At 41.6% G+C, this 72089-nt stretch overlaps 2 protein-coding genes across 7 annotated transcripts; one reads left to right on the plus strand and one right to left on the minus strand.

Annotated features, from left to right (window-relative positions):
• Nucleotides 1-3787: 3787 nt before the first annotated feature.
• Nucleotides 3788-28237, plus strand: LOC147262325 (monocarboxylate transporter 2). 3 transcript variants are annotated; one of them, XM_086201079.1, is made up of 5 exons: nt 3788-4077; nt 12946-13191; nt 23594-23737; nt 24285-25088; nt 25981-28237. In XM_086201079.1, the coding sequence occupies exons 2-5, from the start codon at nt 12975-12977 to the stop codon at nt 26253-26255; spliced, it is 1440 nt and encodes a 479-aa protein (XP_086057205.1). In that variant the 5' UTR covers nt 3788-4077; nt 12946-12974; the 3' UTR covers nt 26256-28237. The 3 variants fall into 3 exon arrangements, with proteins under 3 accessions (XP_086057205.1, XP_086057207.1, XP_086057206.1); XM_086201081.1 differs by lacking the exon at nt 3788-4077 and adding an exon at nt 12580-12665; XM_086201080.1 differs by lacking the exon at nt 3788-4077 and adding an exon at nt 12624-12736.
• A 23778-nt stretch (nt 28238-52015) lies between these two features.
• LOC147262326 (uncharacterized) lies at nt 52016-55875 on the minus strand. Of its 4 annotated transcripts, XM_086202373.1 has the most exons (10): nt 55807-55875; nt 55150-55213; nt 54724-54821; nt 54426-54560; nt 54085-54179; nt 53831-53945; nt 53451-53668; nt 53192-53375; nt 52765-52889; nt 52016-52594 (listed from the first exon to the last, which is right to left on the minus strand). In XM_086202373.1, exons 3-10 carry the CDS (start codon nt 54815-54817, stop codon nt 52025-52027), a joined length of 1536 nt encoding a protein of 511 aa, XP_086058499.1. In that variant the 5' UTR covers nt 54818-54821; nt 55150-55213; nt 55807-55875; the 3' UTR covers nt 52016-52024. The 4 variants fall into 4 exon arrangements, with proteins under 4 accessions (XP_086058499.1, XP_086058501.1, XP_086058498.1 ...); XM_086202375.1 differs by lacking the exon at nt 54426-54560; XM_086202372.1 differs by lacking the exons at nt 55150-55213; nt 55807-55875 and having other exon boundaries at nt 54724-55115.
• Between the last annotated feature and the right edge of the window lie 16214 nt (nt 55876-72089).

A 72089-nucleotide genomic window follows, 5' to 3' on the forward strand; every position in this document is an offset into this window, starting at 1 on the left:
TGTTAGCACTTTGGCCTCACAGCAAGAAGGTTCCGGGTTCGTATGTGTTGGTCCTGCGATGAACTGGTGACCCGTCCAGGGTGAAACCTGCCTCTCACCTGAAGGCTTCTGGGATAGGCTCCAGGCCCCCTGCCACCCTTAACAGGATGAGAGTTGAAAATGGATGGATGATGGATGGATGGAACACTGGACAAAGCAGTCAGTAAGAAATGAAGACGTCAGGATAGTTTTTCCATGTGTTCACAACGAAAAGTTGGCAACTCTGTTTTTTTTAACAGTGAATTTGTGGGTTCTTTTTCTTCCTCATACACACAGCTTTTTAAAACTCAAATAAACCGCAGTACAGAATCCAATGTTGGTACTTCATGTTCGGCATCACAAATGCAGGGATGGAGAGAAGCTAAAAGTGTTGTCCCAACAGCACCAGAGTCATGACTGCCTGCTACATGGATGCTGGCAATCTAATGCACTCACCTAGGTTTTGCGTTTGCATCAAAGCTGATTGGAGCTGTTAAATACCCAAGTCTACTGTACAGTCATTCAACCTGGGAGTGAATGGCATAAGAACCCAGTCCCATTGCGCATAAAGCCTGATGTTCGAAGGTATTTTGGCTATCGCTAAACCCTCTAAACACCTATTCTTTTTTCCAGGTTTAAGGGAATCCTAAAGGACTTTTCCTACAGATTTGGCTAAATTGTTCAATTTTGATCAATTTTGGTCTGCTGCTTCATCCAAATGTCGCTAAAATTGGCCTCTACCTTCTGCGAGTCTCCCTCACCTTCAACAAGGGCTACAGGATGACTATGTCAACTTAATCCCAAGGATCGTTCTAAAATAATCCAGACTGTAGGATTGAAGTGGAGGAAGGGGATGCCAGTGCTGCTCAGTGCTTGTTCATTTGAGCAGGAAGTAAACTGACACATTTTTTGGGTAACGTTCAAGATAAACAATTACTGATTTCAAAAAATATAATATAAGTCACGATTTATATATTTTCCTCTTCTCTGACAATGTTCAAATGTGTTTTAGGCTCTTTGGACTCACGTTTCAAATATTTCAGCACATTCACTTTAGCAACTGAATACTGAAAAATCCTTTTTTTTTCTCCATATAATCTTTAAAGCAGAACTACCAGTAATGAAACCGCTCAGTTAATGCGCCAGTTAACCATATTTATTTGAGACTGATGTCAATTTTATAGGCCTCTCTGCAAAATCTTCCATGTCTAAGCAGTCGTGCCTTTATATTCATTTCTAAATCTTTTTATCCAACAATATATGTAAACTGGGCTGAATATTAAAAACTGGGCCACGAGCAACTTGACTTATTTGCGCTCGTTCAAAACAGCAGAAAGGAGCTTTTAGAAGAACCGCAAAATGCATTCACACGGGATTGAAGCGAAGAGCACAAGAACTCAGCACCTTTTCAGTGGTTTACATAAAAATGACCAAAAATCAGTGTAAGAGCAAAGAAATAATTTAGCTGAAAAGACACTTAATGTTAAATTGACAATGTGATCAGAAATATAGGAAACTAATTTGATGAATGATTTATTGATCTGGGCTGCACGGTGGTGCAGTGGTCAGCACTGTGGCCTCACAGCAAGAAGGTTCCAGGTTCGAGTCCTGGCTCGGGCGCGGGATCTTTCTGTGTGGAGTCTGCATGTTCTCCCTGTACCTGCGTGGGTTCTCTCTGGTACTCCGGCGGTAGACGACGATGGATGGATGGATTTATTGATCTTTCCTCATTACTCAGTTCCTTGGGAGGACACTAGAAATGTATATTTAACTGACAAATATTCCATCCATCCATCCATCGTCATCTTCCGCTTATTCCTTACTAGTAAGGGTCGCGGGGGGGCTGGAGCCTATCCCAGCATCTACGGGCGAGAGGCGGGGTTCACCCTGGACAGGTCGCCAGTCCATCACAGGGCCAACATAGAGAGACGAACAACCATTCACACTCACATTCATACCTACGGTCAATTTAGAGAATCAATCAGCCTCGTCCCCAATTGATGTCTTTGGATGGTGGGAGGAAGCCTGAGTACCAGAGAGAACCCACGCAGGCACGGGGAGAACATGGAGACTCACACGGAAAGATCCCACGCCCGAGCCGGGACTCGAACCCGGAACCTTCTTGCTGTGAGGCCACAGTGCTGACCACTGCACCACCGTGCAGCCTCTGACAAATATTATGAATTAAAAGTATTTTTTGATTAAACATTGACAATAAGAGTTATTACTACACAGTGTTATCGAAAAATAATATTTCTGAAGGACTGATCATTATATTCTACATGTGTGTTTTTTATGGTTGACTTCTGACAATCACGGTTGTATTTTTACACACTTTTGACTATATTTATTGGAGTATGACCACCATGACGTGATTATTTATCATACGTTAGTGATGATGTCACTTACTGAGGATTAGGGTTTATGACTCAGTGCTGCAGCCTAATATGAGAATAGAGAAGTATGCCGCATTTGTGACATCATCACACATTTTTGAAGCCATTCCGGTCGAACACACCCAGCAGACAAGTGTGTGATGGGAAAACCTGAAGTCTGCGGCGGAGATGATATAGATTCTTTTCACGCATGTGATGTCTCACATATGTTAGTCATGAAATCATTATTTGCGGTCCTATTGTACAGAACTCCTCCTTGAGCTACCACCTTATCCTTGTGTGTCCCGGGGTCCTAGGAGCTACGTTGCTTTTATGCCCCTGGTAGGGTCACCCCAGACAAACAGGTCCTAGGGAAGGGACCGGTCAAACAGGAGCTCAAAAGACCCCAATGAAGAAATAAACTTGGGTCCAACTTTTCCCTCGCCCGGACACGGGCCACTTGGTGTGGCATCTACAGTGATGCGGACTCTGCATCGGACCATCGTGGTGAAGAGGGAGTTGAGCCGAAAGGCAAAACCCTCAATTTACCGGTCGATCTACGTTCCTACCCTCACCTACGGTCACGAGCTTTGAGTAATGACCGAAAGGATGAGACAAGCAGATGAAATGAGTTTCCTCTGCAGGGTGGCTGGGCTCTCCCTTAAGCATCTGGTCAGGATGCTTTCCAAGTGCCTCCCTGGGGAGGTGTTCAGGGCATGTCCAAATGGTAGGAGGGAAGACCCAGGACACATTGGAGGGACTATGTCTCACAGCGAGCCTGGAAACACCTCAGGATCCCCCAAGAAGAGCTGGACGAAGTAGCTGGGGAGAGGGAAGTCTGGGTTTCTCTGCTGGCTGCTACCCCCATGTACCGACCCCAGAGAAGCAGAAGAAAATAGATGGATGGATGGATGGATGGATGGATATACAGAATAGTGGCTTTTTCTTCGCATAGAGAGAAAAACATAAAGACATCAAATGTTCCCACATTTTAATTATTTTCCTCAGAATATAACTTGTTCCCACATTTGAATAATTTTAAACCACACTATACAAAATGTCACTTTAATTTAACTGATTGGAGCCCACGAGATATTACTTTTCCCCCTAAATTTAACTATTTTTTTTGAACAAGACATATCACATGACTAACAAATTCATTTAATTGAGGGATTCAATTGTTTTGATTAAACTCCTGCCTTAAAATTAGTTATTTTGAGGACACAATATGAACTGTTCCCTAAACTGTGGCCATGACGATTTTGAACAAGATACACTTTGTGGACATAAACTGAATAAATTGTAAATATAAAATATATTTTTCTCTCAATGGCCCCTCCAGGCCTCCGTACCACTGGACATTTTCCTCCCGAGTTATTCAATTAGCTTATTGCCAGCATGCCTCTGGCCACGCTGGAGCGGAGACACTGCAGCCTTCCCGCCTGCAGGTCTCAGTGCGGGTGAATCCGAGGCAATCCTCGGAGCAGCTCGGCTTGGGTCTAAAATAGAAGCGCAGGCAGGCAGCGCCGCCCTCTGCAGCGCCGCCGCTCCACGTCAGGCAGCGGCTCACTCAGAAAATTTAAACCCACAGCAGTCCACAACACAGACACACGCATCTGTGTGTTCCAAGGTCACCGAGCCGGCAGCCTGCTCAGGACGTGCTCACACCTCCATTCCTGCAAAGGTACGGTAACATTTCATGTGTGTTTATCCGCGACGGAGCTGAGAGACGATGATCAGGAGGATTAACCGGCTTCCAGCGTTCTCCACCGGCCTCAGTGAGAGGGATGAGCATGTGCTGATGAATGACAAATGTACGGAGAGTTGAGGGTCTCCGTATGTTGGACATGCTGCGTTCAGGAACCGTTAACAGCGGTGGAAAACCCCTAACCGCTGTGTTGGATGTCTGTGTACAATTGATAAATATTAATTGGAGATATTTCTGGAGCTGGTGTGACTCTGTTTGCTCCATGTAGGCCCCGGGCACTTGGACTGGCTTCATCCGGTCCCTGTCCTGACATCAGCAGCATCATATGATTAGGCTGCAGTGCTGAGGAAACAGAGGAGGGTCCTACTTTTAAGTGGGATTTGTCACAATAGCACAACACAAGCTGTAAATCCAAAGATCTGATGATGAAGCGTTGGTACTAGCAGAGGATGGGTCACTGTGGGAACAACTTCCAAATCTGCTGATTTCGTCAGGAAAGTTTTATCGCTGGGATATTTCTTTATTTAAACACCATGCATACATTCAGTGGTCTACATTTTTATTTGCCTCTTTTGCAGGAGGCTCAAGATAAACTCAAGAAGACTCAGCTCATTCTAAACATTTGTATTAATTTCTCTGTCGCTGTTGAGCAAGTAATAAGATGAGTTATCTACCAATATTCCAATCCAATTTATTCTGATACAAATCAACAAATGGGAACTACTTTTTTGTGCTTTTTGTCATTTTGTCTTGTCATTTCTTGCCTGTGAGTCAAATGCAAAAATTATGAAATCATATTTTTTTATTTTGACAAATCAGCACCTGGTTAGCTTTGACACAGCTAGCTTGGGTCTGTCTAACAATAATAGACTGTAGATTAAATAGACAAAGCAGGTCTCATGTGTGAAGTGCCTTAAAACTGCATTCTTTCTCATGGCCAGCAGGGGGCAACTCTACTTAAAGTTTCAATGAGAAAATTACCCGACTTTTCACTGGGTTAACTACCTCAGTAAACGTTCTCCTAATGTTTATGGTGTCACTTGCTTTCTTCAGTATGTCATGAGGTGTATTTAGTAAATGATAGTACCTTTTTATTTAGAGAAAAATGGATCCTAAATCATGGTGTCCGTCAGGGCTTGTGGTGTAGCTGTTTCAAACGCAATAGTGGGGAATAATGGGATCCCGCCACGCGGTACATCCCCTGGTGAAAGTCCTCACTGTCAGATTTTGCTTGGCCGATGACTCCGAGTGTGACGGAAGAAGCGTGTCCAGGGTGTTCCCGAGAGTGGCGGAAGGAGCAGGGCGGCTCAGTCGGGTGAATAGCCGGTGTACAACTGCCGAGAAAAATGGTGGGAAAAGACACAAATAAGAAAAAGAGAGGGTAATCCCAGAATAACAAAGACAGTGTACGATCTTCCCGGATACCCCCACGATTGTCCATAGTCTGTGAAGGGTGACACAACGGTCAGGGTGCAGTATTTTCCATCACAGCGTGGTTCAGCAGAGCCAGAATGAGAGGGACACATGCAGCTTTTGATGACCCAGTAGTCCAGTGAGCTTTTTCACGTCAGCCTTGATTAGCTCATAGTTAAATATGGTCCAAACTCATCCACTCCCCTCATCAGGCTGCTTAACAGATCAAAATAGTCTTCCTTTAGTCGCATTACTCTTCTGAGAAACACTGTTGTGAAATGAATAGGCAGTTCCTTTAACTAAGAGTAGAAGTACTCAGATAAAAGAGTACTCAGCCCCTAATGGGCCCAAGGCCCACCTATAAATGCTAGAAGAGCCAGCCATTCAGGACTGGGGCCAAACTGAGCTCAGTATCCGAGCCGGATGCCTGACAGGGACCTGTTTGACTAGGAATAATGTTGTAAACTACCAAGGTGGTCCTCCTGCCAGGGTTTTAATAGGGCTGCTAACTTTAGCTATACAGCTAGCCAAGCTAGCTGTCTAATAGCTGCTAACTGCAGCAAGCAAAGCTATTTGATCGTAAAACACCTTGGCATGGACGACTTGTCATCAGACTGACACAAGTCAGGCGTATTTAGTCCACCGACTAAAACAGTCAGATGTTTCCGGGTGGGGAACAAGTGCAGGACCGGAACATTGCGGTTTTACGGTTTTGTTTCTGTGACCTTCAAAGGATCAAAATATATGTTGCCAGCTGACCCCAGCAGCAGCTTCTCCCCGGGGGGGCCGTGGTAGATGTGAGAGGGGAGCTGATCTGTCCTACACAGGTTTTTAGGATTCAGCGTGAACTCCAGTCATTTTTTTATTCTGATTTCTCGCTAGTTTTTCTTGTGCTGGCAAAATAGTGACACGAGGCTGATATTTTCCTCTCTTGTTTTCCACCCTGCCTGTTTCTCTGGGTAACATGTGGGCAGGACAATTGGTGTGTCAAACTTTTTGACCTCATTACTGGCCTGCTAATGGTGGACATTTTCCTGTCATCATTAGCAGCTCAGATCAACGCGTGACACTGGCAGCTGACTGTCACGGTTGTGATCCTGTATGCCTTTGGGGCTTTTTTTTTTGTTTTTTTTGTTTTGTATTGTATCAGATTTCAAGATCAGGACCTCTTTCCATGTCCCCTGGGGGACGTTTGTTGTGGACACAAACCTGCTGTGTGCAAACAACACCAGCTGATAGAGAACAAAGCGTTGTAGTCAGCATTATAGGAACATACGTCCCTGTTACCTACGTGCAGTTCGATAACAAATGAAAATTTCAGATGTTACATTTTTATACAGCAAAAGGATTTTAATAAGGGCTGTGCAATAAAATCGATACAGCAATTTACATTTTTTTTCTACAATAATATCTCAAGATTAGAAGATGATGCTTTGGCGTATTACTGCTGGTTATGTACATTTCAATCATCTTTGAGGCAAGAATGTAGGCATTTTAGTTCTCGCATTAAACTTTCGTGGCCATGGACTGTGAATCCTGATGGGTCAAGGCTGCTGGTGAGACATGCTAAGCTAACCTTGGCTGTCCCCACTTGCAGGACCTCATACTGTATCTGATGTTTAACCTATCCAGGGACATTTGAGTCAGGGACAAAGTTCAACATCATTGGTTTACGTATTGGACCATCAGGGGTCACCACCCGCTTCCAGATAACCAGCAAGCGGCAAAGCCCATCGAAGCACTGCCTGTGACGAGTCATGCTAGCGACGTTTAGCACCACTATCAAAAACAGCCCTGCGTCGCTATATCTGTCCCAGACTTGCTGCTACCTTGTCTCCCAGTAGTTAAAAATGAAATATACCTTTTAATTAGATAAGAACTCACAATAGATTACAAATCTTTGTCGGTGGGGGGCACGAACCGTTCCCTCTGGAGGAATTACCCTTTCCCTCTTGAGTTAAACGACTCCAGCAGCTTTTCCTCCAAATCTGACCTCATGTCTTCCAAAGGAAATAAAATTCAATGTAACATAGACATTATTCTTTTTTTCCTTCCCTCCACTGACTTTTCCCCAGTGTGTCTGTCTGCATAATGTTTAACGCTGCAGCATTAACTTGACTTTAAAACAGATCATTGAAGTTTGAAATTTGGGGTACGTGAAAGTGTACGAGCTTTTATGGAAAACGAATCAAGTTTTTTTTCTTTTACTGGAGCGATTATTTGGTAATATATTTAAGTACTTTGTCTCCCAGAGATCCACTTCACCTGTGTGTGTGTGTGTGTGTGTGTGTGTGTGAATTTAAGAGCTCGTCTTCCTATATTACCTGTTTCTGTCACATCAAATCATTGAAAACCCTCTTTTTCACGAGTATTGTGATGCTGTAAATATGTTTTCATTGTCGTTTGCCAATTTATATTTACAGCAGTATTTTTTGCAACATTTCCATGTTCATCCTGGGATTGGATTGTTGCATCCTGTGAGTGTTTATGTCTTAAACATCAAGATAAAGGTATCATTCAGTTTTGAATGTTTAGGATCAATAGTACCACAAAAAATATGAAAAAAAAACACATTTTTATGTTTATCCATTTTAGTCGAGAAATACACTTGTCAAAATTAACAGTAATTCCTGTGCATTTTTCTTGATAACCCAGAAAGCGGACTCATGGCATTCAATTCGTATTTAAGGTATTTTTCACAATAATAGCGATTACTTTTTGACTACGTTTCGCAGCACAACAAAGTATGGAAATCTGCTCATAAACGTTCTTCCCAGCTGCCCAAATACGTTGCTCAAACACGATCCGTACGATTTCTGTTGCTTTTTTTGAGATAAGGATATTATACAGTATATTGAATGTGGGGCTTGTGGATCAGAGATGTAGAAAAAAGGGGATTTTCCAGAATTTAAAACGTTCTTCTGTCAAACGTCTCAGGTGAATTAAGTAATGCCATCGAAATTCATCTGCCATCGCGACCAGAAACACAGCGCAAATTTGATCCAAATCACCTCCGCAGTTTCTTGTTCCTCATAATATGACTTTGCTTTGCACCTAATACAGTCAAAATCCATCCATCAGTTTTGGATCAAATGACCTCCTCTGCATAGAGAGTACGACTAGACTCTGTGAATCATGTCTGGACGTCAACCATTCTCAATGTACGCATGTGCACTGCAGCATCATATGCTAGCTTGTGATGCCATGGATTTAAAGTCCAACTTAAGCTTTGCCTCCCAGTGAACTGACCATTACTGATACTGTTTTTTTGGACTTTTTTCAGGGTGAGGGGTGACAGAAACCTGAGAACTTGACCTTGAGTGACATCAAACAGGTGGGGGGGGGGGGGCTGCAGCCCTGTGGGTCGAGAGAATTGTTGTGTTTTAGTTGTTGGTATCAAGCTGTGACGGAAATTTATCGGACCACTTAAAAAGTTTTTTAATTAAGGCTCGTCCCCAGGAATTAGCTGAGGGGCTTCAAAGTGTACAGGTCGACAATTTAGTAGAAAGGGAGTTATAGTCATGGTGTGTTTTATGGGAAGACCCCCTACCCACCAGCCTTTCTGGATCAGAAAGCAGCTTTCAGAGTGAGCCATTGTTTCTTTGGTATTTCTCCTGTTTGTTGGTGCACTGAAGCCCCAAGGGCAAGTGAGTTTCCTGGATGGCTGTGGCCCGATTAGATGCTGATAACTGCGATGAAATGTGTGGTGGAGTCAACAAGCTGCTGATTGGATTAATGGTTTCTGAAACAAAGTGAGGAGTAGAACCCTGAGGTTACCTTCCAGCTATCCTTGCGTTGCCATAACGCTCAGTCCTGTGAGACTTGCGTGTGGGTGGGGAGGGGAGGGGAGGGGTGAGGGTCATGCTGGCAGCCGCCGAGTAGAGGTCAAGTTTCCCTTTGTGGAGTCTGTCAGGGCTCACAGCACCTGTTCAGACGGTGGCACTGCCAACGGTTTCAGTTGGAGGTAAAGGTGTATACACACACACACACACACACACACACACAAGTTATGCAGCTGGTTGTGTATTAGTATTTCAACCTTGATAAGCACCTCCTGTATATTTTTACTGAAAGACCTGAAATACAAGCCTGGGGTCTGAGCCTGGCCCCCATTATGAACGAAACCTGAGCTCCTGAGGCTACAAAGAATACTGTGGGTTTTTTTCTCAGTTTTTTTCAAGCATGATAGTTAAGTGATGCCATGGTAAGAGAGACACAAACCCAGCGTTGTACTGCAGTCCAGGACTATGTAACCCAGTCTGACGGGCTCTTGGCAGTCGAATGATTTGATTATAGGGACACTATTTTGGTTCCTGGACTCCCGCCGTCTCCTTGCTGCTCCCTCTGCTGTGTCACCAAGGTGAAGGAAACGGATCATCTCTAGTACATGCTGGTGGGACACTGGGCCAATACCGAGTGTGAGAGTATTTTTGAGACTACAGGTTTGCCAGCACACTTATGCAAGACTGTAATAGGTATAAAGCAGATGATACATTTAGAGCAGGATATTAAAAAAGTGCATCGAGCTTGTCAGTCAGGAGAGTTACGTGATGGAACTCACTGCCTGTAAAGGTCTGAGCTGTGGAAACACGGAGGAGATATTGACATTGTGGAGACTAGAAGGTGACTTTGCTTTCTTTGGCTACTCATGTACATATATGGTTGATCAGAAAGCCAAATTCGTCAAGCGTGCCTGAACGTTTTTTTTTTTTTTTTTCCCCCACCCCCTTTTTTTTTTAACCCCTTTGCTGCTCTTTTATGGTCAATCTGTTCGGAGCTTCATATTCAAAACTATCAACTTAAGCTGCTTATGAGTTCTGAGGCTCCCTCATGCATTGTCGTCACGTTCAATCAATCAAAGGCAGTAGACACACTGAGTGCTGCTGTGGACAGCCTGTAATCTGATTAGCGGGGATTAGACCCACTGGATGGAACTCTGGAAAAGGGCGTAATCTCTAACTTTGGTTCAAAGGGGAAATACAACGGTTTTACACACTGAATTACATTTCTGTTCCCTTGATTGGTTGTACTAAAAATTCGAGATGTATTTTTATTTCACCGTCTAATTGATGGTATTCCTAAAACTGGGTTGTCTAACCACTGGAGAGGTGCAAATATTTTGAAAAATAAGCATTTTGTGACCAGAGAAAACCAATCGACGTGTAATTCCTTTCCAAGGCCTCTGTAACCGTTCACACTCGATGAAAACCCTTCTAGAACCTGCTAACACTTGGCTTCTGTCTGCAGTTAAAGAGAAATGTAGGATTTGCAACTCATCCTTCGAGATTTTTACAGTCTTGATTTACTCTCAATCTTCTATTTTTGAGTTGGCGGATAGATTTTTCTACAGTAAGGATGATATAACATAATTTAAAGGGTAACACTGTCCAAAAAATGGGAGACAAAAAATCATAACTTTCCTCTATATTCCTTAAATTCATTCCTTATTTTTCAGCAACCTCTGTAAATCCATCCTGTTGCAAATGTTTTACTGCTTTTAAGAAAAAAAAAGAAAGAAAAAAAGAGTGCGCGTTTATGAGCTCAGTGTGTTAGTCATCCTGGTAAGTGACGCCTGTTGACAGCTTGAGCAAGACAGGAGTCCTGACAACACCGCCAACTGATCCAGTGAACCAGGAAGAAGAGTAGCATGACTTATTGATGTCAGCACAGTGGCAGAGTCACCGTGCGTCATTGAACTTTGAGGATGACTTCGCCTGCTTAGGCTAAAACTTCCACGTAAAAAGTTCAGTTTCCTGTGAGTGCACACACTCCAGGTACGCCGGTTGGGGCGGGGCGGGGCGGGTGTGTGTGTGTGTGTGTGTGTGTGTGTTTGTGATTGTAGCATGCTCAACCAGCCCTTCAAGCATGCGGGAGAAAATATAAAAAGTCATGTCAGTGATAAAAAAGAAGAAAAAAAGATTTGATCTCTTTTTATATCGTGATAATCCGATGAGAGATGAAAATGTCACGAACAGTTGACCAAAACAGGAAGACAATCCATTTTATAAAAAAAATTGTTAGATTGTGTGAAAAATGAATAATCCAGTCTGCGTGCCGCAGGAAGTTAGCGACCGTCCGAGACTGTTTTTAAAGAGTGTTGTTTTACGATGAGGGCATGAATGGTGAGCGGCTATTACTAATAGCTGGAGTGTTGTTACTCCTCCTTCTTCCATTGCTTTAATCCAAACTAGTCAACTGTCACAAAATTGGAAAAAATGGCAGTTTTGGTTTTTTTTTCTTTTTAATGATAGCACTCAATGCTAAGCTAGCTGAGAAACACATTGTATTTCCTGTGAAAACCTTGCTTCTCGAAGCAATGGCTTAGGCTTAGGCTTAGGAATGAGTTCTAAACCCTGGAAATAAGTTGGTTCAAACGTCTCAGTCAGTGGCTTTCTTGATGTTGTTGTTTTTTTTTTAAATTAAATACCTGAAATAGAGCCTGCGACTCGCATGAGCGTAACAGTTTGCCTTGTTTGTTTTTTTCCGATTGAATAAAATTAAAAATAAATTCCAACGGCGGTCGCTGACAAGTGGCTGAACAAGACCACAGAGATTCTTGTGGACTTTAATGTCATCATGGAGGAAAATCATCATCCATTTTTGTCATGTACTTTTTTTTTTTTTTTTTTTTTTTAGCATTGTTTGATGCTGATGATTCATTTGAAACGTGTCGAGTGGAATTAGTGGAAACTAAACCGGACTCTTGTTAACGGAACTTGCTTCCCTCTGTGTTTGATGGCTATGAAACACAAGCAGGAAATTATGAGCGTTATTATTAAATTCTATACAATTATGAGGAGGCTCAAACACAGTCAGAGACATTTTTGGGCCGAATAAGGTATCAGTCAGTAAATGTGTGTGTGCTCCCAGGTTTATTACACTTCAGTATCTGACTGACTTAACGTTTTTTTTTTTTTTTTCATTTTTACAGTGTTTTTATTGCACAAGCCAGCACCAAACTGCCTCTGTGCCTCTACCAGTAAGCAGCCTCCGCCCTGTTTGTATTTCTGCCTGAGGACTGCAGGGTGGGCTCAAGGTGAAAAGTGGGCGGGGCCTGTGTGCTCTCTTGGGTAGAGTGAGTGCGTGCCCTCTACAAATGTTCTTTAGCACCGTGCGCCAGTGTTTGCCTTCTCCAGGATACGGACATGCTGGTGTGTCCTGCTGTCACGTTACTTTTGACCTCCCACAGCCGTTTGTGTACTGTCAATATCAGCTGCAGCTGGTGATTTCATTTTATACGTATGTTGTCAGTCATGAGTTGTAACTTTTTCCTATAAACAATTCCTCACTTGGTTAATTGACTTCAAATTATCCTGAAAGACTGTCTGATCATTCACTGGGGAAACTTTTGCAAGATAAAAACCTTCAGGGGGCAAACAAAGAGGGTAAGTAGGGATAATAATTTCCTTTTTTTCCTCCCTGTCATTGCAGTGAATAGTCCGCTTTGAGGTGGGCCAGCGATGCCGCCCCCGGCCACAGGTCCCCCTGCCGTGCCCCCACCAGATGGCGGTTGGGGGTGGGCTGTGGTGCTTGGATCTTTCATCTCCATAGGCTTCTCCTATGCCTTCCCCAAAGCCACCACCGTCTTCTTCAAAGACATCCAGATCATCTTCAATGCCTCGTACAGTCAGATCGCGTGGATCTCCTCCATCATGCTAGCCGTCATGTACGCTGCCGGTGAGTTATCATGGCCTGGTTTCTAGAAACATACAGCTGCGGTGAATCGGACATCTTTTTGGTGTCATGTATTGTTTTATTCGTAGGATCTGAACCTTCATGTGTGCTACGTCAGCCAAAGAGATCACGTTTCCTGTGGGGTTTGGTTGTCAGCAGGGTTGAGCTGAATTTAGGGGTGTGCTGTGTACCAGCCAGGGATGGCTCCATTAAGTATTGGGGCAGATTCTTCGTAGCTCCACCTAGTGGTAACAGGAAATGGCATCATCTTTTTAGATGTCCTCCTCCTTGTGAGTCCAGAAACACCTTAAGAACTTGATGGGTTACTGTGAAGACTGGTGAGGCAGCAAAATTTGATATGTCGCCACAGAACAGGAAACTGAAGTAATCGGGGTCCACATGGTCACACAGATGAGAGTCCCGCCTAGTGGTAACAGGAAGTAGGCCAACTATAACTAACATCAATATTATACTGCAGTTTCTCTTTGTACAGCAACATAATACACAGTCACTGTGATCTCCAGTACTACCTCGTGGATATAGGAAGTGATATTTGCAGCTGGGGGTGGCGTGGCTCAGAGGTTAAGTGGCTGTCTAGCAAATGAAGGGTCGCTGGTTCCATCCTCACTTCGCCTGGTGACCATGTCCAAGTATCCTTGAGCAAGATACTGAACCCCTAATTGCTCCTGATGGCCCTGTGATGGAATGTCAGTGAATTTTGAACGCCGACTCTTGCCTAATGTCAGCTGGGATAGCCCCCCCCCCCCCCCCGTGTGACCCTTTACAGATAAGCGGTATAGAAAATGGATGGATATTTGCAGCCTTTCACGCAAAATCCAAATATTATCTAGTTTGACCTCGTGGTTTGACGGTATGGTCCAGCCCGGGGCCCTCGAGTTTTGAACGTGGTCATCTTGTCCGTGTCTTGATTCTTAATCTTAAAGGGACTTACTTACACTGTCTTGCTATGATCCTCAAGTCATGACATTCCCCTTCTTTTGATAAATCCCTTCAGGATTTCATGTTTTGACACATGCTGTTTTGTGAGGATTATTTTTCTATACATAGCGTGGACGTGCTGTGTTTCCTGAGCAGATACTCTATCCAGGTCAGAGAGGAGAACAAAGGATGGGACCACGCCGGATTAATCTGGAAGTAGTTTGTGTGTTGTTTGCTGCAGCTCAATGTGACTGTTTTTTTTTTTTTTTTCTTCATGTTCTGCCTCAAGGTACAGTAGACAATGATGGGATAGAAACCGAAGTAGTGTCATCAGATCATGCCTGGATTTGAAAGCCGAGTCGCAGTTTGCTGGCACAGTGTCACATGCTGAGCCTGCAGGGGAACAGAAAACCGTCCAGACCAGTCCAACAAAAGCAGCAAATCAGAATTCCTCTGTTGTTCAGTGGCTTCTGTCACTAAATTTCAATCCCATTTTTCGTGGAAAAAAAGGCGTTGAACTAAGATGAAAGTGAAATTCAAACTAGCCCATATAACACCTGATGCGCTGCTACGCATGATTTTGAATTATGACTATTTTTGTCCGATGCGAGGTGATTTCAGCTGTTAATTTTCTCCACCATATTGTTCCGATCACCTGCTGGATTTCCCGCTTTGGCTGCGGCCTTGTGCTTGGCAGTGCCACAGCTGCCATCTGTCCGTGCTGTAATCCCGCCGTCACTCCATCTACTGCTGTTATCACCATCTGTACTGGTCATCCGCAGGCCTGGAAAGAGCATTGCCTTTGTTGTGCATTGACACGTAGACCAGGACCGGGAGTAGAATATGAAAGGACTGTATTTTTGGCTCAATATCTGTCATTCATAATTGTGATGACCGCAGAAAAACACCTTTTTAAATAAATTCATCAAGTTAATCCTGGTCGCTGCTGAGGTGTGATTGAATCTGTTAAACAACAAGGTACATTTTCACCAGATTTGCTGAAGGGGTGTAATTTGTGCCAAGGAAGAGCCCAATTGAGTCCATTAAATTTTGGGGCACATCGGTTCTACAAAGCAGCCTTGTTTTCTCCATATTCTGGCCATATGTTTCTTTACAAATAAACAGAAGCCCCAGGAACGTTCCTCAGGAAGTTGGAAGCTTTGGAAGAACTACCGTTGTTTTGACTGCAGCAACCTGGGTCTCAATGTTATCTGAGGACATTAAACCCCCCCCCCCCCCCCCCCCATACACCCACCGTGGGAGGTCACACCCTCTGAAGTTCCAGGATGCAGGCATTTTATGACAAGCCTGTCAAACAAAACCCAGCCATGTTAATTGTGGCTATATATTACAGACACGTCATGGGGCGGAATATAAACTCAGCGCTTACACTCAATGGACCGACTTTCCAATTAAAAAAAACAACAACAACGCCTAAGTAGAAAGTTAGCACAGGTTTAGTGGACAAAACTGCCTAATCTCAGTGGTGGTTGTAACGTGGACAACTACGGGACACAGCAGGACAGAAGGGACTTTAATGGCCTTTCTTTGCTTCGCTTACTTTCTGAAACATCTGATGTCACGCGATCACGATGTCACATGATTACATGAGAAACCACATCCGGCTTCAATTTACGCAATCGTGCCCTTTGCGGATTCAGTTTTGTAAACCCACCCGCCTGCCTGCGCCTGCAAAAGTCAGTACCTGCAATTATTTCCAAGTCAAATACGAAACCACCCAGACCTGTTAAAATAAGAACTGTGACACCCGACTGGACGCAGTCGCTCACTCTAGCGCTTCTCCAGCAGTTGACGTGTCTTAGCGTGCCGCTAAATTAGGCTAAGACTTTCTGGCACAAGCAGTGCAGCCACTGATAATATTATTCTCACTTTCTCTGATCACTCCGAATTCCGCTCAGATGTTCGACCCAAGCCAGGTAGGAGGCTTGGCCGGCAACTGGCTGATTGGGTTTGATGTTCGGTGATTAAGATGCAAGAGAAACAAGCACAATAATTTAAATTTCTTATTCATCAATAAAACAAATATATGCGGTCTATTTAACCTGTGCTGGGAAGTATTTAGTTCTTTTTTTTTTAACGCCCTTATGCGCTTACGTATTGAGAAAGATGCTTTTATTTTTACTCAGCTTCTTCAGTTGTTCTTCAGCCTGATTTGTGAAAACCAGCTCAATCGTCCCGATTCTCACGAGGAAACACAGCCTGCTAATGATTTTCACGACCGGCCTATCCCTTTTTCCACAAGCAGAGACAAATCCAGTCGATAACCTCACAGAACAAAACAGCTTTTGGGGCTCAAAAATGAGAGAAGCCATATGACCTCAAGCTCGGCGCTACACTGTCTTGAGGCGCTGGAAATGCATGCGGCAAGTGTAAGTACGGCCGTGTGTCTAGTTGTTGGGATAATTGAGGAAAAGATGAAGGAACAGAGATTCATCGCTGCATTAGAGAGAAGAGCTTGTAGATCAGCGTTTGAACATGAGATTGCCTTTTACTGTTTCTCAAATATTGTCAGATTATTTCTAGAGAGAGTTGAGAGCTGCATTCCCATTGGGTCGCTAATGTTGTGTACTTCCTCTTCTAACCAACTGCTGGCTTAGCTTCACAGTGACTGTATGTCATTATCATGTGTGGACGGCGTCAATATGTACCGTTACGAAGCGAGCAGCTCTTGTTACTCATTGCCATCGATTGCGCTCATTAGCTATTCATTAAACACCTGCTCTCTGGTCCTGTCCCTAACGGTGATGAAGCAATCACTGTTTGAATGTTGAACACCTTTCTAATCCCCACCGCCCGGTGCGCGCGCGTGTGTGTGTGTGTGTGTGTTGTTGTTTACGCTGGTGTCATTACTAGGAGACTTCCTAATAATGAACAGCATCCTCAGAAGCTGGAAATATGAAATCCATTCAAATTACAAAAATGACCTTTTGGTTTATCGCGGCTGGTCAGAACAAAGAGCCTGCAACGAGAAACCTTTGAGAAAACTCAACGTGTGTTTGACACGTCAGACGGACGTTCAGCAGAGGTTTGGTCCATCAGATCATCCCAACTGGACTTAGAGACCTTAGAATCGAATTGTTCCTTAAATACTGATGAAGAATTAACTTCATCAACGTCATTCTGGTTGGATAACTGATCCAAAAATGAGGAAGTGGTTTTACATTGCTTGGTAACCAGTTTCAACATGAAAAATGAGGTATGACAGAGAAGAGGGAGGTGGCAAAAAGGCACACATTTATTGCTTAAGCGTGAGAAACCTGATGTTAAGATGTTCTCCCATTCTACATTTTGGTGAGTGGAACCCAACGTTTTTGTGCATTGGTGCCACCAGTATGGGAGAATGAGCAAGTTTTTCTGCCTCCGGAAGCAAAAATCTGCGTCTCTCTCATTACTCCTATTTTTTTGGGGCATTTTTGTCGAACAGATCTGAAGTAATGAGCCTGGTTTTTTTTTTCAAACGTGAGGAGTGGAATATCCAGACAATTGTGCTAAAGTGTAGGAGTACAAAGTTTAAAACGGGAAAACAATAGTCTGGTACAGACCAGGGATGCAAAACATGGGATTTTTTTGGCGATAGCCGATATGCCAACATTTTTATCTGATTTGGCCGATGTCATCGATGATATTATCAAGTCAAGTTTATGAAATATTTGTAATTTGTACAACCTGGAAAAACTGAGAGTAGTTTTTCTTTATTTCAAAAACATTTTGAAATATGGCACACCATAGAGGCCCTTAACAAAGCCATCAGTGGCACCAGGTGGTTGGTGGCCGATGCTACGTGTGCGTTTGGGGCTTATTCAGCCTCACTATGTGATTTAGATGGTGCGTCGTCAGAGCGCATAGAGGCAGCTGTTTGCCATCGAATTATTCAGAGGTGTGTTTCAGATGTGAGGTCGATCAACCCAATCAGAGTGCTGAGAGTTAAAGCTGAAGTAGCACCAGGACATGACATGTTACTATTTCAGTGCCGCATGCATTTCATCTCAGGGAAGCGAGCGCCTCTCATCTGGAGAGACGGACCTCCTCCTGCGCTCGGTGGAGGCGCGCTGGCTCTTGTTATGTTTATACAGGGGAGCAGCAGGCATCCGCCCAAGCCATCGGAGGTGAAGCAAGCCTGGGAGGAGGTGGCGGCCAATGTTTCCAAGTTATCAGCCATCAGTGGAACCAGACTGCAATGCAGCTTATCATCTGACTGATGCGCCTTCTAAATAGCCCTTCACACTTAACGCTGATGACCAAAGGCCAGCCTCTTCTTGGTCGATGGCAAAAATGTTTTCTGGTGTTCACAAATATGCGCTATGGTTGCACCAGGCCAGCCTCATTAACATACTTGAGCAGCTGTCGGCGCAGACGAAGCACAAGTTCGTTCGCTAGTTAAAGGGCGATGGCGCTTGGTGTGAAAACATCATTTGTGTCGCTTGAAACTTGGAATGACGCTTGACCGAGTTCAAGCCATTAGCGTTTTTTTTTTTTAGCCCAGCCATGCATATAACAGGGACCTACATATTCCTTGTCCCCACACAAGAAATGTTTTCTTCATATTTAGCCACATTGAGTTAACAAACATCACGCCGACCGTAAAGCAAATGTCATTTGTAGTGATAAATGCAATCAAATGCTTAGAAGCTTTGAGAGGAGGTCCACGCTCACTGCCAGTAGAAAGAACTGGGTCGGACTCATTTCATCTTGGCAGTGCAATCCTTCGTGGCGTTACATCAGACGGGCACGAGGCAACTGTCGCTCCATGATGACGTGTGTAATCTGCAGGCTGTGTATCCGTGAGGGATCAGTGTCGCTAATCCAGAGGGAGAGAGGGAGAGTTGACCTTGGGCGAACGAGCATGGAAACCCTTTACAGTCGCTGTCAGTCACACAAGCAGGTAGACGACACAGAGAGGAAATAGAGCCTCACCAGGTGTTGTTTTCCTATTGGGTAATTATTGTAAACGTTACAGAAATGAATCCACCATCACATATTTCTTCAAGTCTCTTTGGGAAACCTCACACCAGCCAAAGAAAACATTCTCCTGTCACGTCATGTTCTCAGGATAGCGTCCCTGTTCCAGAGGAGAAAGCCTTTACGGCAATGAACAAAAGCCTTTAGGCATTTCCTAGGAAGTCGGTGTCGCTCCACCACACAATGCAATGATCCAGATGACTCCATGGCAGCAATATCAACATATCAATAAAAAGACAAATATAAAATAACACAAACCAAAACAGCAGGCGTAATCGTGAGGTCCTGTGAACTGGAAACTGGTTGATGTTTCAAAGCACAATGTCAAGATCTTTTCTCCTTTGCTTTGCCTTTGTTCTGTGATTTACTCCACAATAATAAGGTCATGGTCTCATATAGTCTCTTAAAGGATACAAGCCAACTTTTAATAAATGGGTTTTTTTCCCAGTATAGAACAGATTTAGAATGGAGAAGGTGAAAACTGTTTACCTGTTTGGTTTTCTTTTTATCTTCAGGTATGTTTCGAGCTCTTTTTCTGTTCTTCATTCACTTAGTTGCAGACTGATTCTGCCCAGTACAACCAGTTTCATCTGCTGGACGCCCCACTGGAGAGATTCAGGGGTGTCCCACGTTTGCTGGTTGACCTAGTAACCTTTGGGCTCTATCTAAAGCCTGGAACAAATCAGATGTCACGGATAGTTTCCTACTGACACGATGGTCGTTTTGCAGATGGGTGTGTTGAAGTCCAGTGATTTGAAGTCATATCTTTAGGCAGCACAAAGCTTTGCACCACCAACAAAACAACAACAACAAAACCCTCTTCCTATTGTTATTTAAAGGGTGCATTGTTCAGACAATAACATGATTATTATTGTAAACATCATATCTGCTTCACCTCGGGGAGCTTTGGTGTTTTCTACTCCTGGTGGATGGTCTGGTTTTATGATTAGTTTGTCTCCCATGACCAGACACAACAACATAACTCCAATAATGATTTCAATCTCTGACAGGATTGGTGTGTCTGGAGCGTCCCAGGGTTTCTCATTGAAGTATTGTTCTATTTAGTATATCAGAGAAGCAGCATTCAGTGGTTGTAACCTTTTCATATGCGCAGTAACGTCCCTACATGCAGCAAATATTGTGGACATTTAACTTAGAACGTATTGCTGGAGGGGTAAAAAAAAATGAAGTACTCTCAAACGCAAGATATTCCCACAGCAGAACTTGTCTTTTAGTTGGCACGCCTGTCACTTAAAGGGCTAGTTCACTTAAAAATAAGAATTCAGTCATTATCTACTGACATTTACACCGACAGAATGTCAGGTGAAGTTTTGTAGTCCACAAAACACACAGCTGGAGTGAAAACTGGTTACCGTTGACTTTATTTATCTCACCTTTTCCTGTGAAAATCCAGCAGTGCCACCTGACATTGTGTCACATACGTTCACGGGACACCCCAGAAATTCACCCATGATTAATTGAGAGACCACCCCTTTTTGTCACGTCCTTACACCCAGATTATTTATTCTTTAACTAATCTGAATAGAAGCGACACACCCCAAAGGTGCATTAGATTTCTTCAACAGAACTGTGGGGTCTCAAGACTGCTTGTCTAACCTTCAGCCCGAGTCTGTTCCTCATGGTTAGCCAAAGCCTGGATCTGATATTTAGATGTTTCTCATTTTGGTGCTGTAGGTCTGTTTCGTCTCCATCATGACTCCTGATGTCAGCAGCCAGACACTAACTCATTTAAGAAAGGCCACGCAGCAGCAGAACCGCTTGTTTGCTGCGTCCTGTTTCAAGGGGGACAGATCGCCCGCGCCTTTGCGTCTTCAGCAACATGGAGATTTTTACGTGTCATCCCCTTTTTCGGGATCTGGGCGGTTATATTTTGCGGTTTTTGGTCCGCTGTGTAATGGAGTCCACGCCGCAGTCTGGCCAGGGGATGATAAGACTTTTTCAAGGGAGGTAATATGCTAGCTGAGGGGCTTCCACGTCTCCGGCCCCAGCGAGCCCCCGGAGAATACTGATCACTGCCGTGGATGCAAATGAGGAGAACCTTCCTCAAGGTCGAAAAAGATTCATGCAGAACAAATTAAGTCAGATGACTCTTCGCCTGTTATGGCTTTTTAAATTGCACAGGGTCTGGCAGAAATATGATATATACTCTGGCTGGTAATGAGAGCATTATTTCTAACAAATACATCTTTCATCACTAGTTTCCCTCCATATTAGATTCACTCTGCATGTATGCACAAGTGCCACAAAAGCTGGAGAAAGTGTCAATTAAAAGACTCATGGATGCCTTAAAAGTGCTTAAACCAGCCAAATTATTCATAGGATGTTCTCCCCAAAGCGTATAAAACTGATCAAATGCTCCTATATACCTTTTAAAAAATGCAAACAATCCAGTCAGAAAAATAATATCAGCTTGAGTCAACCGCTTAATCATGCAGTGAACTGAGACCTTGTTTAAAAATTCAAAACGTATCGAACGTTCCAGGAATGAAAACCACTTTGCCCACACCAATAACACAGTGGCTTTTGTAAAATGAAAAAAAATATTAAATGAAGAATCATCTCATGAGAAGGCTGAATTATATTTACAGTACTAAAAGAATCAAGACCAAGAAGGAGGAGAGGAAGACAAAATATCACCGCTTCCATCTGAAAGTGCAGAATAATGAAATGATAAAAGGGGAACTCTTTGAAATGTAAAATGCACACCTGGTTTATGAAACATTTAGTGTGACTAAGATGGTTATACATGCAGCATCCCTTGGGTTTGGCTCAACCGTGGCTGTGTATCAGTTTATCTTGTAGCGTAGGGCATCTCCTAAAAGTGATTTAAACATGGTCCCGATAGATTAATGAGGAATTAGGTTTCTCTCTTTGTACTGTCGATGCAACAAATTATCTTTTTAGGAGTTTGTCCACCCGGGGCTTGTACTACATTGTAGAATAGCTGGGTTACCAAGGTAACTTAAGTTTCCACTTGGGATTGTCGCTATCATAATAGAGCTGGTTAAGAGCGAGATATAGAAATAAAGACCGCAGCCGCGTGACCAGGGAGTTATTTTGAAATGAGTCCCTGTCACACACAGGTCTTTCTGTTGTTGTCTTGGTGCTGTTTGTCTGCAGGAATACACAAAAAAACTGTGAGGTGGATTTTAACCAATCCTGGTGGAGGGATGTAACATGAACCAGGGAAGAACCCATTCAAATTTAGGGCAGACACATTTAACACAACCAAACTCAATGTAAAACACCATTTTTTTTTACAAAGGTAACCCTGGCAGAGGTTTGATTTATGAATAGTAACTTAGACACACTAATTAAGTCCTGACACACATACACAGTTTTGATTCCTCCATAGTCAGATGGACTTGTGCCCTCATGACGATGCGGTGATGATCTATCGATTTTGACCATTAACACACTGACATTCATGTCTTTGTGATTCTTTTAGTCTGTTTTTTATTCCTCATAATCATCGCCTACCACACCCAGGTTTGAAGTCCACCTTTGTGACACTACTTATCTGCAGGGGTGAAAGTGGGCCGGAACGCAGTTCCGATAAAATATTCACGGTCGGAACGGAGTTCCGTTAAAAAAAAAAGGAGGAGAAGGGAGCTGTCAAATCCCATATCAAATAAAGAAAATGACGTCTGAGGGCGGTTTCACTCTGAACGCGGCAGCGCTACTGAGTTGCTGGGCTTGGTTTGCGCTGTGACATCACAGCGCGCCCACATACACAATGAATGGACTTCCCCTGCGCGTTCTGCGTGAAACCGCCTTGACACGGAGTCGTCCCCATGAGCGCATCTCCGCATGCGATGCATTTCTGGTTGGCTGACAGACGGACACGTAGGTCATGTTACCAGCATTGTTAGTTTTGATTGGTTAAAACCACACGCGTTCTGCTTTCACGGTTTCAGTTGCAGTAAATGTGGAAAATGTCATCGCCAAAATTCAAAGCAATAAAAACCCCAGCACAAAGCTGCTGCGTTGTTAACATGTGTTCTATGGAAAGTTTCTTCATGAACAGTTATACAAGTACAGTATTTTTTTTTTTTTTTAACTAAGTGCGTTTAGTGTTAACTGTAAAATTACTGAATTTTTTTTTTTGTCTCAAGACTTTCAGTGAGTCAAATAAAAAATAAAAACCCTTAAATCAGATTTTTTTAGACTTTGCTCAACACATTAAGTGTTTTTTACTTCTTCTTCTGGGGATATGCTGATATCCATATCGATAATACCAATACGCTGATATGGAAATCAATAATATAAAAAAAGATCTATCCCTAAAGGCGATGGGCGGCTCGTGTTTAAAATTGAAGCAGCCTAGTTGCAGCTATTGAAAGCTGAGCTCCTGATAGTGTGCAGCTCTAACCAGATTAAATCCTCATGTAGTCGCTTCATTGATCCTCACGACCGTCCACACACTACATGTGTGGGCTGATTTTCTGTTTTCCATGTGTTCCAGGTCCTATCAGCAGCATACTGGTCAACACATATGGCTGCAGGCCCGTTGTCATGTTAGGAGGCTGCCTCTGTTCCACTGGTATGATCCTGGCTTCCTTCTGCAATAGTGTGGTGCAGCTTTACCTCTGCATCGGAGTTGTTGGTGGTAAGTCCATCCGAATCCACTTAAGTCCATTTTGAGTTAATTTGATTAGCTCCAGTTTCTGAGTAGCGGGTTTAAAATAGAACTGCTTCGTTTTGTCAGGCTATCTTTCACAATGCTTTATTTTTAGCATCCATGCGGCAAAATGACTGATGTTACAAATGTTGTCATTTGCACAACATAGAAATGTGCAGATGTGTGTTGAAACCCCGCTGACTGCTTTTAGATTTCCTTCTACGTCCACCTCATAATCCATCCTCATCCCCTTCCACAGTAAGAAATCAAACGCGAACAGAGAACCTCTTATGGCATTCATCTGATATCACAGTAGCCAGTTCTTTGTCAGCATGATATACTCTGTCATAATGATTTCATGGTTTATTTCGGTGTCTTTTATCACTTTTGACCCACCTACAGTACCTTCACAACCCGTAACAGGGCAACACTCAGACTACACACAGGGCCACCAAATGATAAATGAATGAATCATATTAACATGGTTATGGCATGACCATGACAAGTCTAATGTTCCCTTCATCTTCCTCTGTAGGACTTGGGTTGGCATTCAACCTGCAGCCCGCACTGACTATGATTGGCAAATACTTCTATAAGAAGCGTCCTATTGCAAACGGGCTGGCGATGGCAGGCAGTCCGGTGTTCCTCAGCACCTTGGCTCCTCTCAACCAGTACCTCTTCAACCAGTTTGGGTGGAGAGGGAGCTTCCTCATCCTTGGTGGCCTGCTGCTTAACTGCTGTGTGGCTGGTTCTCTCATGAGGCCTCTGGGACCTCCACCCAGTAAGGTGAAGAAGGAGGAAGAGTTAGCTGCAATTGCTACCACAACAAAAGAGAAGCGCACGGCATGGCAAATCGTCAACAAGTACCTGGACTTGACGCTCTTCAAGCATCGCGGCTTCCTCATCTACCTGTCAGGAAATGTCATCATGTTTCTGGGCTTTTTCGCACCTATTGTCTTCCTTGCCGCCTACGCCAAGGACATGGGCACGGATGAGTATTCTGCTGCCTTCCTGCTCTCAATCCTGGCTTTTGTCGACATGTTTGCAAGACCCTCAATGGGGCTACTGGCCAACTCGCGCTGGATTCGACCCAGGATCCAGTATTTCTTCAGTTTTGCTGTGTTGTACAATGGGGTGTGCCACATTCTCTGTCCACTAGCAGAAAGTTACACTGGTCTGGTGGTGTATTCTATTTTCTTCGGCTTTGCCTTTGGCATGGTCAGCTCAGTGCTGTTTGAGACTCTCATGGATCTGGTTGGGGCTCAGAGGTTTTCCAGTGCTGTGGGATTAACCACCATAGTGGAATGCTGCCCTGTCCTCATTGGTCCACCGCTAGCAGGTACCGTCTAATTGTCTGAGAGCACATTTCATTGGTGTATTCTGTAGTCGCAACGTTTTTATATGCCAGCTGCCAGCCAACAATGCCTATGAAGGCCTATACTCTGGTATACAGACAATTAACAGGCTAGCTACTGGGATAATATGTTAACTTTGTTGATTTAACTGCCAATTATTCCACATTTGTAGAGATTTTTAGAAATATAGTAAATGTGGATAGTGTAGCACAGTTAAACCAAACCAGATTGTTGCATTAAAGATTTACTTTGGATTTACTTTGCCTTTGCCAGCAAATCCTCTGGTCTTTGGAATTTACTGATGTTTGACGCTAAGAAGGGTTATCGAGTTCTTGTCTGTATGGGTAGAATCCATCAATGAAAGTTGACATTCATAGACGTTTTCTGTCAAATGCACCAATTAACTAAAATATTAAAATCACTGCCTGCTTCATTTTGAATATAATAGCCCTGCAATGAATCCCCTTTTCATGAGGATTATGTTCTATTTTAGTGACTCCTTGTGAGAAATATGGTGATGTTGAGCAGTACAGGCCTATGATGAGAGCTGTTCCTAATATTTTGTTACCTTATTTCATATGAATTAAATGGGATGATAAACAGTTCAGCAGTACCAAACACTACCGCTGTCAAAGTGGTTTTAAAAAAAAAAAGTCCTCTTTCAAACAGATTCAATGTAAACACATTAAACATTATAATCCTGATTGGGGGGGTGGGGAGGGGGGTATTGCAGGGCTTCTGTATTATACTCAGTACCAAAGCATTCAGTGGTTTTAATGCTTTGGCAGATGGAGTATATCTCAGTCCTACCTTGACATACTTTTATTTGAAGATACATTATACATTAACATGATTAAACTTTCTTTTTTGTTGCAGGGAAGCTGGTGGATGTCACAAAGAGCTACAAGAGTATGTATTTTTGTTGTGGAGCTGTAGTGATTGTGGCCAGTATTTGGCTCTTCATTGGAAATTTCATAAACTATAGACTCTTGGATCGTGAACGTAAATGTGAAGAGCAGTACAAACGGACTGAAACAGAAGATCCAGACCAGGACCAGAAGGAGGCTGATGGAGAAGCCCAGGCCTCAGAGGAGCTGGTCGACAAAAGTCAGCAAAATGAGGAACCCATGCAGCGAGAAACCAACATCTAGCAGCAACACCAGCAGATCACGTTACCTCTATTGCAGCCTCCAGACATCGTCAAATACGATCAGACTGAGCTTCAAGCCAAGAGGTGCCTCACGGTGTTCCACCAGGCTCAATTCGGGGTCCTCCGCAAGTCTCTAAAACTAACTGCCAAAGCAGCAACTGTGTTGTATGAAGTGTGAGCAGAGAGCAATATGTAAGATACTGTATGCATGAGAAGTGGCAACATTTCTGAAATTTTTGAAATATAGCATACTACAAACTGTATTTTCTCTCTTGCCACATTCACCTCATATTGGATTTACTGTCGATAGAAGACTGCAACTGGGGGACAAATATATTAATGGCAGACACCTTGGGCCAAGCAAATGTAGCAGCATATCCACTGTTGGAAGGTAATAAGGAATTCTGTTAGATTCGGTCAGACAATCAACTCTGCTCAGATCATCTGCTGCAGTTGTTTAGTAGTTATTTTTGTCATCCGCTCGCTGCAAAAAGTTGGAATATTCCAAGCTGTGGTGTCATCGGTCCCTCCTCCTGTGTCTTCCAATATGACATGAATGCAGCATCACTGTCACTTTTGCCACAGAACCAGCAAACTGATGCATGGTCAAAATTGTCTTCTTCACAACGTAGCAAAATTCTGGTTGTTGAGGAAAGTTTGAATGAGTAACAGGAAGCAATGCCAGCATTCCACAGGTTTCAGACAAACAACCAGTGTCTCCTCCTGGAGTTGAAGTGGTAATTTATGTGTTACATTTTAGAACATCAGAAGATGGAACGGCTCGGTCATTCTGTTCAACAGATAGATAAAATGATCAGAGAAATGTTTGTCTGTAATAACTGATGTCAAAGATGTCTTGTATTCTTTCACATCAGTCTTTTGGAAACCCGGGAAGGTTTAAAAGGCTTGAATTGATTACCTGCCTTTTAGTTTAATGTTTATGAAATTGGATCAGACCAAAAGATTAGATCTGAAATCATGTTGGCAGCTTTTGAGCATTAAAAACCTGCTCTGTTGTGCAGGAAGCAAAAATCATCTAGTGACTTGCTGATTTAGTATGAAAGCAGCACTACCTTACCCAACACCCTTCAGGTGGGCGTTCCGTCTGTTGAGGGTGTCAAGCAAATTTCTAATTGCACTGTCTTTAATACGGGCACCTAAAAAGTCTAACTACCCTCCTCTACGGTTGGTGACATTCAGCCTCGTGGATTTTCGATAATCCTGCTCAAGAGAAAAACATCACCAAAAACATTACCTCCTCGGCCTGTTGTGTGATCATTCCTTCTCTCTGGGGGGGGGGGGGGGGTTATGACAAAAAGCTGGTGATGATGCACGCTTATTATGCTGCCCACCTGAGCACTGTAGTATTGTGTACCTGCACTAACATCCCACTTTAATTCTTTCAATCATAAGACACCGTCATCCATTGTTCCATATGGCACTCCTCTATGCTGCACTTAAAAAGAAAAATGGCCATACTTCACCCCAAACTGCTGTAATTCAATGAATTTAAAATGATTGAATGTAATTTCCTCTTCGGGCCTTAATAAGGTATTAATGACCAAAAACCATCTGTGTAATAGTGGTTTGGCTACACATAGAGCCCATGAGCAATAGATCCTGTCATGCAGATATACAGGGACTTGTATTTCTTTTGATCAAGCGTAGCTCTTCTGTGATACATTGCCTTAAATGTAAGGGAACGAATGCAGGGGACTTGCACAGCGAATACTTGACAGTGTTACTGAAGCTTCATGTAAAATGTGACCCACTTCTTTTTCTCGCTGTGATCAACTTTAAGAACTCACCAGGAGTCTGTGTCATCTGCATATGTACTGAAATGTGTGTTAAATAAGACGAAGTAATCATGTTCTGTGTTGTATCTTGAGTAATTCTGTAGCGTGTGCACACACTCTCTCTCTCTCTCTCTCTCTCTCTCTCTCTCTCTCTCTCTCTCTCTCTCTCTCTCACACACACACACACGGCCATGCCAGTATGCTTGACCATCAAGACAAATTCTACCAACGCTGGTTAGATGGCGATATCATGTAAGAATATAGCTATACGTGTCAATGTTGCGTGTGATCATTAGTTAAATGTTGTGCTGTTGGATCAGTGTTGCGTCCACATTCTAATAACATTGTTTAATCAAAGCAGTCATGAACTTTTTTTTCCCCTGCTTGAAAGAGTTGAATCTGTATTCCAACTCATGAAATGAATGTCCAACTTTCAATCACGCCCCACTCATGACGTGACTGTGGACTTTGTGGTGTTCAGTTGGGTGTCACACAATCATTTTGGAGAGGTTTGCACACTTTTAGATTTGCTAAGCTCCCAATGACTTCTCTTTGAGTTTGGTTTGGGTTGCAACATGTGGACACAGTCATTTAAGTCCTGACTTGATCAGACGTTGAACTTCACCCTGCAATTATTAATTTAAACTTCCATAATGTACTCAGCTCACCAGCATTACATGCCAACATGGGACAGTATTTTTTTTTTATCGTCCTCTGTCGTATCTTCTCTACATCTTTGATGAATGACTAGAAGTTCCTGAATGTGATTCTGCTAATTGGTTAATTCACTGAAATCACTATGCTTTACAGTACATGAGGATTGTCACTGTGGGACGACTGTACAATCACTTTCTACCAAATAACACTGCCCCCTGCTGGATGTAAACCATCACCACCTAAAAGGTGAAGGAGCTCTGATCTACCTTTTTTTAAAAAAAATTTCTCTGATGTCCAATCTATTTTTCACTTTTGGGTTTGTTCTCTTTTTTGCTCTTAATCAGATGCAGTTTCAGGGGGTTACATGTGTGGGAGGGGGGTGTTATCAATATTCTCAGTTACGGTTTTTATTTTTTATATCGTATGCAAATGGTATTGCAGAGTGCTGAGATGAAACGAGATGGAGTACTGCTGCAATTTATGATTTTGGATTTTCAATCAGAATTAGTCCAAGTGCTGTTTAGAATGGCACCGTCTCTCCGCTCTCTGTCAATGTCAGGGAAAAAAAGTTTGTTTTTTTTGCAGTCAAGACATCATCATCCTGAGGTTCTCCGATACTATCTTGTACATTACACTGCAAAAAGAAAAAAAAGTTCAAAAATATGCGTTTCTTGTTTGCTTGTTAAAATGCTTATTTTAAGAACAAAATGTCTATAGATTAGTCAGCAATTAGAGTGAAATTTCACTTGCACCAATAGCCTTATCAATAATATTGATTAGCTTCTGTATTTTTTCTGTTTTTTTTTCTATGTGTATAAATTTAGTAGATTTTCTTAAGACCAAATTAATCAGGTGAAAACTGAAATATTTTTCCCTCTTGTATTCTTTCTTCCAACGCACAGAATTGTCATTTTTTTTAAAAAATGTGTTCACTTTAGGAAAAGAGCTGGCTGAAGTGTGTTTTCTTGGCTTGTTTTTTTTTTTTTTTTTTCCCTCTTTCAATAATGTGAAGAATCAATATGTAGAATGTGACTGCTTTTAAGTTTGTTAAGGGGCTGGAACATTGATTATAGTGAAGTAAAATTTTAAAAGTTTGTTTGGAATTCAGCACTGCGTCTGTTTTTAAGGATGTCTCGGTAAAAAAAAAAGGTTTCAGCTATTGACTGAGTTACGCAGACAGAAATGGCAGATTGCAGCAATTATCCGTATTGATGAGAGAATTATACATATTAACTTCAGTTTCTTTTATTTGATCTTTAGCTAATAGAATTTTCTGTTGTTGATTTGTTTTGAACATTTAAATTTGGTCCGATAAATTCCATTAAAAATAAAGACGAGGTAAACAAGCCTCTGCCTGCTGAATAAGCGAGGTCATTTTTTTCGCCGAATTCAAGCGTTCGTATCCGCAAAACTATCACGCAAATTTTTGAACAAACTTTTTTTTTTTAATTTTTAAATTTTTTTTTAGACCTGATCAGCATGTGTTGGTGATGATTGTGTACAAAATGGTTTGCTACTGGGAGGCTGAAGGACTGTCGAACATCTCTGGTTGTTAAGCTAACTGTGCCTTATTATGCGCAGCTTCTTTGCAAATTATGACATTTCGGTTCTATTTTTAAAAAACAAAAATTCCCTTCGATCGTTATGTTCATGAATCGATGTGTCTTTGGGTGTAAATAATCAATATTTTATTATCTAATCTTCACTCGCTGTATTGACACTCTAAGAATATGTAATGCAGGCTACGACAAATATATCGTGTTAATATGGCTTTATTTACATTTTCACATGCAAATCAGTGCGGTTTCTATTTCAGCGGTGAACTCAGTCCATTGTACCCTTCCACTAGCAGATGAACTGTATTGTGTGCTTTCTCATCAGGGCAAATATACTGTAAGACATTAAAAGATGGCGTCATGTCTTTCCACTACCTCTGCAGCTGTCGTGTCAGAGTGAGGACAAGTACCACACGGGTATACGGAATAAAGAAGAAAAAAAAATCGGATTTATGTTTTTGTAATTCTGATGTATCACAGTAGCTTAATAAAGTATATATGAAAACAAATTGATCGCTTGTTTCTTTGAATCTGCTTTATCTCTCAGATGTTCCATTTCTTTTAATAGAAAGAAATTACTGTCTCCAGTAGGTGTCTCCAGCTCACAAAGATGGTTTGTCCCTACTTGGGACGAACCACATGTGTTTAGCTCGGAGCTAGTAGCTAACAGAAGCTAAACTAGCCTAAATAGCGTTACCCACTATGTTATGCGTCTTAGTGTGTTCAATAGTCCTGACCAGTAACAAGGCACTTTCACGCTGGCCACTGAGCCACTAATTTTCCAGTCTTTTTTGCAGCTCGATCTGAGGTTTCAGACAAAGTGCGGCAAATTTGGGGTCAATTTTGGCACAGCAATATACCTCCTCCGAGGGTGCTCTTATTGCCGCCTCCACTGCTATGTGAATCTAAGCCGTTAATGTGCCGGCTCGGTGTGAGGTGGGCAGAGGTGTCGATGATGAAGCAAAAGCTCAAACATTACATTCGCCGGTTCTCAAACACCTCTGAGAATGTCAACGCTGCTGGCAGCCAGAGCGGCAAACTGCTGTTTTGAAACTTACAGACTGTCATGTTTTTTTTTATATATATATATATATATATATATATATATATATTTTCCTGACGTATATGTTGTACGTCACTGTTCACGCGCAACTTTGCGCTGCACATCACGTCAAATGTTTTACGCCCACAAAAGTGCCGACTTTTTCGGAAAGAGGAAGATTACGCCTCCATTTCACACAGACAAGACGGCAAATTCCCTCTACTGGGCCGCAAATTTGGCACATTCTGTTTCTAAAAAGGGCTATACTTTGTTTCTGGCTAAAGAATACGATTCTTCTTCTACTTGTTCTTAGTTTTTAATGGAACGGGAAAGTTAGACTGTCTGTTTATCTGACACGCCTTTGGTTTCTTCTGCTGATTTCCTGCAACGACTCTTCTTTTACTACCTTAGCGAGACATCGTAGCTTCACAAAGAACGGAACAGAGGGTTGGTTCCACTGCCAGTGTATGTAGACAAGCAAATATTTCTCACGAGATAAGACCAGCACTTTATCATGCGTATATTTAGACTTGGAACTGGACTCTCCCACCACCCCAGAGTCATGGACCTGGGATGAGCTTGCACATGTCGGTTTGATTCAAAGGGTGACTCCTCCTACTCTCTTCCTGCTTCAAAACCTCTGATAATCAAGCATAAGTATGATGTTAATTCTGCCCGGCGACCAATCTCAACCGTCATCACCAAAAGATGCAAACCAGGAGTAGCCCCTCCCCCCTTCTCATCAGTATGCAATGCCTTGGCAAGCATGAAAATGATGTCTGGAGACCCTCAGGCAGCGTTTCCGGCTAGATTTTAATGGGGCAGTGAGGGTCAACCAGAGAGGAGAGAACAACGAACATCTCCAGTTTCCTGTGATAGGTGTTTCTACCGGAGCAGACACCCGGGGGGGGGGGGGGGGGGGCTGTTGGGGTTTGAATACAAGAGTTTGACCTTCAAAACAGTGTCAGAATCTATTCCCTGAAAGGCTGTGGAGTTTCAGGTCGGCTGCCTTTGAATTCCAGTGGATGGCAATTAACTGTCACATTGGCATACAGGCACTCTTCACTAACTATGTTGTGATAATAGGTTAAATACTGGGGGGGATGCAGGCACCCAGTGGAGATTACCATTCTTTTGATGTGGTGTTGGGCTAATAATTGCCTTGTATCTACTGGAAACCAGTAGCTTCTCTCTATTTCTCTTGCATGATGGCATAAATGTAACGTGGACCGTTGCTTTTTCCTATTAGACATCCAACTGTGCTTGATTCCTCATCATCACATGCATAATTTAAGAGTGCCTGAATCCGAATTGCCGCTTAAAGTTGATTTTATCTTGCGTATCACCAAGTTATTCTTTACTCTTCATGATCAGCAAAGGGTGGCTGAGCTCATGAAGGCGTGTTTTCACCGCTGAATCACTTCTTTGTGACTCCAGAATGCAGAAAGTGCCAAGCTCTGGTACGTGGCTGGTTCTTTTTTTTTCTTTGGTCAGAAGTCAACAGAAGTCAACAGTGAAAAAACAACAACAACAAAACTTTGTGAACTGAATTGATAAGTGAATAAGTACTGCTTTACATTGACATGTGTAGCAAAAGCAATTCAAATGAAAGCAATCCAGCTTTTCTGGATCATTTCTACAGTATTTGAATCAAGGTCTTTCCGTCATATCCAACTCACACACATGCACCTGGTTATTGTCTTCAAGTCTATTACACACTATAACAGAGGAAGGAAACTGCTCTCGGAGCATCATTTTAAAACCCTGCTATCGTACTACACTCAGCAACTGTGCGAGCAAAATCAATAAACGGTGGCCCCGAGGCGCTCTGACCCAAACTGGACCTCAAACCGTTATGCCCAAAAGCTACAAGCTGCTCTGGTGTCTCAACAAGACACACATTAACCTTTCCTCCGTTATTTTTCTGTGGAGATCTCACACTTTGAAGTGCTTCCATTTAACCTTCATTTAACTTTTGTGTCATGCACTCCCAGGCGCCCCATTTTGACAGCAGAAGCCTTTAGAAGTCAGAAAAGGCCCGCGGCTATAGATGGCATATCAGCACATCTGTCTGCTCCATCGCCAGGTTGTAGAGGGAAGAGGTGGCTGTTTGTTCTGCCGCTGACTGAGAGGTACTGCAGGTTGGTGTCAGGAAGACGCTTTCAAAAGGCATCAAGATTTTTTTTTTTTTTTTTTTTACTGGGAATTATTCAACTGCCAGCAAAAAAAAAAAAAACAAAAAAAATCCCACCAACCTTGTAAAGTGAATATATTTGTTGTGGGTTTGCAGTGTTTTACGTTATTATGAAAATGTGTTTTGAGAACATGTTTTTTCAAAGAAATTCGTCAAAATGTGCATTAATGATGTTTATGGAGGACAACCATCAGGTATCCAGCTTACTTGAGGATATTTCTTTATAGTGTTGCATAAATAAATATTTCCATTCTGAGGGAAAAGTCTCAGCTTTTAAGCGATGAAAGGCTCATTTTGTTGCTCTCGGTTGGCATTTGAATGACTAAAAGCAAAAAAATGTTTATAAGCCAAAAGATACCAAAATGCTCACAAGAAATGGGGGTCCTTTAAGGTCAGATGAAACATGTCCTTTGTCTTTTCACATTTATATCCACTGTAAAACAAAAAAGTCAAAGAATATTGCCTACAACAGACTGGTCATCCGGAATTTGGGCAAATGCTCGAAGGGCTGCTCCTCTCTCCACAAGAACAAGAACAACAATGGAAAAAAACCCACAGTCATATATTTCTCTTCTTTAAATTCTGTAAGGTATGGCAAACCAAAACTTTCCCAAAATTGCCAAATTGTGCCATTTGTTAAACGTTTTCTCTGAGAATTCACTACATCCAGGGAGTTAAAGGATCCCATGATCCCCTGCGTGTAAGGTCATGTGTCAAGGCTGAGAGGCAGAAAGGAAACTCGGCTAGCATCGCCTGCGGCTGGTCTCACGATAACAAGTAATTTGGGTACAAGACGAACAAGGACGAGAGCAGAGGGGAAAAAAAAACAACAACCAAAAAAGTGTTTTAGCTGAAGGCGAAAACTGTGTCAGGATAACAGATTTATTCTCCAGAAATATCTCCGGCTGTGCGGCATTAGCTAGCGATGCTAACGCTAACGTTAGCGTTGGTGACAGCGGCTATGGGCACGAGCCTTGAGGAACTAAATAACGGACACAAGATGGCGGTGATGGGATTCAAGACGAGGATGAGTTCGGTGAGTCTTATATGGACTCTGGCTTGGTTTGAGAAACTGACAGTGAACTAAAAAGCGCCATGGAAAGTGAAGTGAATCCGAAGGAACCTGGAGGAGGAGCGGAGCAGCAGGTGCGGCGGGACTTCCAGAGGAAGTTCAGGGAGACATTTTCAGCCGGCCAGACCCCAGCTGACTGGATTATTTAATTTTTAAAAGACATTTTTTCCCCACGTTCACTTTTATCGAGCACAGGGCCATTTAGAGGCCTTCATATTGATGGGGACGAAGAAAGAAATATGAACGAGTCTGTTGACGTCATTGACAATGTCCAGCAGAGGAGCAGCAGTGACGGTAAGACACGTTTATCTATTATTTACTGCTGCGCTGTGGCTCTCATGTTCTTAAGTGTGTGTGTGTGTGTGTGTGTGTGTGTGTGTGTGTGTGTTTGACATTTCAGCAATCGGGTCCGTCTCTCTGACGTCATCTGTAGCAATTATGCAATTGGGTCGATTGGTGTAGGTGGTTTTGAAAATAGGGCTGGTCCATCACTCATCGCCATGCATTTGAGGGTGGGTTGTGTCACCCAAGCAAAAACTGGCGAAGTGATCTGTGAATATCAGTCCGGCCTGTTAATGGAATATATGAGGAAGGCCTTGAGGGATTTTATTCAGATCTGGCACAAATGTGACTGGGACTCAAGCATGAAGTGAAAAAATGTATGTGGTCAAAGGTCAATGTGACCTGAACATACAACCATGATGTGTATTTGTAGTTCAGGTGCTAGAGGTGACCAGAGCCCTGTCAGGAGCACTTTCAGCTGTGATGAGTCCAGGGGTGTTTTTAGGTATTCTGGGAGCCCCAAGTAAGGGAACTTGGGGGCTCTCCCACCTCCACCCTGTCCAGATTTGGTATGGGGGGCCTCATTGAGTAATTGTAATCTCCAGTACAGGACCAATTAAGGAATATTGTCATTGCTGGGGACTAATCAGCTGTCCTTGAGGGGGCCAGACTCCTAACAAAAATCCATCCAAAATATAAATGTTATTCTACAAAGATTTTTTCAAAAGCCAAGACCTGATTAACAAGAGTGTTTCAAGTATTTCAGTTGTAGCGCAGTAAGGAGACCAGCAACCTTATTCAGCTGACAAGGAAGAGAAGCTCCATCCCCATAAATCAGGGGCTCAGAGAACCGGATTATCTAGGTCAGTGTTTTCAAAAATCCATAAGGTTCATTTATGTTCACCTCATCAGGCCAACAAGCTTCACTTCTTAAATAATCTCCCTTTTGGACTGAGTCTCACTCTTCTCGCCAACCAACCAAGCAATCGGATAATCCATGTGTCTGTTACGAACAGTAGTCTGATGCTCTGCAATTGTCAGTTTGAAATTCCCAGAAAAGCGTTTAAAGATGTAAAATGCCATGTTTCCCTGTTAAAGCGGTTCGATTGGATTTGATTTTTATTTTTTTATGCAGATTCCTTATTGATTACGTTCATGTTTTTTTAATTTCAAATCTGTTTGAATATTATGGGATATAGAGTAAATGTCTGTTTTCAGTACTGCATCTAAAATACAGCCGCGATGCGTGACATCAGTGTTGAGGAGTGGGTTTTCAATATGACTCCATTAGTTCTGCCTGTGCTGCAGCTCAAACTCTGTGAAGGACCATTCCACCGTGTGATGAGGAATGAAAGCAACCCAGAAAAGTAGAGATCTGTTCTTGCGCCTTAATCGTACCAGACAAGACAAATGTCACATCACTATTTTTTAACACTGATTTGTCTTGTGTTTTTAGATTATTTTGGCATAGACGCTTTTATTTAACAGTAAACAGACAGGACATAAGGGAGAGAGAGGTGGGTGTGACATGCATCAAAGGACCGGGTTCCGAACCGAGGTCAGATGTGTGTGAGACATGCGCTCTAACCGCTCAACCACCTGAGCGAGACAATACAGATTTGTTACAGGGAGCTAAGGAAACATGGGCTGTATATAAAGTATTTGTTGCGGTCGAAAAATTATTAAGATGGACACAATGCTTGTCCCCAGAGGCTCCAAGGTCCGGTGAGATGAGAAACAATGCTAAAGTCGAGGCATTAAACCAGTCCACAAACTAATGTTTTTCCTGCAAACTGTATTTATTTCACTGTAATCTTTCAATCTTTCAGTTAAAGTGCCCTTTATGTTTATTTGTCTATATAGCACATCATGTGTATATATCGGTATCATGTCAGCTCAGTGTTGCTTAAGCCTCCTTTTTTATTATTAAGTGATGTTTATTATGAGAAATCAGTAAAGTAGATAAATGATTTCCCCCCCCCCCCCAATGTGTTGGAAACAAATAAAAGCCTTTTTTTCCCAATTCACAATGTTCAGATGTGTTTTTTTTTAAACCTGAACAAAATGTCAGTACGACATGGACTTATTTTTATTCAGAAAATTGGGACATTTTGGCCAAATCAGATCAAAAATATCAGATATCAGCAAAAAATCCAATAATGTGCAACCCTTACAAAAACCTAAAATTTTTTAATTGTGGTCTAGAAGAGCAATATTTAATGTTACTTATGTTTTGATACCATTTACTTTTTAATAAGTTGGATGTGTAACATCCATCATATGTAATTTGATTAAGATGGTTAATTCCATCACACACTGTTGTGAGTAACTCCAGGTGATAGACTCTGTGACTGCAACAAATCAGTTGGGATTTTTTTTTTTCCTCCAGATTTTCCATCTAATTGCAGTTTTTATGCTCGGTAATAGACTTATTAACCAAACAAGACTTCAAACGGAGAGATTTGAGTTACACAACCATGACTGGTGTGTGTATGTGCGCGTGTGTGCGTGTGCATGCAGTAATTCTGGCGTTGGAGGGAATAATGAAGGAAAATCATTGGGAGGTTGTGACAGGGTTTCTCTAGCTTGAGCTGCTATAAAGTTAGACAGTGAAGATCTGTTTTAGAGCTTTGATCTGGCCTGCCTTCCCACTTAACTTCTGATGACACTGCACATAGGGAGGACAGCAGGAACATGAAGCTTTCCCTCTGAATTTTACCTCAGATGCTCTTAATATGGAGCCCATGAGGGAAAATGGAGCATCTCAGGAGAAAACTTTTTACCGATCACATATATGAGGGATTAACTCAGAGCTGATCCAAAAGCAGCTGCAGCTCAATAAGTGGCAGACACGCCTGGGTCTGTACACCCAGGGTACATATGAGGCTGTATGCATGACTGCATTTGCGGGCTCAAAGCTTCAGGCTGCACATAGAGGGCACTCTTAGCTCGGCTTTCTCTGCACCAACACCACAGGGAGGTTATTTATAGAGGCTGACTCGCCTGAAAAGAGGAGGCAGCAAGTTTTATGGATGTGATTCTGCTTTATAAGAAAGGATGGCTGACAATATTTTATCCTTCATTTTATTTTTATCGTTGCATTTTGTCTATTATTCGGGACAAGAAAAGTACAAAATGCTTCATTCAGTTGTGTGGTTTCCAATCATGTCTGTGTTGTAAAAAAACAGAAGTGTTTCCACCTTGAAGGGCAATTCGCCTTTACTTTGGACAGTTCACTTGAGACTGTCTGGCTTTTTGGACAGTGTGTGGGAGGGCAGATTTGTGGACTTTTTTGGATTGTGACAAGATTTTGACCCTCAAGGATTCCTGACAGTTTCACTAAAGAAATAGTCTCAGACCCAATTGCTTTTATTTTATATTTGTTTTTAAAGTATTTGCTCTTATATTAAACACTATGGGATTTCTTTGAGATGTCCCACAAAGCGCAAAGTTTTAAAATCAGGATGCATGAATAACATGTAGTTAATGCTTAGGGAGCGGAATATGCAGTATACATCAGTGAACACTTACTTAATGCTTAGTTAATTGTTAATTAACATTGTGAAATTGTTAAATAAATGTTACTTACCTGTACTAAGAAGCAAAGAAACCCTTTAGAATAAATCACAAGGCTGCTCATCAAGTCATTTATTGCAATCTTTAGCCATTTAAAAAAGAAAAAAAAATGCAAAACTTTTTATTTTCTGCATTCATAAAAAGCCTTATTGGTTGCTTCCTGCAGCCTTTATTATATCTCTGAACATGTCTTTCCCTGACAGCATGTCCTTGCTTCGTCCTCAGTCCTTTTTCCACTTCACAAGCAAAATATGGTGTGTTTTAATAATTAACAAGCAGAGTGTACATCAGAGTTTAGCACGATTATTGTAAATTACGGGTTGCTTGTGTGGAATTAAGATAAGAAATGAGTTTGCCTCATTTCTTTGCAGATTATGTAAAAACTCGCAACTCTCATTTTTTCCTGTTAAAATAAATGAAAAGTTCTCAGCAAATTAAAAGCAGTGTTATGTCCATACTTGATATGTACTGTACATGGGATATTTATTTTAGGGCAGTTTCCAAAAACCTGTCCAGAGCTATCTGTGGGAATGTCATGTACATGGTTGGTTACAAAGAGGTCAGTGGTTTCACTGGAGGATGGCAACTGGGGAAGGGCAATGAAGAGGAGAGGTGTGACTGTCCACTGCGATACATGACCAGCGGCAGTTGTCAACAGGCAGGGGTGAAGGACACTAGAGGTGGGTTCAATGGAGGTTTGTTCTGGGTACTGACCAGACTGTCCTCCTCCATCAAGGGCCATCATGATTCTCCGTCACAACCACGACAACCTCCCCAAAAACTGGCAAACTCTCGACCGAACTGTCCAATATGAACATGAAATCAAAGTGCGCCTTTGCTGGCAGTGGAAGGGAACATAGAGGATGACTTGCTGACAATATAATAAACAACCATAATTATGAAGTAGACTAAAAAAGTAGGACAGAGAGAAGCTGGTGGGAGATGTACCAAGCTTGAAAATGGCAAACCTCAGAACAAATAATACCTTATGTTTCCACTGCTGTTTGTTTGTTTGTCTATGTGTTGGCAGGATAAGAAACCACCTCACTGACTTTCACAAAACTACTCACATTTTGAAGCAGCCACATTATGCATCATCAATAATTTGACGATTGATCTTCTAAATATTGAAATATTCAATAAATGTCTTTCTTCGTGTCACTCCAGCAGTGGTTCCCAAAAATTTAAAGTCTTGTACCCCCTTGACACCCCCCCCCCATGTACTCCCTTACCTTCACAGGGGGCACTAGAACCAGTAGTGGCTTGGCTAGCGCAGCTAACATTAATGCTAACTTTGTCAGACACTTTAGTGGACGTAGGGTCCCACTGATGTGGGATTTTTGAGCCTGATACCAGGCTAGGTACTCAGAAGGCTGCTTTCTTAAACAAATACATACATAAAAGTATTTAACATTGTCATTCCTGACTATTCAAATAAAGACCAAAATAAAACTGTGAAATGAAGTAGGCGGAGGTGCTGCAATGCTCTCTGCTGGACACATGAGTTACACCATATTTAAATTGCCACAGATATGTTTTCACATTTTATGTACTGTTAAGAAAAAAAATGAATATTGTCACCAATCAGAAAACATATACACAGAAGTATACGGAGCAGCTGGACAGTTGAGAATTGGTCTTCAGCTGATGTAGTTCTCCTGCATCGCAAGTGATGAGTTTGCATCAGCCATTTATCATTTAAGCAAATTACACGACAAAGTTGGTGGTAAAGTTTCTTATCCTATTTGGACCCAGGTGGAAATGGCAATAGGAAGATTGGGTGCAAATCTCTTGAAGAGCCACCCGCTGCCCTACTCTGTCCCAGTGCTTGGTGCCTAACTAAGGCGTGTGCGTGAGATCCAATTAGAGGAGGAGAAGGAACAGGTTTTAGGGGAGAAAAACCTAGCATTGATTTTGGTGGAGGATTTTGAGAGGAGACCACAGTTTGTTTATTTTTTAAAGTTTTTTGTTTTTTCATTTTTAATGCTTTATTAGATAGTATAGTGTAGAAATGACTGGAAAGGGGGAAGGGAGAGGGGGATGATATACAGAATAGGACCAGGGCTGGAATCGATGCCTGTTCTCTGCAAGGCCTTGGTCACATGGTATGCACTTTACCGGTGTGCCCCAGTTTGTTTGTTTTATGCCATACCTACGATGTAATGGAGCTGTGTTGTTGAGCCATTTGTTTCCTATATGTGTTGTAAAATGTTACAAAAACATCATAGTGTGATTAAAATGTTATCATGTATACGCACACTTCAATAATGCAACTGAGAGATCAAAGTATGCCGCACTTGATTTGATTCTTGCTTACTCAGATGACGACTGTATTTGAGTAAAAGATAGAAATGCTCTTGACCATGTTGTCTTATTCACAGTAATTTCTTACTCTAGTTAATATCGAAATATTTCCGTCTATGTAAACAAGCAAGAGGGAAACATGCTACATTGCATCAATAACTCTCATTTCCATCTCAATTATTGAAACTGTCTTTTCTAAAATATCTTCTCTGAAATGATTTAAATGTCATCATGCAAATGACACTCTGTCCTTCAACTTGCAGAACTTGTGTGTTTGGCAGTCAGAGTAGGGCACAAGTATCGGACCAGTTCCCCTGCTGCCTCAGCAGTGACCCCTTTCTCTTTCTGCTATCCTTAATCATTCAACACATCAATGTAACCATAAATATACACTGTGATCTCAACAACCACAAGCTTGTCTCATCGGGAGTAGACGTGTAAAACATTGAAGATTAAAGTGTGTAAGGATTTGAGCTGAATCCTGATCTGTTGCTTATATAATTATGGTGTCACTCCGGAAAGTTTGAAACAGCAGGAAGAGTTCACATCAGGCTCAGGTGCCAGCGTGTCTCCTGTCTTGCTATATCTGTTTTTTTTTTTTTCAACTCTCAGCTTGGGAAAACATCCAGCTTCACTTAATGTCAGCTCACATCATCATGTAGTGATTCCTCACCGTACACTCTTTGCATGAATTCAGGAGGATTTTAGCGATGGTTCGCTTGTGTCTTCCTGAAATCCAAATACCAGCTTAAAACAGGACAGAGGCAGCTTTAATCACTGACACCTCCTGACCCGTCACACTGCAGGCAGCTATACTTAGACATGTCCTGCCTATGTGGTAAGGTTACCCAGAATTCATACAGCAGCAGGTTGCATCTTTCATGCCATGACGTGAGGTAAAAAGGTCACCTGTCTGGGCAACCGGTCAGACTGTGGATGCGCAAACAAACCTTTTCCCCTCTTTGAAGTGAACTGCACCAACTGACCTCAGAGGTTGTAATTCATTGCACGGCTGATATTGGAAGCCTTTTTGTTTGTGAGGCAACTGTACACTTGTAGTTCTACACATTTAATCCTTATCGTGAGTTGCGGGAGGCATCACAGAGTTTACAGTAGTATTTAAAGTTTTTGGATGTGTGTTTGATCAATGTGGGTATCTATCTAAGACACTACTTTGGTGTAAAGTCTTCAACTACGCAATTTGGCAAAGAAAAATACCCAATAAACTAACATGAAAGTACACTAGAATAGTCTGTAAATTAACCAAATCATTCTTCTAAATTGCAAAACTAAGTGCCAACCTCTGGGGCTGAAAGTAAAGCCAAGGCAGATGTGCCAAAACCTGCAGGCTAAGGCAATTTCAGGAGCTCAGGTTTCACCAGGACTTCCCCTCCTCAAGGTCACTCCATGGGAAGAACTTTGTCCTTGAACCTTTTTACTTTTCATAGATGTGCTCTTCCTTACCCATGATCTCACCTTATGCTAACATGGCTGCCCCGCAGAAAGCTCACAGTCTGTTTGGCTTCGAACGGCTAACAGTGGAGTTTAGTGCAGGAAGGGGACATTTCACCTGCAGGCTGTTGCACAAGCAGGGCAGGACAACGCCTAGAAGGTAAAAAAGGTATCATAGACGAGGCGTAATCATGGATCCCATTTCTTCTCTTGGCAAACACACCCTGGATGCCCTGCAAGTATTGGCCCACCCTCAGTGAAGCAATGCAAGATCGTTCATTTGATGAGTCTCACAGTAGAAACCCTACAGCCCAGTAATAGGTTCAAGCAAACCACGTGCTTTAAACTTTGTTGAATATCGATAGGCTGAACCTTCATGAAGCCAGCTGTTTGTCCAATAATGCAATCATGTCTTACTTAACTTGGATGTTTTGATGGCAAACGTCATGTGCATCATATCCCATAAAGGCTTACTAACTTAAGCTTTCTGTTTTTGTAAAAAATTTTCTTTTTAATGATCCGAACCTAAAAGAAGGCCATTACGACTATTGAAGAGATGACCAATCCGTACATCGCCCCATGTGAAGGTGACAATAGTGAGAGGGAGTACAATTTTTTTTTAAAATGATGTGTTCAGGGGAATATTATCAGGTAGATGAGCTGTGATGGAGAATGGAGAGGTAAAAGTGAGGTAGGAAGAGAAAAAAAAACGAAAAATGGTACACGTAATTGTTCCAATTTAGAAAGTTAATTTTCAAAAATTGCTTTTAGAGTGATAAGCAGATGTAAAAGACAGACCAAGATGATGGAGCAATAAAAAGGATACTCACGGCAAGCAAACAAACAGGACAAAGTGCTAACAGAACAGGTGAGTCTTGAAAAGTTTTTTGAAGCTTTTATTGAATCTGTGATTAGGGGAAGAGTGTTGTAGAGGGGGGCAGCTACAAACCAGGTCTGCTGATGTGAGCCTAGATTTCAGGACACCCAGAAGATCTTAGTGAGTAAGATTTAGGGATCTCCAGGGAGACAATAAATGATAAAACCATTCTAGGCTGAGATGTCTTTATTCATGACTTTTTCTTTTTATCTTCAATTGAGAAATCATCAATTTCTGTATTTGTTTTTGGATAGAAGACTGGAAGTGATTGTTTTCAGTATTGGAAGTGCAAAGATTTATTGGACTGACAGCAGTGGTGTAGCAATTGTTTTGTATTGTTCAGGCTTTGCTGGTGTGAAAGAGAAATTAATGTTTTTTAATCATGCTCTGGTAAATAATTACAATTTTCAGGTGACAGAAATAACTGTTTAAGTCTCATGTGTTGTGTGATTTTGTGGAAAGATTTTTGAATTGTGGTACATCGCATAGTCGAGCTCAATAAGTGACGAAAAGAATTTGTTTGTTTCCCACTATGCTGTAGAAATTGAGGCTCATTGAAAAAACTGTTTCGTCAATTGATATGTTTCTTTTTTCTCCACCACAAGACTTGCTTTTCGTGAGGCTTGTAGCCTCTGAGAATGTCCTGCTTCACTGGGACTGCTCAGTCTCTGGTTTATTCATCAGACAAAATCTCATTTCAGACTGGACATTCCAGGTTTCAGCCATTTAATTCAACACAATGCTTTTTAGTTTTGTCACTCTTCTCATGTGATGCTCTGGGAAAGGAAGTTTGACACAGTCAAAAATCCCTTATCAGATTTTGGACTCAAACAACCTTTGATAAGAGTACTCATATTAAAGAGATATAGACAAAAAGAAATCAAAAACAATGGTAATGTGGGACAAGGCTGTGGAGGATGCAGCAGCATAGAACCATGAACAGAACTCTGTATTGATGTATGCTGATCATATAGATAATGAACTGTGAGCTGGTTGGACTGGTTGAGGGAACGGCTGTATGAATATCCAGCTGGGTTTACATGGAACCTGATAGTCAAAGATGTTTAAAAGGGCAAAACAAAACAAAAATAATGCCCCATATAAACACCTTAGTCAGACTAAACAGGTCCAAATAGAGTGAAATTTCAATGTGGTTCAGAGGAGTAGTTTATACCTTTTCATAGTCCAACCAAAAGAAAAATTGCGTCATGTAAACAGGGAAATGGATTGTCTGGCTGCACATGCGCCATCTTGTAACAATGTGTGGTGAGGCTTCTCCACGTGTAAAAAATGACTGGTACCAAGCAAAAGTGGTCCATTCTGGAGAATTGTCCAAATGAATTAAATTTTATCAAACACCCACACATAGGAAACCCACAAATTCTGAACTGTTTTGATGTGATTAATAATCGATTAATGCATGATTTTGCACAGACTGCATGGTGGTGCAGTGGTTACCACTGTCACCTCACAGTGAGAAGCCCCAGGTTTGAGCCCCAGCTTGAGCATGGGAGCTTTCTGTGTAGAGTCTGCATGTTCTCCCTGTGCCTGTGTGGGTTCTCTATGGGTACTCCGGCTTCCTCTGGATACTCTAAATTGGCTGTAGGCGTGGCTGTGAGTGTGAATGGTTGTCCGTCTATATGCGTTGGCCCTGTGATGGACTGGTGACCAGTCCAGGTTGAATTCCACCTCTCACCTGAAAGCTGCTGGGATCGGCTCCAGCCCCCCTTTGACACTTAACAAGATAAGTGGTAGAAAATGGATGGATTGATAATTTTGCACATCTCACATCTCTTCTGATTAAATGTGTCAGTGCATGTAAACACCAGATTGGAATGGATCATATTATATGTAAACAGTTGTCACAATAATTGGACTCCCTGGTATTTGAACTTATTTGTCTGTTAAAATAATATTCCATCTCTCAAGTGTATTTTGTTTCAAATATTCCATATATACCTGTTGAGCACAAAGCTATTTTTCCTTATTAATTTGTTGGGTTATGGTAGAAACCAGCAATACCTTTAACTACTGCTATTTTTGGACATTTTTGGTATTGAAAGTCAGTTTCAATTAACTTCATGCAAGATATATTTGTGGCTAGTTCTTTCTGCATTCTGGGGTCATAAAGAAGTGATGAAGCAGGAGAAAATGTCTCATGAGCTGAAGACTCCTATTGGTGTGTACTTGAAAAGCTAAATACAGTTTTTGGGGGTATTGCTTCAATACAACCATGTATCTATCCATTTTGACTGCAGATCTTCCTCAAGCACTCAAAACTGATTGTATTGAAGGTTTAGTAGGATATTTCAATGTATTGCTACCATTGTCAGTCCCTCCAGAAAAACATGTGACCGCATAATTCAATATATAATCAAGTGAAGTCCACACATTTATGTGGGGCGTCATTTTTTTCAAAGATGCCGCACTTTGCCGCAAAATGCACAAAATATGCGTGGCTTGCATGAATATCCTAATCTCTGCGTTTTCATTGCAAAATAATTACACATATCTTCCCAGGAAGTTGAAAACTGTTGCGTTTACTTCACACGAGCAAGCCATTTTCCTCCTGATCACGGGAACATTGTGAAGTGATGTCATCAGAAAGCTGCAAACCCCACGAAGAATGAAGTCCGCAAATCCGTCGATTTTGCCTACAAAAATAAGCTTGGAACTTGTTTGACTCATCACTGATTTGTAAGTTTGAGCCATGTGTTTATTTAGGTCTGAAATAAAACAAGATGAGAACTTAACTATTCCCAGCACTTCCTGTGATGCAGTAAGTTTGCTTGTCATAGGAAGTCATTAGAAGTGACTCTTTACATGAAGGAAGTAGCTCAGTGAGTACAGAGTGTTGGGGGGAATCACTTTTTTTCCCTTATTCATCAAACTTCAGTTTTTGCAAGTTCGCGCAATTTTTGCAAATTCTGGCAAATTCATCGCATAAAATTGCATAAATGTCCCGCATATTCAATTTCATTTTTTAAAGAATCTGCATTATATTTACAGTGCGCTGACCGTGTAGCTGCAGTGGCAGTGAGGGAAATATTGTGGGATCAGAGACCAGCAGGGAGTCTTGTTAGAACTGTAGCCTGCAGACATTAGACAAACTCAAAGAACAGTGAAATACAAAAGGTAAAAGAAGCAAACAAAGACATTTAATATATGCTGTTTGAAAGGCAGCTCCCTCTTCTCCTTCAATGAGTCTCCTTTTGTTGTGCCAGAACAAGACGTGTCCACCGGCCAGAATAACATTATACTACAAACAGGTCCCCTGAAGCGAGCCAAAGCTGAGGTCTCACAATTTCACACAAATCTTTCTCTGTTCTGAGACATTAACTGTGTGTGCAACAATGTACTTATATCCTGACTTTTTAACAACGATCTCACGTAAAGATTTGATTTATATTATTGCAGATTTTTCCCATGTAGTCTTCTCAATGACCAACAGCAAGTATTTTCTCTTACATGTTAGCACTGTCAAGGTGCAGCTGTCCAACAGCTAACCTTTTACAGATGATTGAAGTTATTCTCCTGTTGTTCATCAAGTCTGACCTGATGCAAAGGATTACACTTTCATGTGGGTGCATGTACAGTCGTCTACCTGGTAGGGGTGTAACACGACATCATCAACTGTTTCTGTATCTGGTTCTGGATTGTAAACTGAAAGTGGCACCACAAGTCAACTTGACCACAAGTGCTGGGTTTAGTGTTTGGTTTCATCGTTTTTAATTAAACATAGTTTTAAAGAATTGTCCAGACCCTACCCAAACACCCCTTTTAACTGAGAAAATAAGATGTTATGATGTGCTAATCAACAATACACTGTGTGTACGTAGAACAGCGCTGCTAAGCTAACTGCACAATCTTATGTTCAATATTCGTGTAGGGGTGAGGCACAGAAATACGTGTTCAGCTGTTGTCTGGTTCTCTCATCATGAAATGAATTGGTTGTTAGTTTTCAGCCTGACACATGTTCAGTGATCACACTGGTTTAGGATATTTTATGTTTTGTTCCACAGCATGAGTGCGTCAGTAAGTACCAGTATCTCGAATTTCAAAGAGTTTGTGTGTCTTAACAACAGCAAACAAGTGGAAGCAATGTGACATTGTGCTTGACAGATTTGAAGCATCATTTATTTCCTCTGTGTTGTTTTATAATCATTTGCATATTAGATGATACAACAGCAGCTCTTTATGATTAACATTTTAAATCTGACATGATGCTCTAGCACCTTTATTAGCTGCAGGGTTCTGTTGTTTCTTAAATAATATCATACAGTAAATGCACCAGATGACATGCTCCATCATAATAAGTGAAGTTGTCAGACAATGCTCATATGTGTGTGTACACACACACACACACACACACACACACACACACACACACACTCAGAGGGAGAAATCATTTGATAGCATCAACCCTACCCATATTTCATGCTGTATTAGCTGTTTCACTGCTGTTTTGCTGCACTAATCACTAAATCTGACTGCAATCAATGCAGTTCTACTGCTGAAATTAGGAAAAGACCTCCTTAATTAAGAGATTAAATTTAAACGTGTAAAATAGATTTTCCTGGAGGGCCCACAAAACAATCAGATAAACAAGGTGACATATTCATGTAATAATTGAATTAAATGATCTTTACCCAGAATTAAATTTACCATTCCTGCTATGCAGTGGAAATAAGACAAATGAATGAAAGCTGTGCCAGAAAGCAGAAGTAATATTGTTTTTTTTCCTTTAGTTATGTTGTTTGTGTAAAAAGTTATTAGTTCTTCTCATTTATATTCAAATACATCAAATGTATAGACATGTTATGGCTTGAAGGCTTAAGACGTGTCGCGTTAAAAAGGAATTCTGAGCAGGCAGCAGTTATGCCCTTGACAAGCTTCAGGTAACAGATTTCCTCACAACTGGAACAGGGCACCGGGGCGGCCCTATCGCAGGATGGCGGAACACCTGACGACAAGGGACAGCTGGCAGTAACCCCTAAATGCATATTAGCAAGGTGGGCACGGTCAAACTGTCCAGCGATTTGGAACATAAGGACAAAATCATGATACATTTATTTTTAAATTCAGTCTTTTTCTGAAAAATATGTTTTTCTTCATATATTTTCCAGGAAAAGGCAGCACGGTGGTGCAGTGGTCAGCACTGTCGCCTCACAGCAAGAAGGTTCCGGGGTTTGAGTCCCCCCTCGAGCACGGGGTCTTTCTGTATGGAGTCTCCGTGTTCTCCCTGTTCCTGCGTGGGTTCTCTCTGGTACTCCGGCTTCCTCCCACAGTCCAAAGACATCAAGAGGAGACTAGGCTACTGTAATTGAATACTCTAAATTGACCGTAGGTGTGACTGTGAGTGTGAATGGTTGTCTGTCTCTATGTGTTGGCCCTGCCATGGACTGGTGACCTGTCCAGGTTAAGCCCCTCCTCTCGCCTGAAGGCTGCTGGGAGAGGCTCCACCCCCCGCCACCCTTAACGGGATAAGCGGTAGAAAATGGATGGATTTTCTAGGAAACACACTTCAACCAAATCTGATTTCTCAAATGGTTGGAGTTCATTCAGTGACACTCCCAAACCCATCCAGCCACTTTGAATTGGAGATAAAAAGGTAAATCACACACCATCCAAAGTCCTCTTTGTTAAACCACAGAATTTATGGTTCAGTCTTAGGCTAAGGCAGGGGTTACCAAACTTTTCGGCTCAAGACCCAAAACAGAAATTTGGTGACTCCTTGGGACCCACCATTAACATAATGACATGACACACAACTCTCGCTCACTCATTCACACACACACACACACACACACACACACACACACACACACACACACACACACACACAGAGCTCTCATCCAGTATCTCTCTCAATCTGTCCTTCTCTGAGAGTAAGATATAAGGAAGAAGAAAAACATTTAATTTTATTTTGGCTTCTTTAATTCTGTGTCGAGTGCGTTTTCAGCTCTCGACATTCACGTTATGTTACCATGCAACAGTGACCAGATTGTACGATCATCACTCAATCAATCAGTCAGTCAATAAATCAATCAATCAAGCTGAATCAACTCAGCCATGGCTCCATTGTTTCAAGAGAATGTGTGTCTGGTTCAGAGACGCTGGAGGAGGACATAGCAGCTGTACTCTGATAGCAGTGCGTGATTCTAGCTGCTGGTCAGGTGGTTCTTCTGGTTCAGCCTGGACAAGGCACCTTTCAACTCCTGATAGCAGGACCCAGGATTGATGTTGGGTGACTTACAGAGTCGTGACAATGAAGGGTAATCCTCTATAACCTCAATGTCATTGTCAGACAGAGACAGCTTCTCCAGCTCTGAGTCTCTCCTCCTGAGCTCATCAATCTCCCCTCTCAGCTTCTTCTTTCATTTGAGGCTTCTTGGTTTTTCTCTGTTTTGCAGCAGAGAAGTTGTTGTGCCAACTCAACCAGACCAAGAGATTAATTCAGAGATGTGACAATTAGTCCAGCTGAAGAAGGCTTTCGGCCTGTGAGGCCCAACACCCCTTTACAAAGCCTGAATTCAAGTGACCACATGCTCTCGAACAAAGGATCGTAAAAGAGGTGTGATGACTCTGGCCACTGGCCCCCCTCTGAGAACCTGGCCACTGACCACATCCAAGAACCTGTCAAAATGCTATTGGCTGAGAGCCAGTATCATCCCACAGGAAGTGGCATCATCAGCCTCCACATATAAACTTCAGCGCGAAGAAGATTCTCTCTCTCTGTGATTTTCTTCTCTCTGTGGTTTTCTTCCCTTGGGTGGTTTTTAACGTCTTCAGAAGATTCAACCCTCAGGTTCCACAAGGACAACTCTCTCCCTCCTGTCACAGCGTCCAGAGAAGCCACCGTCGAGCCACGCAGTCTGCGTGAACTGGTCCCTGGTGAAAGAAAGCTCAACAGCTTCTTCATCCTTCCCACCAGTAACTCCAGCAGACCCTGCAGGCTGCCCCGCCGCCACTCTGCTGCCCTCCGAGTCGAGCCGAACCACGCTCCGATACACGGAAACCGAATACCTTACCGCTCCACCGGGTCAAGTAACGATTCCTTTAACTAGGCATTTTCTGGGCAGAGAAATAGCTTAGTGTGTTGTATAATGTCTATGAATGCTCTGTTTATGTGACGGAAGTCCAGTCGTGCGCGCGCTAAGCGCTCCGCTTAGTTATTAACATTCCGTAAGTTCTACCTCCACGGTGCTAACTAGCTAGCATCAGCTAACTAGCCTAGCTGTTAACCCTGCTGCGAGGCTAACTGGTTGCTAGGCAACCAGACTCCCTCTCCCCTTCCTCACTCCCTCACTCACACGTTTACACACACACACACACACACACACACACACACACACACACACACACACACATATTATCACTTGTGTCTTTTGGTTAGATAACCGTTATACCAACGTGTTGCTGATTGATGGATGCACTGTGTTAATAAATATATTTTGATTATATGAGAGAAGTCGTAGTGTCTTTTGTGTATGAACTTGTGGTCGCGTGTCTAAGCAATAGCCAGTGCTCGGATCTCATCCTTCAACATCAGAGCTGTCCCTTGGTAGTTAATGTTACAGAATATTGACTGTTTAGGAGATAAACTCTGTTCAAGACTGATAACTGTTACAAGTTTGGTCGTATTATAGTTTCTCTGAACTCATCAGGGTGGTGCCCCGAATAATTAATATTTAATATTAATTAGTAATTTATTTAATAATCAATAATTATATTCATAATTATCGATTATCATTATTTTTGACCAATTAGCTCTTCAGCGCACAACAACGTTGATGACCTTAAGATGTTTGCTGGAACCTCCAGCAACAGACCTCGATGTCTTTCTGCCTCTTGGCTCTTTCCAAAGCAGCTTCCATGATGTCGTGGCCCTTGTGCTCCTCAAAAGCACAGAGACAGAAAATACATTTGTTATGGTCACAACAGAACCGCTCCTTCACCTCATTATGATGAGAGCAGATATACTTAAACACACACACACACACACACACATATAGATGGAGAGCTCTCACTCAATATCTCTCTCCATCTGTCCCTCTCTCATCCCTCTGTCACTCTTTTTTCATCTTCTCTTCCGCTGGCAAAATAGTGTTGATTTCATTTGCCGAATCCATAAAGCCAGCAAACTCCCTGACAGATAACGCTAATGTTACCGTTAGCTTGCAAGCAACATATCATTATCCAACTAGCTACCGTACGTTAACCAGTAAAACTAGACACATGAAGCTAACAGTTCAAATGCCACATAAACATAACCTAATGTTCAAGTTCAAATAAGCAAAAAGACCCAAGGTGGGTAGCGACCCATAGTCTGGGAAAGGCTGGTTTAAAGAACAAGGGAGGTGGAAATTATTTTTAGTACGTCGGTAATAATCTCAAATTATGTCATGGCAATGTTGATAGTGTTTGAAGGTTGAAATATATGAAAAAGTAAACAGCAATTCACCCTACACAGTAAAAACTGGAGTGTTGATTCAACTCCCACAGAGTTGATTTTAACACTTTTTCAGGGTTTATATAGGTCCACACTCTACAGAGTTAAATTAACACTTTCAAAATAGTTAATTATTTAACACTGTGTCAGAGTTTCTTCTTTAACTCACCAAACAGGGTTAAATTAACACTGAGCGATTTATAATAACACTGAGTAAGGGTCCCTTTTTAACTCACTAAACTGGGTTGAATTAACATCAGGGGATTTATCATCAACACTATTTCAGAGTTCCTTTTTAACTCATTTAACTGGGTTAAATTAACACTACATAGTTTGAAAATAACTCTACTTTTACTTACTTTTTTTATTTACAGTAGGTAGTTCTAATCCCTATAATGTATATAATAATTGAATATAACTTTTGATACAATTAAAATGACAGAATAATTCCAAGAAAAAACATATGTTTTCAAAAACGTTTATTTTAACGTTTTTCTCCCAGGCAGTCACTTAAAACATCATACATGATGGTAAAATGAACAAACTTTCATCTGCAGCAGCATGGCAGCTTTGGATGTCAAATGGTTTGTGACATTTCAGTTCAGTTGTCTTTATAACACACCTTTCCTCTGTTCGTGAAACTTTGAAGGCATGGTGATGTTCATCAAAGTTCTCTGTAAAGAGCTTGTGTGTCAATAGAAAAATGTCATCTTCAACCAAAAGTACATCAAGTACTTGACAAAAGACTGGCATGCCTTCCTCCATTAAACTGCAAACAACAAGTCCAGCTTTGTGCTCCACACCATCAACTTTAACCCAACTTGTTGAAAAAACATCTTTTGACAACATTTCAAGCATTTCACTGTTGACCACATTTTCATCATAAGACACATTGAACACAAAATGAGCTTTAAAAAGCTCATCAAATGCCCCAAGGGAGCGGTTTGCCTGACAGGGGACGAGACGCTTGTCCATGGAGATGTAGAAGCTGTCGATGTTCCTCTTCTGGCGCCCAACGGCTAGGAGGTAGGACTGCTGGCTCTGCTGATTCATAAGATGCTCTTCTAAACTGCAGCAAGACTGGGGTTTACACAAAGACAATGGACATTAGACAGAAGTAAGTCAGAGAAAATAGCGTTACAGAAGTGAATACAAACATACTATGTTTATGTAAATTTGCCTACAATTTGTTTCATCCACCTCTTAGCCGTTTTTACACATGACAAAAACTACGTAAATATTAAAATTACCTTGTGAAAGACAACAAGTTTCTCAACTGCATCAGAGGCGCTGATTTTTGGATTCTTCGGACCCCCTGGTGGTGGCGGAAGGAGATGTAACAGCAACACGAGGGAGGCCATCTCTTGGTCATAGGCTATGAACAAAGTCCCGAGAATTAATTAACTGCAAATACGTCAAAATGTATTCTTTGAGTTTGAATTAGAACAAGATTAGAATAAAGAGCATTTATAGGGTTAGGGTTATAAGGCAGTATACTTGATGATCTTGTAAGTCATTCACCTTTTTTCAAATTCATAAAAAAGAATGAATTGAGATACATAGAGCAAACAATTGAAGTCAAGTAAAAAAATCCAAAAATCAATTGGTCGTTATTAATTAGTCACAAGACTATTGAACTGCAAATGCTTATAGCAAATTCTATACAGCAAAACTCACTTGTTGCCTCATCGAGATCACTTCCTGGTGGACGCTCTGCTGACTGCACCAACTGACGTAACTCTGGTGTTGAGGTGAGCTGCTTGGCCTCTTTGACGACGTTACACCTGAAGATTGGATCCCATTTCTGAAGCAGCCTGGTGGATACCTCATCATCAAACAGCAGCATGAAATCTTGATTCACCTGTAAGAAAGAAAATATAGTGCTACCTCATTCAGCACAAATTTTCAAGTCATTAACATACCACTGCATACTTACCAATCCTTTCGTATCCAGGAATCTTGGGAAGATGGACAGGATATCAAGACTTTTGTCTGGGTCATTGATAAGCTTCTGACGATGCTGAAAGGTCTCTCTCATCTTCTGGAGAATTAAGGCAGTGTCTGTTGAATGTTTGAGCAAAGAGATGGCTTCCTGGCAAGCATCCCTGTCAAGCTGCTTTTCAACAATTGTGGACCTTTGGACATTTGGGCCTCCTGAAAAAAGCACACAAAACACACTTGAAATGAAATAAGCCATAGGTGCTGATCAGACAGCTAAATAAAAATAGAATAGTATTAGTTACAATGAGTAATTAATGTCAACAAATTAAATGTTAATGAGAACATTATCTAGTTTGTGGACAGTTACTTTATTACCTCCTCCTGGAGTGGGGCTACGTGGAGGTGCAGCTCCTCGTCGAATCTTTCTCTGGATCGTCTTCAGACGCCAAGAAATGTATCCTGTGCTGCTTGCAGCGTCATAGAAGTGTTCCTAAAATGGAAATACTTTCACAATTGATGCGTTATCGAACTCATAAGAAATCTAAGAATTCAAATGTCAACGTAATCACCCCAAACCCAACAATCTTAAATATGGAGATAATGTAAACAACAATAATGACTCCACATACGTAGCCTTTCTTGGAGTATGGGTCTTTGAGGGACGGGAACAGTGTCACTATCCCGAGAGCGTACTCTTCTCGAACCGCTTTGGTGGGGGAGGTGCCTGAAAAGAAAGATCAAATTGGCATCCTTATGTAATAGCTAAGCAGTTACTTTTTTTTGAAAGAGTGTACACAAATAGGACACACCTGCCCGTGTTTGTCAATCATGTGGGCCACTATATATTGACCATATTATATATATATCCAGATTTATGATTCTGTATACTAATAGATTTGTGGAAAAAAATACAGGTTACACAATTTGACATTGGATTGCATCGTGTATTTGACCCCTTTACATTTCTCACCATCATTTGAGAAAACTGTTAGAACCACACTGCCTCGGCTGACAAGGTCACTGAAAATGTCTTCATCAACTTCTGTCCCTGTCGCATCATTGTACATTACTTTTGCATCAGGTGGCAGGCAAAATCTCTCGATGACTGGAAAACATAAGCTACATCTGAGTGCACCCTTTAAACCAGCACTGCTCTTGCTTCACAAATGATTTCACATTCAATGAATTAAATTAATTAATCCACCACTGTGGATAAAATCCCCTACACAAAATTCATTTCCTCTTCAGTGCAAATTTTAAAAACATACCTTTTTCATGGAACCGTATGAAATCAAACCGTCCATCGACCTCATCCAACTTCACATACTTCTGCTGTTGGCAGTACTGAACCTGGACCAGCATTTTGCTGAGACATACATTTAAAAAAAAAAAAAAATTGACAGTAATATGCATTTGATAGTAATCAACTGAATTTATGCTAAAATTAAGAAAAACATGACAAAAAACAAACAATCAAAAATGATAAACAAGCCAGTATTGGCCATGCTATACACTGAAAGCAGTATAGAAGCTTTTCTGTCATCAGCTGGAGAGGCTGTATGTGTGAACCATGCTGTCTGCTAATGGTGTCCACTAAGTCCACAAGATGTTCAGGTGAGCCTTCCTTAAAAGAGTAGGAAATGATCTGAAAGAGTGGGCATGCTGAGACATCTAACATTACTATTCAGACTCACCTCCTTCACTCCAGGATTCCCAGCTGACAACTCACTTTGAAGCTGAAGAGCAACACCATTTGACCTAAACAGAAGTGGATTATAATTAGTGAGCACAGTATTTATTTACCTCTGTAATGTGGTGTAGTGATTGAGTGAAGCTAGGTTGTAGGGCAGTTTTATGATAGAGAAATGGCTTCAAATAAGCTCAATATTTTAGCTAGGAACAAACCAATTTTGACTAATTGAAGAGTGAAAATGTATCTTTCTAACATACCAAACACTGGATTTCTAGGTGACTTATTTGCCGAGGTATAGAAGGAAGAAACAATGTCGGAGATTTGACCTAGGACCATAGCCCAAAACTAGTTTTGACCGTTATATTACATGAAGCTTGAACATGAAGCTTTGTTAAAATGTTACACAACTTCAAACATACACAAGACTTGGTAAATTGTAATGAATAACGTAGGGAACCGCGTGTTAAAGTTGAACTGTTAGCTAGCATTGACAGTTACTTAAAAAAATCAACTAACGTTAGCTAATGCTAACGTCAGCTAACACATTAGCTGCCCAGTTACTTAACTTCAGTACCAGTGACACAAAAGCTGAGCAACATATTCTCCATTTATATTTCATTTTATATATGTCATTTCATTTAATATTCAGTATACTTACCGTCTGTCTTCTGTGTAAAAAACCTCTTCCCAACACTGAGACCAGCAGCACACGGACAACGCAGCAGATTAATTGACTAATTGAAGCACATGGTGAGGCGAGGCTAGAAGGTAGAAGCACTAACACACGGGTTTACCTGGGCCGAAGTCCAGGGGCTTACCAATTAACTCTGTAGAGATGTAATTGATCTCCTCTTTACATCTCTACAGTGTTACTTTGCTTAACTCTGTTAAATAACTCCAACACTGAACACTATTTAAATCAGAATGTGTCAAAATGACACTTTGAGAGTGGAAATCAACTCTGACATGTTTAACCCTGGAATTTCAACACACCAATTTTTGCTGTGTAGAATGTTTTTTATTCAGAATATATGATATGCGCAAGGAGTATGTAGGTCTTAAAGAGGAAATGTCTAGGTCGTAGCTAGTTAATGACCGGAATGTATTAGTTGGAGGTTAAATTTAGGATGGGTGTTCAGTGGTACACCATGTCTTTTCTATAAGTTAGCAGTTGAAGATAATGCAGTGCACTGACTGGTCTAGTCACTTTCCCCCCTGTATATATTTAGCCATGTCCAGGTTGTCATGGTCAGGACAGTGTGGGTCCTTCTTCCTATTTGTCCTCTTCTGTGGATCCCCATGGCAGCTGGCACCAACACAGGTTCAGAATGTCCCCCATCATGATGCTGAGTCCTTCCGTCCGTCCTCGTCCTTTGGGTGGTCATGTTCATATTTTGCAATTATTAGAAATGAGATAGGAGTGATAGGTTTCAGATTAAAAAAAAAAAAAAAAGTCCTGATAATCTACATATAAATGCACTGAAGCGAGAAGAACACGCCGTCTGTAGTCGCCCACAGGATCACTGGTGAAGTCTATGTTGGAAGAATCTAAATATCAAGGTGAAGAAAGTCACAAGCTGTCAAAAATAGTGGAGTACATAATGAGTAGAGCACCTCAGGTTCACTGGGTTAGGCCTGGGGTCACGCATGTTGGTTACACTTGAGTAATTAACATAAATGAAAAGAGACTTAGTAACAAAGACAAGGTGTGTTTACATGTAGTGATTATTCCTGAAAAATCCTATAAAGACAGATGGTGTATGTACATTTAAAACATTTTCTCAGCAAAACTAAAAGGATGTTGTGCACTCCTCGTGTTGCATAGAGAGGTGAAGATGAGCTGGTGTTGAAATGATGCTGTCACTTCCTCACTGTATTGATGATGGACGCTGGCAAGGTCACAGGTTGGTAACAAAAGCTGGTGCGGCTTTCAGTGTAGGAAGACAAACTCTCAGCTCGTCCATTAATGGTGCTGTGTTTCGAAATTTGATCGAGTCACAACTTAACATGTCAAGACAAATTGGCGTCTCACTCATTCTCAGGCTGCTGTGATGTCTGTGACGAGCAGGTAGCTCTGTCAAAGGACTCCCAGACGCTAATGAAAAGAAATGAGAGCAGCTTTGATTTCTTCTAGTGGCTCGGTCTTTTTTCATCCTAATTCACTTCGGTTTTTGCAGGTTGTGTTTTGGTTCTCTCTTTCTTTTGAAGTGAGATGTCGACCTTTTGGATATTTTTCACATTTTGCTCAGACAATTTGTCGGGAGTTGTTTTCACTTCACGAAAAAATGAACAGGACTAGTGGGTCTTGGATATCTTGGATAGCTTTCATGAAAGGCGACTGCTTTGATGAAGGGAGTTAACCACTTGTTTAATTTTTTTTTTTTTTTTTGCTTTCGAGAAACAGGTTGCAGGTGATATTGATGAAATGTGTTGCGTGTCAGATGACTTTGCAAACCCTGTTTTATATTAGGCTTTTGTATTTGAAAAGTATGACATGAAAAGACCACTGATAAATTGACGAACATAATAAACGGTGAAAATGCACAGATGAAAAGTGTTTGGTCACCAGTCGTAGTAAAATTTCAACCCTCTTGCTCTCTTCTCCAAAATTGGCGGTTAGTGAATTCCCCCAGAATTACTGTGTCCCTCCCACTCTCAGTTCTCACCAGTAGATTGTGACACAGGATCATGGAGGCATTACAGTCATCGTGGCAGTGGCAGCGCTGGAAAACACTTGGCTTCAGAAAAATATTCAGCCAAGCGAATGCCAAGCTAATCAGGTCAACATCCCATTAATCCACTAGCAAGCGACAGTAGTTGATGTACATTTGCTGATGTTTCACGTCGGCTTACACATCACCAAGTGGCGTATCTATTATGATGAGTTCCCAGGTGACTGATAAAGTTTCAGGGGGGTCAACCCGGCATTCCTTCATCTCGACATGACGAATGCTGCATTAAGCAGTTCTACTGAGTATGAATCGGACACAAGCCAAAGTGCGACTCAATTGTAAGGCTCAGCCTCAAATTCCCATATCTTAAAGAAATCACTCGTTAGTGGTCACAGAATTGGTCTTGTTTCAGACATTGTTCCATCGGTATAGCTGAAGTGACTGAAAAACACTGAGAAATGCACACAGACAATCTACTCTAAAGCCCCGAGGGCAAGTATGTTCCCCACCTGGTAGGAATTTGTGAACATTTTCACATGTGTATTTAATGACTTTGGCAACCTCTGTCCAAGGTCAATGCACATTTGCATTTTGTTTGTTCGTAGCGTGGTGGAGAGTTGCTGTGGAGCCACTTTTGAACCTCCAGAGTGCAATCACACTGAAGAGGTTTACCATCAAACGAATGACTTGATTGTCAGAACAAGCCATGTTGCAATCAGAATGATGTTTTTATTAAAATTCAAATGCATTTGTGGTTAAAAATGCATGAATGTGGGACCTTTGCTCATAGAGTTACACAGATCCCTGTTGGAAAAGCCAAGCTGTCACTTTGATTGGTCAACAAGAGCATGTGCTTCCCACTGGACTCAGCTGAACAGCAAAAAAAGTGTTTGATTTAACTCAAAAGTTACTAATTTCCAGTGCAGTTTCCTTCCATATATTTTTTTTTGGATGCCAGTTTTGGCTTTTATAAGCATTTACAATATATGAAGCCCTGCATGATAAGCAGATTCTAAGTAGTATTAATGCTGAGTTTTTTTCTGTTTTAGTAAAATTTGAGTGTTGCAGGCAGGATATTTATTTTTTGGGCAGGTTAGCAGTTGGATTATTGCAAAAAACACTCACTGTGGCAAACACACATTCATTGTTTTACAAGATAATCTTCACAAAAGTGAAATGCCTCACTGGAGGCATAAAGCTAACATTATGCTTTGAACACATTTTTTATGACACATAAAAAGCTTTGAAATTCATGAGTGTGATATTTACTTGTTTCATGCCAAAGAACATGAAAATATCTGAAGCTCAAGTTAACCCCAGAGCATATTTCAGGCTGACTTTGATACGAGAGATCCGGACATTCCCAGCACTGCCAGCTGATTTCCTGGTTCTTCAACTCATTCCCGTATCACTCCATGAAAGCAAAAAAAATTGCCAACTCTATAGCTTCCAGAGAAAAGTCTTCTTTTCAAGCCAGTCTGCATGATCTTTTTTGTCTAAGAACCTGATTCTTGAGATTCTGATCAACAAAACACCACAAACGAAAAGCTGCAGTCCTCTTCCACGGCAAATTAGAGAGAGATGTACAAGAAACAAATTAATATGAGAAAGCCACGGATTATTGTTTGATGAAAGCAGCAAACACGTCCGCTGTGATACCACTTACTTAATAGTAGAGGGGAAGAAGTTGTTCCCTGCAGTGTTGCTGAAGAATGAGGACAGCATTGCCAAGTAATCTGCCATCCTCCCCCAGTATCTGCTGTCCACTTCAAAGGATAACCTCTCGCGGGCAAGCAGGGCTTTAGATCTTCATTATCTCTGTGTCACATAAAGCTCATCCACCGGAGCCTTTTCAAGGGCCCCTGGGGTGACCCGCACTGGCTTCATCCAACAAAGATGCTAAAAAAAAAAACCCTACACATATAGGTAACCAAAACACACACACACACACACACACACACACACACACACACACACACACTCGTACATAATGCACTAACACATTCATGCACATGTAAACTGACATGAATTGCACTCTTGCTTGAGTGTTTACATGTCCGATTTGTCCTCTCTCATTTTTCTCCTTCATAAACTATACCGTCTATCTTTCTGACACACACACACACACACACACACACACACACACACAAAATAAGGTACCGTCCCACTCTCTCCGTTGCACTGACAAGATACATGATGAACGCACCCACAGTGATTTATAATAACTCACTTCAGAGCGATACCATTTCAGGGGAGGAAATTGAACAAACAGGCTATGTTATCTGTCACCAGATGACCCGGTTCAAGTTCAAGAAGCTGCCTGTCAAGTACAATTGACTGCGCAACTGATATATTAGACCTTAATGGCAGCAGAAAAAAAGAAGCTCTTAACGATTGCCTTTGCTGGGCATGTGAAGGTCCCGTGTAGGGGTGGATTGCAAAAAGGTAAGAGATGATTTCCTGAAGCAGCATCCTTCCAACAAAAAAACCCAAAACAATCTGATATAGACACTAGTATGGCACTTAGACGACAGCAGCTAGACAGGGAGTTGGTCTTCAGTGAAAAACAATATGTGTTGACGGTAGAATAATGTTCCCGCCTCATTTAGTACATTGAATTTTTCAGCTGGAAGAGTGAATTACAAGCATATAAGCATAGACCTAGCATGTAGTGTTTGAGAATGTGTGGCTAAGTGGCAAAAGTAGAATAGCAGTTGTGTGTTTACACAGTATGTGTGGTATTCAGTGTGGGGAAACCTTGGCTCAAAAATTAGTTGAAGTTAGCAAGCTGGCTAAACTTGGCAATGCCCACAGCCTACAGTATACTCCAAAAAAATTTGCCTAATTTTACAATTATGTATTTCAATTGCATGTAAAATTTCCACCCATTTAGAGGACACAGTGTGATGTGATGAGTCTTTTTCATTCAAATCTAAATGAATTTAATAAAAATGAGATTCAGATGGTACTAATAAATCCAATATGTTTTCAATACCTACTAACTCGACCTTTATAGTTATCAGCAATAATTCCAATTTGTTTGAAATTCATAAGAACTGTTTATCGAGTCAGTATTATTAAAGCCTGTGTTTGAGCCTATGTTTGAGCAATACACCCTATTTACTCAAAATGGACGACCCCAAGGCCAGCTCGTACCCATAGTAAATTCTTCCATCAGTGTGATCCAGTGCAACCTGAACTGCTTCCCATTGCTGTGGATACCATTGACGAACCTCATGCCAGTCAAAGTCTGGATGTTCATGTATGGCCTCAGCGATGAGATCCAATGCCGTAACTCCAGATCCCACTGCTTGACTGAGGAGTACTCTAAGATGAATTGCTTGCACAGGGACTTGCATCAACCACTGTTGGAGAGTTGCATGAACATTCTGGTCATTGATGTACTACATGTTTGCGGCATGCCTGATGCAGGATGATGCAAGGAAAGAAAGCCAATTTAACATCAAGCTGAACTCCGCCTACCCAGACATGGCCCTGCCCATTCCAGACACCCCCAACGATCCCAGCATCATCTACTGGAAGTCGAGCGAGTACCTCAGTGAACCACCCCTGATTGAGAAAGTTTGCATTGTTCATCGCATTAGCATTGAATGGGACGATGTCCAATGGTCTGAGGATGCAGGGTAGAAGACCACCTGCAGCCAGCAGGGCCCGGAGATGTTGTGGTTGTCAGCGGGACCCCACTCCGCGGCAGGGATAGCTTCCACCACCTCAAGAAGGGAAGTGTGGGTGCTTCTTCTGGAGCTATCCCACGACTAGGGGCAATTCATGTCACATGATTAGCGGCCTGTCGGCACTGGAGCCATTGGAGCATTGGTTCCTCACCGTTATTTCCATTCCATCTTGTTCCAATGAAAGAGGCAGTGTAAATACAGTTTTTAAGGGTTTATCATATGTTGGCTTCCAATGTCCTCATATTTTAAAGTGCATTATGTAGTTTTGGAAATGACATTTTAATGAGGGCAAAAGAATTCACTGGTTCATTTTCATTCCTTAAACTTAATACACAAATTATTCTCATTTTCATTACTAAATAAACAAACTGACCTTCAGGTACAACACAATTTTAAACTTTAACTTGCTGAGTTTTAATGTCTTTCCCAAAACTACATGGTGCGCACTAAATTTGAGAATGTGCTCTTTTTTGAATAACTTTGGTCTGCCACGATTGACCTTTTCATCTAAAATATACAAATGTTTAAAGGCTAATTTAAGAGAACTCTGAACCCTGTTCTGAAACTTGAGGTCCAGCAATATTCTGAAAAGATGTAAAATATCTGAAAAATGTGTCAATAAAGAACTGTTCTTACTGAAAATTTGAGTTACTTAAATCTTGTTTCTTACTGTTCAATGTGACGTAGACAGTAAGTAAAGTAAACCAACCACTAACAGCCCCTGACATCCTTTTTTTCCCCCATCTGAGTCTCAAAACCTTGCCATATACATCAGGGGTTTAGTAGCTTGGCACCACAACACTTGAATGCATGTTTTAGTAAAAAACAAACAAAAGCAGGAATCCATTAAGGAACATCTTGAAGCAAACAAAATAAAACATTTTGGCAGCTGGAAAAGTAAAGTACGCCTGTAGTAGCATGTAGTAAATGAACACAAACTAGGCAATAAATGTTGAAATGATGAACTTTGTGATTGGCTTCGCTTTTTCTGAGTTGAGTGGAAAATTAGTTAACACCTGCTCGATGATTCTCTGGTTGGCAGCAACAACTTCAGCTGGCTCTTTTTCCTCCTCGTTTGGGGGGAAATGTGCAATGTGGTTTCTCATATTTGTCGTGTTCCCAAAATATTTGTCTAGCTCTTGTCCAGTTCATTTTTACCTTCAACTTCATGAAAGCCAAAGTGCTTCCAGACGCCCACTTAAAATCCAGCGGGTCGGAGTTTACTTTCAGCCATTCTGGTAGCGTGTTACTCTAAAGTTCACCACCATAGACTGTCCAGGTGGCACTCCCGAATTCCGCGTTCTGCATTTTTTGTTCCGTCAGCATCGATTATTTACTTTTATGAATCGATAAAGAATCGTCAGCGTCCACATCGTCATGCATTTAAGAATCTATTATTTCCCCCACCCCTACTAGCAACCCACCCAGAATGTACCCGGCGTCTTGCTGGGAGTCAGTTGGGAAAGGCACCCCCCCCCCCCCCCCCCCCGGGTCAGAATATGGAGGCATGGAACATTTCAACATCCATAATCAGACCTTTTTGCAGCAACTCAATGTCTTAGTCTCTTAAAAACTTTGCTTCACAATTGTGTTAAAATTGTGGTAGACGTGGAGGTCAAGCAAAACAACCACTTACATTTCAGGAAGTCCCAGACAAGCGTTTCTTTTTTTAATTTTCTGAAAGTCAAAATCCAAAACCTTGTGATATTGATCAGGAGTTCAGTTGCTTTGCTACAAAACATATTTCATGTATGTTTGAGTACAAGGAATGCACTCTGGAGTATCTTGAGTTTCAGTCTTGACTTTTGTCAAAAGCAAAGTTGTGTCCGGTTCCATCCAGATTTTCTGAAACACTTGAAATGTACACTTGATGTCCTTGGGGTAGTAGCTTAGGTAAAAAGCATCTCACATCCACACTTTGGTTTTGCAGAACCTCCACCTCTTCATTTACAACGGCAACATCTGTGATTGTCCCATCCTCTGCACTGGGCACACCCTCTGCACTGTCACTGTGTTAGAGGACAAACAAAACCATGTGTTTTCTCCCAATGCCAGTCACAGTTTAGTATTCTGAATTTTATAAGGCACAAGCTCTGACATTTAAGATGTTAAAGGATTCAAATTTATTTATATAAAACAGAGCATTTTTCAGAACTTCATGCAAAGCCTGCCAGAAAAGACTTGAAAAGTGACTGTCCAATTCAGTCTAACCAGTTTGCAACTTATACATTTGACAAAAAAAAACAACAAAAAAACACTTTACATACCAAGCTGAACAGTTGATACAGGATGACCTCAACACACTTTTGATGCCATCCATGTTTGGCACTTAAGAAGGGCCAACAGACCCAAGGAATAAACAGTCACATCAGACTCCACACTGATATGGATAAGAACTAGTTACTTTTTAAGTACTTTACTTAGAAAAAACTCAGTTGCAAATGCAGCGGGGGGCTGGAGCCAATCCCAGCTGACATTGGGCGAGAGGCAGGGTTCACCCTGGGTGGGTCGCCAGTTCGTCGCAGGGCCATCAGGAGCAATTGGGGGTTCAGTATCTTGCTCAAGGACACTTTGTGTTAACCGGGAGAAGTGAGGATTGAAGCAGTAACCCTTCAGTTGCTAGACGGCCACTCTACCTCTGAGCTGTGCCGCCCCCTCCTAAAGCCAAACATAATTAGGGCCTGAGCCAGTACCTGGCGAAGACCCTATTATTTATATTTAGCTTTTGGGGAATGTTTCTGCAACTTCAAACCAACTTTGATATGATGAGATTGAAATAGGTGGTCCTCAAAGTTCAGCAACAAGGATGATTTACCTCCATGTTATGTGACACACTTTCCCATGATCTGAAAATAATTAGATGACAGCCACTAAACTAAATACAATGCATGAGGCCTGGGAAACATATGCTGTGGCATATGGTCCACGGAGGAGATTGGGGTCTTATTTGCTATCAGATAGTTTAACTCACAGTAAAAAAGTCTGAGAAATATCCAGGCACACGTCTGCTTTTGGAAAACACATTAACCTTTTCGCAGAGTGAAAAGGAACTGAAGGCACAGCTGTGAGGGCGAAGTGGCAGTAGTGGAGCTGCATTTCGATTTGTGGCATTGCACCCTGCCTTCCCCAAATGTGACGTGCTATTTTTTTCCCCCATATATATCTTGAGCGAAGCAAATGATACACAAGCACACACACACAGAGGAGACAATTTGTTTTGGCCTACAATTGCAGGAAAGGTAACATAACAATCAGGGGACATGGCAGGTGATCTTCAGTGGTCAATTTCTGTCATTAGAAGAGCAGCAGAAAAGCTGCCAAGTGACCTGCAAGACCGAACCGATCACCAGCTAATTATCTCCCTCTGAGAGGACTAAACTTTGTACTACCGCTTAAAATGAAGGTGAGTTATGAAAACCGTTTGGCACAGTAAACAATCAGGGTCTGTTAACGCTGCATCGTGTGATGGTGGCATGACATCTGCTCATGGAAACCACAGTCAGGCTTTCATCCCAATGTCCTGAAAATCTTAACTGAGTTTACAGATTTAAGGCAAAAGAAAATGCGAATGCGCGAGTCCATAGTCCATACCTGGGGATGTGTGCACCACAACCTAATGCAGAGTCGAGGAAATGTGCTTATTATGACCCTGCTGACAACAGACTTATATGTAGGAGTAGAATTTGGCAAAAAAGCAAATAAACATTGTGAAAAGGTATGGTTGGAATTGATGAGAAGATGAATGAATGTGGTTGGAGAAAGATAGATCAATCACATTTTATATTTGGATTATTGTAGCAAATACAGTATCTAGAGAAAAAATGATCGACGTGTGCATTGTGGCAGTGTCTGTTGAGTTCCAGAGCGCCACACGATAGCTCTCATTGAGTCTCTAGCAAGCCTGACTTGGTGGAGTTGGACCCAAATCCAATAATAGCTTGAACGTGTGGGTTACCACTGCTGTCATGAAAAAGCAAATGGTAATGGAGCAAGAATATTACGCAAGGAATATCGGTTGATTTGGAAATGAGGTTTGTAAGATGAAAAAAAAAAAGGCATATGTAAATATTGCCTGTATTGGCAGCACATTTGAAACAACCTGTGACCGTTGAAGAAGCTTTTTGAGGATGTGAGAACACGAGCGTGAACATTTCTACACATTCTTACAAGATAAATACAAAGAAATCACATTGAACCCTGAATCAATTATATGCTGAATAATTAGAAGTACTTTGTGCAGTCATCTTGTAAGTCACAGATTACTCTTTAAGCCCTTAAGAAAATAAATACACAAGATGGATGCTGGTGTCCGTCCGTCTCTGCTATAGGCGTTAATGCGATCCAGTTTTATAGTAACACAGCTGTTATTGCAGCCATTAGTCTAAATTATTCACTCATACTCCAATATCTCAGTGCTACCATAGCTGGCATTAATTTAGCTGAAATGCATTTGGTATGGGCGAAGTACTTGTCAGCACGTCATTTTCAGGAATGACATGGGACACATTTAGTTCGGAGGGATGTTGATTACAACACACATGGTTGCGCTCTTGAGGAATCAGTCTCTTTAAGTTGGAATAAAGATGTTCAGTGGAACAGAAGAAGATTATATCTGGTGATTTTGACACACAATGACTTTATCCCCAAAAAGATCATGAAAAAAAAAGCTTCTTTACACATTGCAAACCTTAATTAGTATGTGGAAAAATGTCCAATATTTCCAGTTGAAGGATGAAAAAGAAATATTTATTTACAGTTGATAAACAAAATCATTTTATACCTAATTAGGCAATTTGGTAAATCATTATTTCTGCTTTGCAACTTCGTCTCAAGAGACAGCGATCGTTCCCAGCTAATAATTAGCTGTCTGAAACGTAACTTGTGACAGCTCTGTTGAAAGAAACTAAGCATTTGTGAGAGAAAATGAGTTGTCAGAAGTCAGTGCAGAAGTGGGTTTTAAATTTCAAAACAAAGAAATTAAAGCTTTCAAAGCTGCAACTGCTCGATAAAAGATAAGGAAACACAAGTGAAGGACGTTAACAGTCTCGTCTTCTAGACTTTTTGTTTCAGTTTTAAAATTCACACAACGTAACATTCAGTATTTGTGTGATCAGGAATGTTACCCAAGAGTCAGTGGAGCCACAAACAAGTACCTCAAAATTCACACTGAATCCCAAACAACAATTTTAAATGTTCATCTTAGTGTGTGGGCAGGAATCAAAACCTGATGGCTCCTGATACCAGCGAGTGGTTCAAGACTGGGTCCTAAAACCAGGAGCTAAGTCAGCGTTATTGACTTTCTTTTTCCTGTGTCTCAAAGTCAGGGAGGTTTTTTGGGTGGGGGGGGGGGGGGGATAAATTTCTGACTTTGTGACATAAACTAGCTTCATATACATTGATGTGAAATTCAATGCTTTTATTTTTTCAAACAGCTGTTGTTACAATGTGGCTAAACAGGACTGAAACCATCAGAGGAAACGAAAAGCTAGATGTGATGTTCAAGTCATGTGTCCGTGGTGTAGTTTGTTCATAGCACGACGTTTGCTTTTTACTTCAAATCATAGGATTTGCACTTCAAAAATCATAAAAGTGGTGTACTTCAGTGGAGCTTATCTTGCAAAACAAAACGTTAAAGTCCAACTGGCTTTCGGTTCAAAGGAACCCTTGACACTGCGAACGTCTGAGCTGTTCCAGATGAAACGGTTTGTGCTTCTTGAGATGAAAACTTGTAAATACTGGATGAAGCAGCAAATAAAAGACAGATTGACTGATTGTCATGAAATTTATTGAGGGTAAATTTCGTAAATGTCTTCTGAGACTGTCTGCTTGTAAACTCATGGGTTCAAAGTCTTTGCAAGCCTGGGTCATTTCCTGTTACAAGGCGGATTAAACTAAGTTTCATTACTGGAGGAGAATGCTGACGTGAAAGTTGTCCAGGAATTGGTCAGACCAGAAATGAGCAAAGAAGATGACTTGACAACATTTCAGAAACAGGGGATTGAATTCTACATTGTACAGTGGACCACCTACACCTACAGAGCACGTTGACACGTTGGAATTTTAAAGAAATGTAATGGACTTGATTATTGAGATGGACTGTCAGTGATTTACTGTAAAGAAAGTGCAAACTACCGTCGCTCAGCTGTTCCAAAGTAGCCTGCTGGCAGCGAACCAGCCAGTCCACCATCATCTTCACTGACTCTGCTGCTGCATTTCTAGTCCAAACACACTGGAAAGTGGAAAGTGCTTAATGCAAAAGTTTTCTGTGTGTGTGTGTGTGTGTGTGTGTGTGTGTGAGAGAGAGAGATTGGCAGATGAATCCTTTTAAACACCCTTATACTTACCTACAGCTTTCTTATCAGTCCTCCTTTTTTGTACTGTCTGGAAGGCTTGAATGTAAACGTTCAAAAGTGTGACAGTGAGCTGCCAGAGGGAGAGGAGACAAGAGTCTTGCCTCATCATGTCCTATGGCCACACAGTCACTGTAATCTATCCTGTAACACATGAAGCAACTCATATAATTAGCACAAGTAAAAAGGTCCAAAGGCCTATCATAATCAATTCCCGATTGTTTCCCGTCTGACGTAAAATCAATGGCTGGCCCATCATGAAGGCTGTGCTACTGTAATGTGGAGGCATGATGTCGAGAACACTCGATTATCATCCAATAGGTGAAGGACCTCTGCAAAGCTTCTTGAAGGATTAGGAGGTTGTCCCCCCCCCCCCCCCCCCCCCCATTTCTATATCCCTTAATTTGAAAGGATGAGAAAGTAGTGCAGAACAAGGTGCATGCAATAACGCCGTTATCACACTCAGTGCCATGTACTTGCAGGTGATTCAGAGAGCTAATTACTTTAGCTTGAAGAAGCCTCCTTAAATATATAAATTAATGAACTGAAAGCCAGAGTGAACGGTGTAAAGCAGGTGAGAAGAACAACGCTGCGTGTGGAGTTGATTCATGTATTTATGTGTTGATTGAGCGCTGTTACCCGGGTCACCATGGGAGTCAATGTGTTGTTGAGGGTCATAAGAAGCACAAGGCAGCAGCTTACATTTCCTCGCAGATCTCTTCAACTAAGAGTTCAAAATAGATTGGGGTCAGAATACACTGATGAAAGAACAAAATGACAGTAACTGAGTGGACTTCAAAATGGAAATAGTGTCATGTTCCTATACCATAGCATGAGTCATAGAAGTAGCTAATGAAGAACTGTTAGAGACACACTGTTAAGATATACTTTCCCATTTCTAAGAAGTGAATCCATTTTGTTTGCTGTGGCCTACAGCTTTATAACAACTAAGGTTGTGAGCTAATCCATAAACCTCATTACAACAGTAGCGTTTACTGATGATAGAGACACTGTGAAAAACCTCCGGCAGTAGTGCTAGAGACCCCACATCCTACCGGATCTCACAACTCTGTGAAATGACTACAAAAATGATAATGACCTCTTAGCACCATATTACATGATAGCAGGACATCTGTCGAAATTACATGCCAGCGCCAAAGAAACAATGTAATAAATCCTGATTTCCACCAGCAGGAGCTGATTGCTCGCACTATAGTCAATTATACGGTTTCTATCAGAAGCGCCACAGCCCATTTCAGGAAAATAGCAGAAGCAGCTCGACTTGGAGGAGGGAGGGAAACGTGGTACCTCAAGCTGTACAGAGAAGATTGTGCCAGGACGGAGAAAGTCCCCTAAACAAAGTATCGTAAATCCATTCAATTTTTCAAAGTAAAACAGCTATGCAAACTCCCAGTAACAGACAGAAAATGGCACAGTGTAAGCACTTCCTCTACATACAGAAGATAGACACATAAACCAAGAACTGTGTGAAGGAGGGACGTGATTGGTGACATGGCTGTAGCACGATGGAGCCATTTTCGGTAGAAATTTGGCGTAAGTCAACTCGGGGTTCTTTTGTGGTGGACCCATGAAATAATGGAAAATTATGTGTTATTGTTCCTCATGGATAAGAGCTTCTTCACATTGGATTTAATGTTGAATGAGGTGTCAATAGATTGCCTTGGGTTCCCTCAACAAAGTAACCAGGATTTCTACAGTAGACGATGGATTATTGCAGAAAATAGGCTGTTTAAGTTTTACACATTATGTTTCACAAATTACAATCAATTTTATGATTTTAGCTACGTTTATTCAGCTGTTTGAATTAAAAAACTATGATCGTCATCACAACAAACTTTTGTTTTAGGAGTGATGAGATTTAATGCCTGAAACTGCCATGTTTAGCCACTTGTTAGCAACCGCCATTTTTAACACATTGAAATACTGACATGTCTTGTGCCATACAATGAACATTAAGTTCCGCCTTGAGCTTGTGTGATCCACAGACCTTTTATCCATAAAATAATAATCAGTCCTATTGATGTGGGACCTGCACAGTCAACAAACCTAGCTTATCTCCGGGTTTTAGGACTCCTTCCTATGCCACTCTAGAAATAAAGTCTGGTTTGGCTGAAAAGCCATTCTGGGCAATCAAGCCCTTGCCAAATGAGCACACACAATACCCATTAATCTTAAAGCTGCCAGCTTAGTCAATCTGCATTTTCAGAGTCCATGGAGTTTGTATCTGGAGTGACAGACCTGCGCTTCTGGGTATACACTGTTTCTATTCCATGCTGTTGGATATAGGATGCTCTAAACAATGTATCCACTGTTTTAAACCCACAGCAGTAATGACAGATTAGTGCACTAAAGCACCAAACACACTTACTTTAGGAAAACCTCATCAGCTGCTGTAAACAGGACAGGACTCAAACACTTGTCCTGTGCTGCAAACGTTAACCACCATCAGTGAAATTAATAAACCGGGGAATTCCTGGAATACCCACCACGAGAAAGGATCCTAACTGTTTTACATTAGAATTATTTATGTTGAGCCACCATGACATCTTAATGAATGATGTGCCACCAACATGCAGTGCGGTACATACTTTGTGTGTGATCAACCTGTCCTCCCCAAAGCGAGTAATTCTTAGATAACAGCCAGAGTAACAAACACTCTCTTCTGGAAAGGCAAATATCAGCCTTTAAAAAGATCTATTCTGCACAAACAAAAGTCCACTCTGCACTTACTGCAAGTGTGACTGCACGCTGAATTGCTCTTTTCACAGTCATGCTGGCCTGGTCTCAAAAACCGCTGGCCCAGTTTATTCTTCTGTGTAGCAATCAAGCTGTAATAACTGCTGGAGTCTGAGCTCGGACAGTGCAGCTCCACTCTGTTCAGCCTGGTTTAAGTTTACTGAGCCATATAAAAAAAAGGCCCTCTAACAGCCTTTATCCATCCTCCATGGTTGCCTGCTGCCAGACAGTCCCTGACTGTCCCTGACCTGCATGAGGCTCATGCCACATCTCTTTTTCAGCCCAGTGAAATGGAGTTTGACTCAGGCTGTTCTTGCTCTGAATCCTCTTGGGGCTGTATTAAAAAGGAATCGCAGCAATGTTGACAGGAATACATTTATCGGGATTGTGTCTCCTTTCAAGAGGCGGCTGGGGGGTGGCGCTGGCTGCCACAGGTCGCCTTGGCTGCCTGGCAAGCCATTTGATCTCCGTATCACCTGTGTGGGATAGTCCCGCAGCAGACTGGTGCTTCAGACAGATCTGCACACTTTGGAAAAGATGGAGATCAAATGCTTTTTTGTCCCCTTAGTGCACAAAGTGATTTTTTTTGGCAATAAAATCTGTAGGCAGCAATTCCAGCTTCCTCTGTCCTCCTGCCTCTTGTCAGGCTTTGCAGTAATTGCCAAGTTCTGAGGCGCTGGGGATATAATGGTAGATGTTAATGACATCAAGAGCAAGAGAAATGGTGTTAGGCACTGACAATAATCTACATGGGAGGTTATTTTTACCTTTTAAACATCAAGACACTCATTCAAATCATTAAGCACTGGGACATCTCACTGCCACGGTTTAAAGCACCTGTGGAAATATTTTCTGCGTCTGCTCTCACAAATGTAGCAACTTTTATTGTGTCAATATATCCATGAACCTTTAATTTTACTGCAAATTAATATCAAGAATCCCCTGTACGATGAGTAGAAAACACTTTATGTGATCGCATGCTCATGTGATCTTGCAATTGTGAACGAGGTGGATGGGAGAAGGGCAGACAAATTAGAGAGAGCGCTTTCATTGGATACCAAAGTCGTACTTGCCTCTGACTGCAGGAGGACTTTTTGACTTGTATTTAGAGTTTATCAACAGCAGGGCTGGGTACCTTTCAAAAATTTTTGGTACCGGTACCTTGATTTCGGTGCCGCTTCTGGTACGGTACTTTTCTCTGTAACAATTTAATTTTAAAAAATTAGTGTAAGTAAGCTAGTAAGAAGTTCTCCTCACAACAGGATGAACAGCAGCAGCAGCAAGTGTAAGGAGAAAAAAAACAACAACAGTTCACGCTAGCGCTGGCTGACTCGATGGATACGCCGTATCACTTGTGTTAGCTTAAAGTTAGCTTACCTGTTGAAGACGTAACTGACATGGCGGCCGCCCCGTCATCTGTTTTCTCAGCTAAGGAGGGTTCCTCCGGTGGTAGAGATTTCGAAAGAG

The sequence above is a fragment of the Aulostomus chinensis genome, chromosome 4 (genome assembly GCF_037954235.1).
Source record: "Aulostomus chinensis isolate RoL2024-O1b breed Wild chromosome 4, RoL_Achi_v1.0, whole genome shotgun sequence".
In the NCBI taxonomy this organism is placed as follows: Eukaryota; Metazoa; Chordata; class Actinopteri; order Syngnathiformes; family Aulostomidae; genus Aulostomus; species Aulostomus chinensis.

What these genes read in the sequence shown, in the direction of transcription:
- LOC147262325 (XM_086201079.1), top strand. Translation starts at nt 12,975, where the DNA reads ATGCCGCCCCCGGCCACAGGTCCCCCTGCCGTGCCCCCACCAGATGGC. An exon ending in AGCCGTCATGTACGCTGCCG is followed by an intron (nt 13,192 to 23,593) that starts GTGAGTTATCAT and finishes CATGTGTTCCAG; the next exon opens with GTCCTATCAGCAGCATACTG. An exon ending in CATTGGTCCACCGCTAGCAG is followed by an intron (nt 25,089 to 25,980) that starts GTACCGTCTAAT and finishes TTTTTGTTGCAG; the next exon opens with GGAAGCTGGTGGATGTCACA.
- LOC147262326 (XM_086202372.1), bottom strand. Translation starts at nt 54,868, where the DNA reads ATGCATATTACTGTCAATTTTTTTTTTTTTTTAAATGTATGTCTCAGC. An exon ending in CATACGGTTCCATGAAAAAG is followed by an intron (nt 54,561 to 54,723) that starts GTATGTTTTTAA and finishes TATGTTTTCCAG; the next exon opens with TCATCGAGAGATTTTGCCTG. An exon ending in CATACTCCAAGAAAGGCTAC is followed by an intron (nt 53,946 to 54,084) that starts GTATGTGGAGTC and finishes TTTCCATTTTAG; the next exon opens with GAACACTTCTATGACGCTGC.